At 38.5% G+C, this 72,089-nt stretch overlaps 3 protein-coding genes and 1 long non-coding RNA gene across 4 annotated transcripts; 3 read left to right on the plus strand and 1 right to left on the minus strand.

Moving 5' to 3' along the window:
• Positions 1 to 15,997: 15,997 nt before the first annotated feature.
• On the plus strand, positions 15,998 to 20,697 carry nanp (N-acetylneuraminic acid phosphatase). The gene is made up of 2 exons (XM_052089523.1): positions 15,998 to 17,169; positions 19,234 to 20,697. Exons 1-2 carry the CDS (start codon positions 17,077 to 17,079, stop codon positions 19,870 to 19,872), a joined length of 732 nt encoding a protein of 243 aa, XP_051945483.1. The 5' UTR covers positions 15,998 to 17,076; the 3' UTR covers positions 19,873 to 20,697.
• On the minus strand, positions 19,820 to 25,385 carry LOC127617560 (uncharacterized). The gene is made up of 3 exons (XR_007967359.1): positions 25,173 to 25,385; positions 23,917 to 24,027; positions 19,820 to 19,875 (listed from the first exon to the last, which is right to left on the minus strand). It is a non-coding gene; the product is annotated as an uncharacterized LOC127617560 (long non-coding RNA).
• Positions 25,386 to 26,369: 984 nt separating this feature from the next.
• LOC127617557 (CDGSH iron-sulfur domain-containing protein 1-like) lies at positions 26,370 to 29,855 on the plus strand. Its single transcript, XM_052089525.1, has 3 exons — positions 26,370 to 26,641; positions 28,192 to 28,397; positions 28,993 to 29,855. The coding sequence occupies exons 1-3, from the start codon at positions 26,614 to 26,616 to the stop codon at positions 29,080 to 29,082; spliced, it is 324 nt and encodes a 107-aa protein (XP_051945485.1). The 5' UTR covers positions 26,370 to 26,613; the 3' UTR covers positions 29,083 to 29,855.
• A 432-nt stretch (positions 29,856 to 30,287) lies between these two features.
• Positions 30,288 to 43,321, plus strand: LOC127617555 (inositol polyphosphate multikinase-like). Its single transcript, XM_052089522.1, has 6 exons — positions 30,288 to 30,947; positions 33,760 to 33,845; positions 34,814 to 34,910; positions 36,951 to 37,123; positions 39,413 to 39,494; positions 41,483 to 43,321. Exons 1-6 carry the CDS (start codon positions 30,761 to 30,763, stop codon positions 41,986 to 41,988), a joined length of 1,131 nt encoding a protein of 376 aa, XP_051945482.1. The 5' UTR covers positions 30,288 to 30,760; the 3' UTR covers positions 41,989 to 43,321.
• Positions 43,322 to 72,089: the final 28,768 nt, after the last annotated feature.

Raw genomic sequence — 72,089 nt, forward strand, 5'->3', positions numbered from 1 at the left:
ACGGCACCATTGTGACACTCCTGTTCTACCCGCTCCGTACGGGACTCAAACCAATGTCTCCGGCATGGGAGGCGGGTGCTCTAACAAGGAGGCTAAAGGCTGGCTCCCGTTACATCCACTCGCATTAATCGGCATGCTACAAGCCTTTAATAAATAAACAGAAACATTTCTGTTCTAATTTAGTGACAAGGAAAGAAAATAATATTACTAGTCGGTAGTGCTAGTCTTTCTCAATTTAAAGATAATATAAAAATGGTCTATTCAGACATTAACATTTTCTAAATTTCCTCTCTTGTATAACTCTGAACCTCCATACAGTATCATTCCTCAGTCACAAGGGCTTCTATGCATTTATACTTGGGTATCTTAATGTAAAGAAATATAAGAATATATAATTTGATTGTAAACGTATTCAAACAAATACTGCCATTATCGCTTCATAACAAACAGATGACCTTTTAACGTTTATATCCAACTGCTCTTGATTGATAACCTCTATAAAATATTGTTATAATAATAATATCTGGGCCCCCAATGCAGCCTTGTAGAGACTATTTTGGACTGTCTTCTGCCAACATGGAAATAATAAAAAAAAAGGTCCAATATACGATCGATATGAAAAAGAATATTGTGATGATATTTCTGGCCATATTGCAAAGCTCTAATTCAGAGTGCTATGAGAGAGGCTTGTTTGCAGTTGTTTCGCCTGCTTGCATGAAAGTGATTAAATTATGACAGGATTTACATTTTTGGGTGAACTAGTCCTTTAAAGAAACATGGAACATGAAACATAACAATAGCACACTTTTGAAGCAAATTATTTCATTCACAATGACAGAAAAATTTGTTTTGAGAAAAGTTAGACCATAATTTGTTTGAAGATGCCAATTTCTTTTGATATTTTTAAATCATGCAATGACATTTAGACATTTTTAAACGTCCAAGTACATTTTGGGTGCAAGACAGTCAGACATTTGTGAATGCTTGTGATTAAATGTGCAAACAAACTTCATTGACCATTGCATTCACTACAGTCACGAATTGGCTGTCGTTTTCTATTATACTCCTTGGGTTGATTATTGTTTGAAAACATTAGTTCTTCAAGAGTTTTCTCTAATAAGCACATTTGCACAATGTGCTACAGCAACAGTCTAACTAGCAACATTTTCGTGAATTTATGAATGACATGCAAAAGAACTTGTCTCCATTGATAAAAGGCTTTTTGATGTGTGCGAGAACTGGAGTGCATGTGGGTGTGTAAGAGTGTGTCAGTCAATATAAGCTTTGTGAATGTTTTTACAAGGCAGCACATTTTGTTCTTTGTAGTTTACATTATCTTATGCAACCAGGTAATAGAATCAGTGTCAGTGTGAATAGAACATACCAAACTGGATTGGCCAGGTGTGGGGGAAGAGACGGTTTGCTCACACGCACACACATACACCAACAAACACCCACATTACTGCTTTCTTTAATTATCTCTCATTTTATTCTGTGCTCGCCACCATGACTCTGCAAACAATGAAATCAATGCAATGTGCAAAAAATAGCTGAAAGCTTGCACATCGACTGCATTGTAGCCTAATTCAAGCACATGAAAGCACATGTTGTGTGAGTCAGTTAGACAAAACTTTACTGTATTGTTATTACTCTTTGTCAGTACACATGCAAGCTGAATTAGACCTGTAATTGTGTCCTTATTGTCTCAGTACTGCCATCACTTGTGTTTGCCCTGCCCTAGCAACTCCCTAGCAACTGTATTCTCATGAAAGATTCAGAGAGGGAGGGAGAGGAAGGAATCTTTCTTCTGTTCATGGTGTCATGGTTTTTGTGAATCTTTATAGACCAAACAGACTGACAGTCTATGCATATACATACATACATTCATATATATATATATATATATATACTGCTGATCTCCTGGGATTTTCATACACAACAGTCTCTAAAATTTACTCCGAATGGTGTCAAAAACAAAAAAACATCCTGCGAGCAGCAGTTCTGTGGACGGAAATGCCTTGTTGATGAGAGAGCTCAACAGAGAATGGTCAGACTGGTTCAAACTCACAAAGTCTAGAGTAACTCAGATAACCACTCTGTACAATTGTTGTGAGAAGAATAGTATCTCATAATGCTATTCTGAGATGCGTGTTGGCACTGTTTTGGCAGCACGAGGGGGACCTACACAATATTAGGCAGGTGTTTTTAATGTTGTGGCTGATCGGTGTATATATATTGTATATACATTTTGCACAAGCCTCAATTTATTACTAAGGTAATATTTATGTATTAAATATATGACAGTTTTTCCGTGACATTTGTGCAGTCATTTTTATTGGTATAAAAATTTGAGCTAATCCTTTTAGCTTTAGGATTTAAAAAGTTTTAAACAAATAAAAGATGAAATATTTCAGAATCTGAACTATTTCTTGGCCACTAAACACTTTTTCTCTTTACTAAAATGTCAGATTGTCTTATTTACATAGAAGCACATAAGTTACACTTTGGTTTAACACGGATCATCATGTTTTGCACAAACTTATGAAGTTCATGCCAGCTCGATTGCATGCTACTATTAAAGCAAAAAGAGATCATAGCAAATACTAAGAAATTAGGTAATTCTTCCTGATTCCTGATAACATTATTTGTAAGAGTAAATTAAATTATCTAATTCTATATTTGTAAAAGTATATTAAATTAGAAAAAAGTTCAAATAGAAGCATTTTCACTAATGGTCTCATTGGCAAGCAAAAAGAGATCATGAATTTGAGAAGGTAGTACAGTGATCTTCGAAAGTGAACACATAACTACAATATCACATTTCACAGTGTTTACAGTTATAAAGACAGTGACAAAGTCATGACTTGTATAGCCGAAATCAACGTAGTATTCCCACACTTTGTTATGAACCATTCATGTCACCTCTATTCCCTGCATGTTTTGTGTTTACTCTATCAGTTGTGCTTCTTTGCTGTTTCCCATTTTAGAATGACATTTTCTCATATATTAATTCATAAAACACTGAATGTTTTCTTTGGCATAAATCCATAACCTCTATTCACAAATGCTGTCACTCCAGACATCCGGTAGAGACAACAATGGCAGTAGAATTACATATTTTCTCAATTTCTCTCAACTCCCTCACTCTTGATTTCGGGGCTTTTGGAACACACAGGAATGATTTGCAGTTTATTTAAAGTGTTAAGGCCAAAACATACTTCACGCAAGTAGGCAAACGCAGATGCGAGTGACACGTGTCCAACGTGTGGTCCCATTGTACATACATTACATGTGCTCTTGCGTGGCTCTGGCGGTTACAAATCTCAGACCGCAAGGGGGCAATAGATTTCTTTAGGAGTGACCACGAAACCAGGACTGCGCCCGAAACCATGAAAATACTGCCTTAGGAGGCTGTATATGGAGGCAGGATGAAAACAAGGTGCTTTTCAAACTGTTTGGAACAAACCAGTTTTCTTAAGAGTTCCATTCATTCAAAACAGCTGTCAGTTAATTCCTTAACTGATGAGACCGCAAGTCAGCTGCCTACGTTTTCGGATTCAGCCCGGATGTGGTAGATCAATTAATAGTTGAGGAGTGGGGTGAGACATGAAGAAAAACAAGTTCATTTGATTGGACTGGGGACAAAAAGTCATATATATTTTTCGAAACGTTTTCAACTCAAATTGCTGCCTGAGTCTGCCATGACAGCTGTTGATTGAAAGAAGAAAATCTGCTCTAGCGGCCCTTGCAGCAACACTGAGAATGCATTGCATACTTGTGTTGGGTTACGAACTGAGTCTTGACACAGTTCACAACGCAATAACGTGTGAAATTGAGCTTGTGTAGCAAGGAGCGTCTGCATTCACGTACTTGTGTAGAGTTTCTTTGGGCCTTTAAAGTTGCTATTGACTTTAACTTACTTGCTTAGCAATATCACAACTGATGCCATTACAATAGTTGACTTGAAAGAGAAAACTCACTGGAGACAGTAGACAGAGGCAGTTTACACCAATGTCCGCTATAGCGCCCCTTGAGGCAACTGCAGCCTGACAAATTTCAGAACACAGCAACTAATTAAATCAAGCATTTGTAGCTAGATTGTGTTGTATTCATAAACTTGCATAAAGTATGTTTCGAGACAAATTGTGTAAATTCTGCACCAGTAGCGTCATCAAAACGGAATAGCAAAAATAATAATTTCTTTGAAACACGTTTCCAAAACACACATTGATCATGTTATTCTTGTGGTTTCTAATTACATGTTTAGTCCAGAGCTTCTTTTTTTTTGAGGAACAGACTCATTAAAATGGGCATTCAGTAGTTCTCTAGCTAGCATTAGCATCACTCTTCTTCATGTACTTTAGATACCAACGTTACAGTGTTGTTAGATGCTGTACAGCCATCTATTGTTGTGGATCAGCATGATCGAATCTGCTGCCCTCGGCAGTTTTGGAATTTAATTTGCATCTGGAAAATGTCAGAGTTTGAGGTCATTTCTAAAGTTATTTATAACTCCTATAATATAATTGCTTTGCCTAAAACAAACATCAGAAATCAAGTGAACAGACTTCTACTGTTAAGGACAGATTATTATTGTCCCTCATATCAATAATCTTTGGAGACTGTCTACATTCCACATTATTTCCAAAGACAGTTATTACCTTTGTTAGAGAACTGCTTAGCATAAAATAAACCTCAATTATCTAACGACACAGAATGTTATTGTAAAGGAAATATTGGGATTGTTTAGCATGTCCATGAATATTTAATTTGAAGAACTCATATTATTTCCGAGCAACCAACGTCATGGGTTTACACAAAATCCAAAACAATCATTGTGCCAAGCTACTTTGCACTAAAAGAATGAAGACTTAGATGCCTTTTGGTTACCAATATTTACTCTAGTTTTTTGCCTTTACTGTAAACTTTTTAAATTGGCTCCAAACTACATTAACGAATGACTTGTTTTTTAGTGAAGTTTTATCCGAATGGTGTACACTCACATGAGATGAAGACTGTACTCATAATAGTTGTCAATAAAAAAAAATTATTCTACATGTTTCGGGCAACCCCTTTCAATGTGTTTCGCCATGTTGAATTCACATGACCCGCGGCGTTTCACTGAACATCGAAGAAGAGAATCCTCATGCTCATTGGCTACCTCCTGTGTAGATACTCTTGGTTATGCTTAGAAAATTGTTGTTTGGTGATGCGAAGTGCAAAAACTATCAGAATTAGCTTTATTGCCAAGTATGCTTACACACACATGGAAGTTGTCTTGGTGACAGAACACAATGGAACATACTTATTCATCGTGCTTTATCAGTGGAGACAATGGGAGATTTAGTAGCTGTACTGCCGAAGAAGCAATATAAAGTCTGAAACGACTTGTTTCAAGCAAGAAGACAGAAAGACCACTGAATTCACCTCAAGTTTCGAGATGCGTGTAACTGCAGATGTGTGAAAAGGCCATGTTGAAAACACGCAACAGTTACTATAGCACAGTGCAGACACCTGACTGTGATGTGCTGACATGCTAATGAGACACTCTCACATGCATTAACAAGCTGATGTATTTACTATTGTATTTACTTTCAGTGATCTCAAGGTCATCCACAAAAGGATGTAGTATTATCCATCTTTTCAATATACCATCCTCTTTACATCAATTTTAATTGTAATATTTTTTTTTTTATCCTCTGACTATATAATACTGGCCTTCCTTTTATTATTTAAGCTGTATGCTGTATTGTCAGTTGCCATAGTGACAGATTTGCACTGTGGTAAATCTCTCCTCTAATTTACAGCAGGGTGATAAATTCAACACTTTCAGTTGGGCCTAGTGATGGATCTTTATTTTGGCTTTGTTTGTGTGTTGCTAATTGATGTCAACATCACAAGAACATTTGGAAGAACAATGTTTGGAAAAACATACTTTGTACACAGCTTTTAAATTATACTAACTCATGTGTTGCTGATCTAAGGTAGTTCTTAAGACAAATTATTTAGTATACAGTGGTGGCCAAAAGTTTGAGATAATGTACAGATTTAGCTGTTTCGGAAGGAAATTGTACTTTAATTCACCAAAGTGTCATTCAACTGATCACAAAGTATAGTCAGGACATTTCTGATGTAAAAAACAGCACCATCATTATTTGAAAAAAGTAATTTTGGATAAAATGTAGACAGGCCCCATTTCCAGCAGCCATCAACTGACAGATTCATTGAATTCCACCCGCTCAACACCAGTTTCATGTACAACAGCAAAGATAAGATATTATGGTGCAGGCCTTATGGAAAGAACTGCAAAGATAAAGACACTTTTGAAACAGAAAAACTAAAAGAAAAGGTTAGAGTTGGCAAAGAAACACACACACACACACACACACACACACACACACACACACACACACACACACAGACTCACACAGACACACACATGTTGGTGCAGCTGTCATTATGAGGACTCTCCATAGATATAATGATTTTTATTCTGTACAAACTTTAGATTATACCCCCAAACCCTACCCCTAAACCTAACCCTCACAAAAAACGTTCAGCATTTTTACATTTTCAATAAAACAATAAGACATTTGAATTATGGGGACACCAGAAATGTTCTTATTAACCACATTTATAGCATAATACCCTTGTCATTACCAGATTGTAACCTAAAAAAAGTCCTCATAAACCACTTAAACCTGTCCACACACACACACACACACACACACACACACACACACACACACACACACAATATTTGAGCTGCTAATCCAACACCTACCATTAAACCTAAGCCTAAACATTTCTTAACAATGAAAGATTAAACAGGCAGATTAATTTAAGCACAATAACTTTTTCAAAATGCAGTGCAAAAGTAGTCCAAACAATGATGTGCTGCATGTGAATTGCAATAAGCTGTAACCAAGATAAACGTATTGCAAATATTTATATAACTGTGCTCGGATGATATTTACAGTAAGTTATAGTCATGTTAGGTCATGCGAAATCTTTCTGTTTTTGTTTAGTCAAGATAACTTGTATTGTCGAGATTACTTTTGTTATTATGAGACAATAGATTCAGTTATAGGAACCAGAAAAGTTATATTTCTTGCCTGATTAGGAGTAACATTCTTAAAAATAAAGGTTCCAAAAAGCATGTTTTCATAGAAATGGCACAAACGAACCATTTGTTCCGTTAAGAATCTTTTTGTATATTAATAATTCATAAAAGAACCACTATGGATAACTTTTTGTTCAATATAATGTTCCATAGATGTTGCATGCCAACAAAGAACCATTTTTTTTAAGAGTGATATGTTACTAAAAAACACCTTTGATTATAAAGAAAAATCCATTCTTGTGTAAAAATTAGCCTTGCATGGAAATGTAGTCATTGTAATGGACTACAGACAAAAAAAAATTGTTTATATTTTAAACCGATCATGCCTCAGGGGAAAATTATTTGCATTGACATCACACTGTTTTAGGGAAAACATTCAGACTAGGGAAATTTTCCAGGTGCGTATCATTAAGACGTCAGCATTTAACAAAAATAAACACCTTACATTAGATAAAACAAATTGTGTCTTATTCTATTTTGAGCACAATATTCATCAGTGTGTAGTTTACTTGGGAAATGCCAGAGATGTGATACAGTACCAAGAAAGAGCATCATTGTTCATGAACTGAAGTTCACATTCACGACAGCAGCAGGAGTTTCCCTCATGTCAGGCTCATGTTTCTATCGCTCAAGCTTGAGTTCACTGAATGGGACCCAGTGGCAGGAAGACATCTGTCATGAGATACCTTATCAATGTCCGCCTAAATGCTCATAATGAAACAGAGAGACCATGAGAACTCTAATAACATCCGCCTGGTACCTCTTTCTTTGCTCAATGTCTACTGCATCAGAGCACAAGCTTTGAATTTCACTGTTTTATGCATATAAAAAGGTGATGTGTGTATTTTTTCTATATGTTAAAATGATAACATATCAGTCCAATTTAGCAACATTTGGCTCAAGCAATGGCGTGGGTTTGGCAGGACTCTTTGTTCAAGAAACCTTCCCTTGGACCAGCATGGAAGTTTACAATCTTTTCAGCAGGATGTACTGAAGATGTTTTTGGGAGCAATGTTGTTGGGAATGTATGAGTGTATAGTTATTATCTATAACCCCATCTGGTTTATTATGTGCATGTATCATACTTGCTCCTTGACTCTAATGGAAAACTTGACTCAGGTAGCTAAACAGCCTCAGAAAGCAGAAAACAGCCCATCTATAGCTGGAGTGACTTAAGCGTTGAGTGATATACAATCACTGATCGTAATGTTTGCAGGAACTTGCTGTCTGCATTCTCAGTCTTTGACTGTGGGCCTCCTTCACTTCTATGCGATTGTGCAGGTAAAGAGTGATCATTTTTATTCACCTAACAGAAGCAATGACTATTACAACCAGATTTTTACAATTTCCAAATGAAATGTGAGGGGTGCCTGCCGATGCAAAACTCCCTGGCATGATGCTATGGTGTTGTGGGTGGCTGCCAGGGCATTGCTAAACAGTTGCTAGGGTGTTCTTGGTGGTTGCTTACTGGCCCCAGTCAAAAGTGCTCACCCTTAAGCCTCCTGATATTCTGTTCCCTAGATAGTGCTCAGGTTCTTCTCTCAATATATGTCTATGGGATTTTTTTGTGTGCCAATTTTATCATCCACCAGGTGAAAAAAGAATTCCAGTTGTTTTGAAAAGTAATAGCACTCCTTAATGAGCCACATGATTTGAGGGATAATTCTTGAGGTAGCACAAACCGTGTGGAAGAGTTAAGCGCCAAATTGTAGTACTTCGAGTAGGGGTTTTGAAAGACCCCTAACCACAAGTATGAGCAACAGTAATAAGGATGGGTGCTTTAGTAAGCATCACTAATAATAGGAGCTCATACTTCAGTGATCACACTCTGATCTTCTGACCACAGCTGGGGTTCAGTGGTTGGTCAGGGCAGCTCATCTGGAACAGAACACTCTGTTGAGCCATGGAAGGGACACGAGATAGGGGCTTCCACCTGGAAGGGGGCCAACTGACTGAAAATAAGACAGACACACACACATACACACACACACACTCACACACACACTCACACACACACACACACACACACACACACACACACACACACACACACACACACTCAGTGACGGTCTGTGAGGAAATTTTCTGGGAAGGCAAATATTTAAAACGAGATTGATTGATCAAACCAATACAAGGTTTTATCTTTTTTTATTTTATTTTTTTTGCTGAAAAAAATACTCCCGTGATATCTTAAAATAGTCAATGCATTGCTGATGCATTATAACCATTCTGATCACCAAACCAGCACTTGTCAATATACAAATAATCAATATGAATATTTGTAAATGAATGGAGGGCCCCATTCAATCTAACATCTGCTCACCTATGTCTATGTATACAGCAACTCCATCCTCCACTCCTTCATTGAGTCATATATGATACATGTATGATGCTGCTCCTCAGTCCTGTTTTAAGATCCTTCAGCAATTTGGATTTCATTGATATTTTGGCTAAAATTTTAATTCTTCCTTCACCCATTGCTTTGCATTAACCACAAACAGGCTTGACATACATACTAACATAATACTGAAAGCTGATTGGGTTGAAAGGTTACCTCTGATAAAGATTGGTTGTAAATGCGGAAGAAGGCACATTTTGCCTCCATTTGCCCCTTTTCTGGTGAGTTTTGGATGGAAACCACGTCAAAAGTAGGCTAATGTTGTAAAATAAAATTTGTGTGAAAAAAAAAATCACTTGGTGCACCTTTAAGATTAACAAATGAAATGCATTACCTGTGAATTTCTTAGGAAATCAGGGCTGGACTGGTAATCTGGAATACCGGCCAATTTTCCAGTGGGCCGACGCACTTTGGGGCCTATCAGGGACGGACTAGCCATCGGGAGAACTGAGCAGGCCGGTGGGTCAGCCGCAAAACAGGTCGAATGGGCGTGATAAGCTAAAATGAGCCGCTGCGTTATGCAGAACACTCAACAATTTATGGCTCCAACAAATATTTAAGCTCCAAAATCCACATAAAGGGAGAAACAAAGTAATCCATATGACTCCAGTGGTTACATACATGTGTTCAGACACAATATGATAGGTGTGGGTGAGAAACAGAACAATATTTAAGTAATTTTTTATCATGAATTCTCCTCCCTGCCCAGTAGAGGGTGATATGCACAAAGAATGTGAATCAACTAAAACAGAAGGGAAAGTGAAAGTGAAGGAAAAGGGCTTAAATGTTGATCTGTTTCTCACCCACATCTATCAGATCACTTCAGAAGACATTGATTTAACCACCAGAGTCATCTGGAGTACTTTTATGTTAGATGGTATGGACCTGCAGAGCCGAGATATTCTTCTAAAAATCTTTGTTTTGTGTTCAGCAGATGAAAGAAAGTCATACACATCTGAAATGGCATGAGGGTGAGTAAATGATGAGATACTTTTTTGGTGAACTAACACTTTAATGTCATCGAATGACATTTATTGCAGAGTATTGCAATATTTCAACAATGCAATTTAATGATTTAATTGTCAGCAATGCAAGTTTTGACTCGCTCCTCACAAACAGACAGTGCTTTGTGCTATGGCAAAATGTTCCTGCTGAATACACTAGTTGTAAGTTTGTCATGACGAGAACAGATGTGTAAGTGTGTACTGAGATTCCTTCCAAAACCGCTAAGCATTCTTATATAAGGTGCTGAAAATGGCATGATTTCTGCCAATCTTGTGTTACATAAATGACACATTGACCTTGAGTAACACAGTCATGTTGTTGACTGCTTGCTGTTGTTTTTGTGTGTACATGCAGGTCGCTAGGGATGGGCGATAGCAGTTATTTTCTTCTTGATCTGATACCAAGAACTATCAAGGCCAGTATCCCAGATATCGATGCCAAGACAATACCTCTATTAAAAGGGTTTCATGATTTCTGGGGATAAAAGAGGTAATTATAGCCATTTAACATTAAAAAGCCATTATTAACAAGAGGCCTAATCAATCAATCAATCAATCAATCAATCAATCAATCAATCATATATCAACTTCAATGGTTTAAAGCTATATCAAATACCACGAACACTTTTTCAAAATCCTATAGCCTATAAAGATTTGTGACCACAAATGGATTTGGACTTTTTGTGATTTTTAGCATTTCTGAAGGAGGACATCTCCAATCCTACACATTTTTATTTTTACTTTACAGCTTCTGATGCTCATTAATTTTCCTACTAATGAATAATGAAATCATTAGTATAAAAAAAAAAAAAACTTTAGATTGAAATCAGCTGGACTGATTAATCTGATTATTGGCTCTGTCCGATTACCTGCATTGTTCTGATCCAAAATAGAGAAGAACAGGGACATCAAATCAGACATCAAGGAGCAAGATCTATGCCCCCATACAACTGCTCGATCTCTTATTGCACAGGTGTTATCTGAGATATTTATACATTAGGTGACCCAAACACAATATAGTCTGTGGGGGATGCTTGAGCTGAACACAGAGATCGCGTGTGACTGGAGTCATGACCACCCACTGAGATCAAAGCAGAGCTCTGTGTGTCAGCTGGACAAGACAAGCAAAACAATTTCCAGTGTCTTTTCTCATGCAATTGATATGCCAAAGAATTTACAGAACAGCATGCAACTATGGCAAGCAGTTGTATTGTCCCTAGTGTTTCTAGATGTAATGTCATTTTGACAAGTAATAATTTACATTAAAGATATCTGCAATGCATTTCTAAGAATTTTTTAATTCCATGCCAACATATGCATGAATCTTTTTTTTTTTACTAGAAAAACATGCATTTCTTACAAGTAAAGTGTCGTATTGTCTATTCAAAATGTAATTGCATATATATATCATTGTTAATCTTAATTTACTATTTAGAAGTTATTGCTACATTATTGAGACTCCATTGACATGTATGGTTGCTCGTGCATACAGTATCAGCAATTCAATTTAAGATATTTGCAACTCAGTTTTCACTAGTAATTATTCAAATTGAAGACAACTACAGAAAAATGCAATTCTTACAAGTAAAATGTAATAATGACCATTCAAGATTACAATTGCAGATATATTTATTTGTTATATATATTCTTACTTATATGTTACCATCTCTTTTGACATAGCCATGCTGGAAAATGCAGGGGCATCCTTGGAAAAGACAGTGCTGGATGGCAGTATATGTTGCTCCAAAATGTGTACATATCTGTCTGCATTCATAGTGTTCTCACAAATTTGTGAGTTACCCATGCCATGGGCACTGCTACACCCCTGGCCCATACAGACACTGGCTTTTGGACCTGATGCTAATAACAGCTTGGATGGTCCTTTTCCTCTTTGGCTTGAATAACATGATGGCTGTGTTTTTCAAAAACATTTTGAAAAAAACACATTTCCACTGTTCTACTTTCCATCTCAGATGAGACCGAGCTCAGAGAAGTCAGCAGCGCTTCTGGACAGTGTTGATGTATGGCTTCTGCTTTGAACAGTAAAGTCTTAACTTGCATCTGTGGATGCAGCAGCGAGTGGTGTTGACTAACAAGGGTTTACCAAAGTAATCCTAAGCCCATGTTCATGATATCCATTACAGATGAATTATGTTTTTTAAGACAGTGACGTCTGAGGGATCAGAGATAACACACATTCAGACGTGGTTTTCGTCTTGCGCTTTACGCAACGAGATTTCTTGAATCTTTTAACTATATTGTGCTCTGTAGAGGGTGGAATGCCCCAAATCCTTCCAATTTGTCTTTGAAGAACATTGTTCTCAAAGTGCTGGATAATTTGCTGAAGCATCTCTAGGTAAATTGACAAGTCTTGAACAATCCTCTTTTTTGGAGGCTCCTTATACAGTGTAGAGTACTATAACACGATTGCCTCACCTGTTTAACATCTCCTGTTTTCCATCGCCTTGTTATTTCAACTTGTCAAATTGTTATTAGTCTTAAATTGCCTCTGTCTCAACTTCTTTTGGAGTGTGTTGCAATCAACTGATTTTAAATTACTGTACATAAAAAAAAGTACAAAAAACAGTGCTTTCAAAATAGCAAAGGGTGAATATAATTTATTTTATTAGCATTTTTCATACTGTCCCAACTTTTCGGAATTGGGGTTGTAGAATTATAATAGTTAATATTATTATTATGTACAATTAGAGGGCTAATGCTGGTGGTGTCAAAAAATAAAATGTTCTGCATTAAATGAACGTGCGTGCATCACAAGTCTATCAATTCTTGGTTAGAAAACCGAGATTTGAGCGTGCACTGCTAAGTCTGTCGTAGCAATCATTTCTGTTATGATTCTTTTGGTAGCCAACATCAGACTCTCCAACTCTCTCACACTTCCACTCCCTGAAACCTCTGTTTACAGAACATGTTCTCTATGGGACGTTACATGAACAGGAATTGTTTAAACAGAGACAGGCATCCGTGCTATGAGCAGAATCCACATGCGTGAGAAATGCTCCAATTTCTGATCATTCCTAGAATGAGATGCAGTGACACATTTTTGCGAGTCAAAGTTTGGCGCCTTTCCAGGTGTAAGTGCACGCAAGGTTACATAATGAGAGATACTCGAGAGTGCGAGAGAAGTGTCATTTTAATGCTTGAAGAAACAATGCATTACACATCCTCTGGATACGCTAACTGCTTGCAATGTCTTCCTTTATACATGCAATGTTGCACATAAGTGATAAACAGATAACAGATTTGCATGTACGTTTTCTTTTTCATAACACAGACAAGTGTTTTGATTTAGCACCCAAAAGATTGCCAGAATACATGTAAATTCCTAGAGCGATTTTTGTAAGATTACGTGAAGAAAAAGCAACAACAACCATCCATGAAGAAAGACTAAGCATGTGTGTGTGTATGTGCATGCATGTGTGTGTGTTGATACTGTAAAGAAGCAAGATACTGCAAAATTCAGATCACAGTGAGGTCATATGAGGTGAGTTTGATCTGAGAATGCAGGTAAATGCACTGTGCTTGGCCACAACCTGCTACTCCTGAACATTACATGGCTTTGAATTTATAAAAATTTGAATTCTCATGAAATTTGGTGGGTCACTAGTCCGGGAGGTGTAGTGCCCCCTTGATAATTTTGCTGTCAGTCAGGGCTCCTGAACCCTTATTTTATTTGTATTTTTTTTTGTGCTGTGCTGTGGTTCTGAGGCCCTCATGTGGTCACAATTGCAAGTGCTTCTTAATTGCTTAAAAAGCGGTGGTGTAGTGGACTAAAGCACATAACTGGGAATCAGAAGGTTGCTGGTTCGATCCCCACAGCCACCACCATTGTGTCCTTGAGCAAGGCACTTAACTCCAGGTTGCTCCGGGGGGATTGTCCCTGTAATAATTGCAATTCATCCAGACCGATGTCAGAATTAATTCCTGAATAACACAAATTTGTTTCATGGTCTTAAATGATGCATAAAAAAAAAAAAAAAAAAAAAAGACTAGTTTTATTATTAAAGAATACAAATGTCACTAAGAGGTTGCTTTGCCACAATTAGAAAATGAATGTGAATAGCATAAGACCAGACCATCTGATCCTAGAAGATTATGATGGAAAAGTATTGATGAGTTCATATTGAAATATCTGCTGTCTTTGGTATCTTGGTACCACATTAACTCAGATCTGAGCACAGTTTGAAACATTGTTGAGATCTGTTTTGAAGCTCTGAAGTTTCTGAATGCTGTTGACTATTTAATTTAGATTGTTTGGAAATATATTTACAGGCACTCAGACAGACATCCTCTGAATTCTTTGTGGGATTAATAACTAACATTCTAACCATTTATTTGAAATGTTTCCAGTAAGACAAATCCATCCTATCAGCATATCTTGACAAACTGGAGCACAGAGGGAAATGCTGAGCATGCACATGTCATAGTTTGGTGCAAAGCAGCTCTGTGTGAATGGCAAGTTTAACAATAAGCGATTTTCTGTGAAATTGAAACTTTGAAAAACTATTTTATTGATAATAAGGGTTCTAGTGTAGAGACCTAGTACTGTTTATATTGACAGATAATCTCTGGGAAGTTACAAGTTACATAACATGTCTATGATTGTTTTTTATTAACATCAAGATTTTAGGTAATCATGTGTTAGGTTAGGTTACTTTATGTGTCTGTGTGTGTGTGTGTGTATGTGTGTGTATGTGTGTGTGTGTGTGTGTGTGTGTGTGTGTGTGTGTGTGTGTGTGTGTGTGTGTGAATATAGGCCTATTGATTAGTTCCCATTTCTTTTCTTTTTTCACCATTTTTATTCACCCAATGCCTTGTCTTCATATGAATTACAACTAACTCATTATATAGTAAAAAGTAGGGCCACGAAGACCATCTCACACGTACACCTTAATATGTAACCTAATCCATTAACACACACACGCACGCACACACAAAGACAAAGACAAAGATCCCCCATTTAGCCTGAACAGACTGTAGGGGCAAGTGCTGTTAGCGAGCACCTCTGAAGGCCGGAACGGTACACGAGGGGGTGGGTGGCCAGCACCACGCCCGACCGCCTTTGTCGCACACACACACACACACACACACACACACACACACACACACACACACACACACACACACACACACACACACACACACACACACACACACACACACATGTTGTGTTTCCATGTTTTATGGGGACTTTCCATAGACATAATGGTTTTTATACTGTACAAACTTTATATTCTATCCCCTAAACCTAACACTACCCCTAAACCTAACCCTCACAGAAAACATTCTGCATTTTTACATTTTCAAAAAACATAAATTAGTATGATTTATAAGCTGTTTTCCTCATGGGGACCAACAAAATGTCCCCACAAGGTCAAAAATTTCGGGTTTTACTATCCTTATGGGGACATTTGGTCCCCACAAAGTGATAAATACACGCTCACACACACACACACACACACACACACACACACACACACACACACACACACACACACACACACACACACACACACACACACACACACACACACAGAGAGAGACAGACAGACAGAGAGGAGTTTCTCAAACACCAGCACAGAATCTGATAAGGACTTGAAAAAAGGGCATGTTTGTAGAAAGCCAGTCGTCAGGGTGAAGGTTTCCACGTAACCCAATTCATATCTGCACGTTCTCCTACATTCAGCTGCTCAGGATTTTTCCACTTGATTACAATATCTTGTGCCATTTTAGTAATGCTTGAAAAATCTTTATCTCAAAAGGTTAATATGAAAAAACTTCAACTGCTGTTGCAGAATGCAGGTCATGGCAAGATTCGAATAATAAAAAGTCTAAAACTGATCTGATAGTCAGTACCACATCAGCTTCAGCAAATCCTGCCAATTCTGCCATTCAAGTCAATATAAAAGAAAAACAATCACACATAACAATCTTCAACAATGCTGTTTCATGCAGAAGTGTTAGGTTATTCATAAGGCCGGGAAATGTTGTTTTTGTCCATAACCTTTTAAAATATAAGATGGTGTTTCTTCTGTATGAAAGGTTAGTTTTTTTTTTCATGAGCAGAACATTTATTTTATCCTGTCCCGGTAGATTTGTCAGTTCCATTGATAGATATAGGCTCGTGTGTGAAATATAATGGACAATTGGAGTTTTTTCGATCATATTTGGTCTTGATAACACGCTGGTTGATAGAACCGGCGCGGGACTAGAGGCCATTCAGAAGAAGAATGGTCCAAGGCCTACAACATTATTCCACTAACAATTTATTAAAAAAGCTGCTCGAAGATATTCAGAGACCAAAAATGTGAATATTCATAAACGAAAGCGCTGTCTGATAAGCGCTGCTGAAGCATGAACCCACACTACCACAAAAGTATCGCAACATATCGTTTTATTTTTTAACATGTAAATTTTCCCCCCATAGGTACTACAATTCCCAGGATGCAAAGCACAGATGACGTCACAACACCTGGTTGACGTCAGCACCCGGAGTTCCGCGTGTTCGTAATTGTTGTTGATAGAAGGCTCGCATGATGGAAAATCGAGTAAAGATGTCGATAATATTTGATCTGGATAACACACTGATCGATACTGCCGGAGCAGGACGAGTGGCCATTCAGAAGGTAAATTAATTTGGTGTGCCTTGTATGGTAAATAACGTGATATTCTGTGAATACTTTAAACTCTCATGTAAATAAAATCAAAGTACCGTTTCATATCATCACTGTTGTTGTACCGCTGCTTTAGCTTACTTTACTGGGAGTCACTTCCAAAAAGAATCGATTATTTAATCAAGCATTGGAAATCGAAAGTCCACTCCGGCTCAGGGGTGTGTCATGATCCCTTGCCTTTCAATCAATGTATTTCATATCAATGTATCAATTATACATAGTGTGAAATTAGCTTTATGTTGCACTGTTTATTGTAATATTATACTTTGTCTCCCTTTTTCTGAAGATTCAACAAAATTATTTGATCGAAATACCATAACAAAATACTAATGCAAGTTTTCTGTCTTTTAGTCCGTCTAACAGCTGCGAGGCCACCTAAATGCAATTATGCAACAGTATCATCTGGACCTCTAATTTGATTGGGCAAATGGTGTTACAGCAGTTATTATAAGTGTGCCATTAAATAGTAAACATAGTTCACGCCCAGCCTCACTTACAGTTTTGAATAGGAAATATGAATAACACAGGAAAGAAAACTGGTCATCAAGCCATTTCATTGTCTTTAAATCCATTTAATGTTTTGATCTCCAAAAGCCTGTAGTAGAGCTTTCCCTTATGATACACTTAAAGTTGATGTCAGAAGTTTACATACACTTAGGTCATTAAAACTATCATTTTAACCACTACACAGATTTCATATTAGCAAACTATCGTTTTGATTAATTTTAGGACTTTGTGCCTGACATGAGTAATTTTTCCAACAATTGTTTACAGTCAGATTTTTTCACTTTTAATTGACTATATCACAATTCCAGTGAGTCAGAAGTTTACATACAATAAGTTAACTGTGCCTTTAAGCAACTTGTAAAATTCCAGAAAATTATGTCTTGTTCATCCTTTGGAGCAATTTCCAAATGCCTGAAAGTACCACGTTCATATGTACAAACAATAGTACATAAGTATAAACACATGGGACCACTCAGCCATCATACCGCTCAGGAAGGAGAAGCATTCTGAATCCTAAAGATGAATGTAATTTGGTGCGAAAAGTGTAAATCAATCCCAGAACAACAGCAAAGGACCTTGTGAAGATGCTGGATGAATCAAGTAGACAAGTATCTATATCCACAGTAAAATGAGTACTAAATTGACAGAACCTGAAAGGCTGCTCAGCAAGGAAGAATCCACTGCCATAAAAAAGCCAAACTACAGTTTGCAAGTACACATGGTGGCAAAGATCTTGCTATTTGGAGAAATGTCCTCTGGTCTGATGAAACAAAAATGTAACTGTTTGGCCAGAATACCCATCATTATGTTTGGTGGAAAAAGGGTGAGGTTTGCAAGCTGAAGAGCACCATCCCAACCGTGAAGCATGGGGGTGACAGCATTATGTTGTGGGGTGCTTTGCTGCAGGAGGGACTGTTGCACTTCAGAAAATAGATGGCATCTTGAAGGAAGGAAAATTATGTGGATATATTGAAGCAACATCTCAAGACATCAGCCAGGAAGTTAAAGCTCGGTCACAAATGGGTCTTCCAAATGGACAATGACACCAAGCATACCTCCAAATTTGTGGCAAAATGGCTTGAGGACAACAAAGTCAAGCTACTCGAGTGGCCATCACAAATCCCTGACCCCAATCTGATAGAAATTTGTAGGCAGAACTGAAAAAGCATGTGTGAGCAAGGAGGCCCACAAACCTGACTCCGTTACACCAGTTCTGTCTGGAGGAATGGGCCAGAATTCCAGCAACTGATTGTGAGTTAAACAATTTAAAGGCAATGCTACCAAATACTAACAAACTGTATGTAAACTTCTGACCCACTGGGAATGTGATGAAAGAAATACAAGCTGAAATAAATAATTCTCTCTACATATTCTGACATTTCACATTCACACTTAAAATAAAGTAGTGATCCTAACTGACCTAATACAGGGAATGTCTTCTATGATTAAATGTCAGGATTTGTGAAAAACTGAGTGAATGTGAGTAAACTTCTGAATTTATTTCTTTAGGTGTGTGAGCTGCTGAAGTCTACACCTGTGCAGGAAAGCCACATCACAATCATCTGTGAGCTTTTCCTACAAAAGCTTGTCCATGAAACATTCGACTCAGCAGAAGGCAGAACGATCGATGAAGTGAGAATCCGTCACTGGTCTGAAGCCCTACATGAGACTCTGGGCACAGATCTTGATCCAACCCTGGCCTCCAGCTGTTACTACACATGGAAGAACACACGTCTACAGGCGCTTAGTCTGTCTCCTGATGTTAGATCTCTGCTGGAAGAACTTCAGAAGAACTACAAACTGCTGCTGCTCACCAACGGTGATTCTCAAACCCAGTGGGAGAAGATTGAGGCGGTGAGATGTGAGGGTCTCTTTAGTGCAGTGGTGGTGGGTGGAGATCACCCTGAGCAAAAACCGGGGCTCTCTATATTCACTCACTGTTTTGAGTCGCAGGGCATCCAGCCGCAGGACTGCATCATGGTGGGCGATTCTCTCAGTACAGATATCCAAGGGGGCATTAATGCAGGAGTGAAGGCAACCGTGTGGATCAACAGTGACTGTAAATCTATCCCACATGCCTCTGTGACCCCAGACTACACGTTACCCAGTGTTCTTCATCTGCCTGATGTTCTAGCTCAGCTCTCTTGATATCTGCTTTTGAGGACATAAAGGTGTGCTAAGTAATTTTTACCTCATAAAGGCAAAGTAATGTGTGCAATGTAATTTAATTTAAAAAAATGACATTGTAAAAATTTCAAGCACTCCTCTCGTCTGCCATTTGTTTACACTTTTTGGGGAAATCAACCTCTGAAGGGCTTACTTACTTTTGCATATTAAGCTGGCATAGAAAAAAAAAGTACATTACCATTGAAAATATTACATTTTCATTACCTTTCTGATTCGTCACACTTGGTAAGCCCAAGGCTACTGTTGTATTGGTGCACTCAGTAATTTTTCCCATTAAAATGTTTTGCTGCTAAAGAAATTAATTGTTATTTTGAAACATAAGTATAAAATCATGAGCACTCACATGAGACGAGGACTCCAGTCATATCAGTAACCTTATAAAAGCTGTTTTATTTTACATGGGGCATGGGTGCCCTCATTTTACCAGCTGAATACTACTCACTCAATCACAGTAACCATCTTGTTATCGGACACTTTCACTCTTGGATTAAATTACTCATGGCTGATTGTGAATAGTGAATTTCAACAATGGCATCTGCAACTGAAAACAATTTTGAATGATGCAGCATAAAAACCATTAGGTGTCACTGTAAGTCCACGATGACACAAACAAAAAGTTACTGAGTGCACCTATAAATTGAATGTGAATTTTCAATAAAAAAAATATCTCACATTTTATAATGATTACAGAATTGTACAGTGAAATATCACAGATCTTCACATAATATTTACACATATTGCATAATTCTGTTTTAACAGTGAATATTATGGTGAATTAAATACATTTGATGAATTCTTTTCAGGTCTACCATAAGCTTGTTTTGTGATCAGATTTTCTACAGTCTGGGAATACTTCTTGAGAACTTACCTGCCATCTTTTGGTGTAAGAAATATATTTATATGTGCTAACAATAATAGTTTCATAAAGGTCAGAATAGTACTTAAAAAAACAACAATTAGATTTTAATTAAGAACACACATCAAAGTAATAATATAATTGCCTTAATATTATTACTGAATAGGAATCTCCATAATAAAGTCTTTTTTTCACTGAAATATGTGTTCAAAGCAAAAGTCTAAGTGGAGCCTTAATTAATTAAAATCTTTAAACTAAAATATATTGATATTGAGGAATCAAAACCACATATTTTAAAGGCAGAATTTTTCAAATGAGTAATTCCATGTTCATATCAAATCTAGTGTAACAAATGCCCTTGACCTAACAGCCAGGATAAAATTGCTTAAGGTAGCTTACACGTGAGTGTTAACCAAACTAAAGATAAGTTGATATAAAAAATTACATTCAAAAGATAGCAGAAGAAAGTTCTAGACATCCAAACAGAAAATCACTTTTATACCTCTAATTTTTGTTGTTGTCACTTTCTTACGAATTGATGCAATTGCAGTCTTCTCAGGCAGATAAAGAACTTAACTCAATAAGTGTCATTACTCCATCTTGTTTGTGTTTGAAGAAATGTAGAGCATTACAATTGCCCTCTGTCTCTCCTGCTGAATGACATCAAGTTTCAGCAGTCCAACTGATAAAACTTTATTTACTAATCTACTAATTTACTAATGTTATTTAGGATAAATGCATCTGCTAAATTTAACAGTTTAAAACTATTACTAGATTCCAGTATGTTGGAAGGGTGAGACATGTGAACACTTGTAGAGAAAAAACAAACAAAAGACTTCTCATTATACACTGAGGCACTTAATTTATCATGTAGGCAAAGCAACTGAACACAGTCAAATCATTTGACTTAATATCTAATTTTATTTTAATGTTGATGGAAGCTTGTGGAAGGCTTTGTACAAAGCCAGACTACAGTTTGCAAGTGCACATGGTGGCAAAGATCTTGCTATTTGGAGAAATGTCCTCTGGTCTGATGAATCAAAAATTTAACTGTTTGGCCAGAATGACCATCATTATGTTTGGAAGAAAAAGGGTGAGGCTTGCAAGCTGAAGAGCACCATCCCAACCGTGAAGCATGGGGGTGACAGCAGTATGATGTAGGAGGGACTGTTGCACTTCAGAAAATAGATGGCATCATGAAGGAAGGAAAATTATGTGGATATATTGAAGCAACATCTCAAGACATCAGCCAGGAAGTTAAAGCTCGGTCACAAATGGGTCTTCCAAATGGACAATGACCCCAAGAATACCTCCAAATTTGTGGGAAAATGGCTTAAGAACAACAAAGTCAAGCTACTGGAGTGGCCATTACAAATCACTGACCCCAATCTGATAGAAATTTGTAGGCAGAACTGAAAAAGCGTGTGTGAGCAAGGATGCCCACAAACCTGACTCCGTTACACCAGTTCTGTCTGGAGGAATGGGCCAGAATTCCAGCAACTTATTGTGAGAAGCTTGTGGACGGCTACCCAAAATGTTTGACCCACGTTAAACAATTTAAAGGCAATGGTACCAAATACTAACAAAGTAAACTTCTGACCATTTAATTTTTTTAACAAAAAAAGTTACATAGTGTAGCTTTAAACAGACAAGTGTTTTATTTCAGTAATATTGTATACATTTACTATTATTAAAAGGTCCACTTAGTAATTTTTTCCTCATTTAAAAAGTTTTACTCCTAAAGAAATATATAGTCATTTTGAAACGTGTATAAAAATCATGCCAACTCACAACAGATGAAGACTCCAGTCATTTCAGTAATCTTATGAAAGCTGTTTTATTGTACATGGAGAGGGTCCCCTCATGGGGGCGGCCATGTTATGATCACATGACCAGCCAAATACTACTTGCTTAATCTCAGTAACCACTTTGTTATCTGACAATTTCACTCATGGGTTAAATTAATTGTAGCTGACTTTGTAGAGTGATTTTCTGCAATGGCATCGGCTATTGAAAACTATTGTATTTGAATGTTGCTGCATTCATGCCCCTAGGCTGCGTAACTTTTTATTCGTAATCTATTTATTGTCTCCTTTAACAGTGATAATGTAACATCTATTTATTTATATATTTTTAAATATGGAGTTTACATTTTTTTTTAGAAGACAACATATTATGGTATAGACAATTATAAAATAAACATAAGAATCAATCAATAGTCCAATCAATTGAGAGAGAAAAAACTGCAGATGCTGGCTATGTTAGCGAGTATGGCTAATAAATCCACCGCTTTAACTGATCTCTAACTTTTTTATCTGAAGCAAATGCTGTTAAAGCACATTTAATGCTAATTAAATAAAAGGAAACAATCAACTTTATATACCTGAGATCCACCTGCATGCCTGTGCTCAGCCATGATGTTTGATCCGTGTCTCAAGCTAATGACATAACTTCCAGGGAGGCATCACTGAGCCCGTTGTACACGCCCCAATCCCCTGACTCCACCCCCACGTCAAAACAGTGCCATAAAGTGAAACGCACAGAAAAGTGAAGCGCAAAGGCAAAACGGTATCAACGAGCTCACACGTGATGGAAATGCAGATTAAAAGGAGCATTGCAAAATAATTAGTAGCATTGCAAAGAAAAAGATGTGTGGCAAAATCATTGCTGCCTAAAAATCTGTTGCAGAGATAAAAAAGGATCAAAGTTCTTTAGTTTCTTTTACAACAGTCATTGATTTTTGCAATGAATTATATCTTGGTTTTTGCTATATTTTATTTATATTTTGCAATTCTTTATTTTTGTTTGCAAAACTTTCTTTTTTTTCTCTCGATACTTTATTTTACGTTTGTGATACTTAATTTTTGTTAAAAAAAATAAAAAAATTTTGCTCAATACTTTTTTCTTTTGCAAAACTTTATTTTATTTTGCGATACTTCATATTTTTGCAAATATATGTGGCATGGAATTGATCCCATAGAGGCGCAGGTAATGGTGATGGATCACAAGGAAGACGCTTAAAACAGGGACAGAGTCAGTGAGAGCTGTCTGCAGCAGTGGCTGGACGAGTGATAGCCGAGTGAGAGCTGTTGTGAAAGATTTTATCCCCTCTCCAGAATACATCAGATTTACTCATGCCAGATTCTTACCATCAGCTTCCCTCTGCATGTACTGCGCCAGCACTGAACTCAGCAGGGAAGATCTGCAAAAGACTGACTGATTATGTCTCCCTTGTACAAGAACTCCATTGGAGGAATAGCCTAAACACAGAGGGATATTAGTGATTTTATTTCTTTACTCCAGCCAGCATCTGCATGCAAATCTATATGCTATTTATCTATAGACAGTCTATGGGAATACATTTGAGATCATAGAAACATATAGATCCTATTGGAGTGAATGTGAGCTGTAAAATCGAATACATCTCTGTTGCTCATTTCCACAATTCGACATAATTCATCTGTACCTGCCTGATCAAATGACTACCAGCTTATGTACTGGCACATGCTGTTTCTCTTTAGGGACACCAAACCCTGCCTCTGTCAGGTGTTTTAAACTAGGTCTGGAGGATAAATTACACCATTTCGAGAAATCCATGCTTCTGTGCAATGTGCGCATACATGTGTTGTCAACTTGATCCCCACGGAAGCAGGTCCTCTAACTCCATTTCAAAATAAAAGTTTGGTTAAAAGCAATACAAGTCAGCTTCTAAGTGGTTTAGGTTACGGTGTGTTATAAATGTACTTAACACTTCAAATAGATTCATCTCAACGTATTTATAGTCTGAAGAAATAGACTCGTACAGTAGACAAGCTAAAACACAACCAAGCCAGAGCCCTTATCAAAATGACCCTACAAGTTGAGCAAAGAAATATATCACATGGTGGTCCCATATATTGAATGGCCGGTACACTGACGAAAAGACCAAGGGACATTTTTTGAAAGGATGTCTACGGTGGAGATGCAGATTGCTTTTATGAGGAAGCAGCTAATCATTTAATGAATTGAGTGCCTGCTCGCTAGTCTTTAACATGTTTACACTTTCAGTGGAGTTTTCTATGATAAAATGTATGTATTCCCTCAGACTATCCATCCATGAACAGTTAAAACTGCCCCATTCCATACAGAAAGCCACTGGACCAGATGAAATTATGGGTTGTGTTCTGAAAATCTGCAGTGTTCAACTAGCTGCTGTTTTCACAGATATATTCAATCTCTCCCTAAGCATATCAATAGTTCCCACCTGCTTTAAAACCACCACCATTGCTCCCGTTCCCAAGAAAAACAAAGTCAATTGCCTTAATGACTACAGGCCAGTGTCACAATGAAGTGCTTTGAGAGGCTAGTGTTTAAGCATATTATGGACATCACCCCTAAAAAGCTAGACCCCTTACAGTTTGCTTACCGCCATAATAGATCTGCTGAGGATGCCATATCTCTTGCGTTGCATACCACACTGGCTCACCCGGAAAACAGAAACAGCTATGCCAGGTTATTTTTTGATGATTACAGCTCAGCATTTAACATGGTTATTCCAACAAATCTCATACCGAAACTATTTAACCTAGGACTCGGACCCACTTTATGCAAATATTTACAGGATTTTCTCACTGGCACACCCCAGCATGTGCGAATGGGTAAAAACACATCTTCCTCTCTGATCCTCAACATTAGCACACCACAGGGAAGTGTGCTGAGCCCACTAATGTACACCCTGTTCTCCCATGACTGTGTAGCAGATACATCTCCAATTTCATCTTATAGTTTGCTGATGGCACCACCATAGTAGGCTTGATCACAAACAATGATGAGACAGCCTCAACATACCTCAACATACTGCTGCTATTTATAATTATTTATTGCACTTATCTACATATTTACAATACACATTAATATATGAGTGCTTATATACATACTTATTTCACATATATTACACTACATATTCTCCAGGGGTGGAGTTGTCTAGCCCTTGTCTATACAGGTTTGCACTACGCATTCTCTATGCACATTGCTTTATAGTGTAAATTTGCTGTCTGCCACTCCCTGTTTGTATTGCTTTCTTTGACATACAAGTTTTCTCAGTTGTGAGAGAAACACCCAGTAATTTCATTGTACCTGGTACCCTGAACAAATGACAATAAAACAGCTTTGACTTTGATTGAGCAATAATAACCCCTTCTGTCATTGCATTACCTTGCACTATCTGTACATAACAGATTTGTATATGTACATGTATGCGCGCATGTGTGTGTATTGCATATATATATATATATATATATATATATATATATATATATATATATATTATATATTTACTTATTATTTATCTATTATTGCTATTATTATTATTATTATTATTATTATTATTATTATCTCTGTCTTGTTGATGTATGTTTGTGCACCGGAAGGTTCTGTCACCAAGACAAATTCCTTGTATGTGTTACTTGGCAAAAAGCTCATTCTGATTCTGATGTTTTATTCGAGCAGGCGCAGACAACTTTGCGACAGGTAGTTGTCAGTTTACGGCTATCTGCATTTATTTGTATGGTACTCGCAAACGGTGACTTACTGTCGTAACACGCTAGCATCTCTTTTGGTAAAATAGCCGCGGTTGTTATAATTAGAGAAGATATCTGACCAAGATATTTGACATGGACAAACCAAGGACTTCCATAAAGTTTAGATAAAAGTCCTTTGCCGTGAAGAAACCCACGTTGTTTACGTTCACTGCGCAATTATTACGCTTCTTTAAACACACTGAACTCTCTTCTCGGCATTGAGGACGCTTGTGGGTCTCTAAATTATGAGCAAATAACAATAGGCTAATATAAATAAAACAATCAAATATGAGCCCGTCAAACTCCTTCAGTAAAGGTAAAGAGACTTTTAAAGACAAATTCGTTACGTAAATGTGAAGGGTTTTCATAGAGGTAAATTTGCTGTTTGATCATGCTGTTCTGTTCATGGCTAGAAATCAGCAGGAGTTTTAAAAGAAAATAATAATAAACAGAAATATTTAAGATGTGTCACAAACATATTTTAGCAGGTTGTTAAATCGAAATGAGAGTCTCTGGATTTCGCTATGTGTTTACTTATAGTCCAATGTTTTGCATAAAGAATCATAAAAACTAATATATACCAATTAGCCACAACTTTAAAACCACTTGCCTAATATTGTGTAGGTCCCCCTTGTACCGCCAAAACAGCACCAACCCGCATCTCAGAATAGCATTATGAGATGATATTCTTCTCACCACAATTGTACAGTGCGGTTATCTGAGATACCGTAGTCTTTGTCAGCTTGCTCTCATCAGCAAGACGTTTCCATCTGCAGAACTGTTTTTTGTTTTTGGCACTATTCAGAGTAAATTCTAGATACTGAAAGGAAATGCCTTGTTGATGAGAGAGGTCAACAGAGAATGGCCAGACTGGTTCAAACTGACAAAGTCTAGAGTAACTTAGTTAAGTTGAGAAGAATAGCATCTCAGAATGGGGGCGCTTTTCCCTCGAGAGTGCATGCTTGCTGCAGCTAGATTATAATGTGATGGCTTTTGGCTTATTCAATTATAATAATTATAATGCGTCACTGTGCATTTCTTATCGTGAAGAAAATTTACAACACACAGCTTTATTATTAAGAGAGAATATTTTTTTTTTGTGAGTTAAAGATGGATTGAAGTGAACCAAAAGATGAGAGAGTCTTCGCCCCATTATACACTGCAACACAGCTATGTTTTGATATGTTTTTGTTTTGGCCTGTTTTCCAAAAATAATATCTAGATTTTCTTTAGCAGCTATACTGCAGAAGAAAAAATTGTTATCTGAGAAAGTTGAATATAATATTAAAAATACAAATATTTTAAATCAATAAAAATCCTTTAAATATCTTATATGATGCTTTTCAGGAGAATGCATCTATTTTTTAGAGTTGCTTTTAGAGAATAGATCTTGAATATAAGTATATTTTGTCTTTACTGCACGTGCAGAAGTATAACAAAGTGAAAAAATACACTTATTTACAAAATACACTTATATTTGTCTCTTAAAGCATGTATAAATATATTATATGCTGCTTCACAATAAATTGATTTTTAGACAAATTTAAATGGAAAACAAGACAAAAACACTTGATAACAATAGTATTTTTTGCAGTGATTTGTTTACTGAATTAAAAGTAATAAAAAGTATTTATTTCCTTTAATTCAGTGAATGTCATTTAGTGGTATTTTTCAAAGATGATTTTGTCCGCTTAATTGTTAGCAAGCATGTTTAATGCAACCTTTTAAGTCGGGGCACAAGCTGAATAGTCGGCTAAGAGCTAACGTTTAATCATTGCCAATTAGTCGCCAAATAGTCGAATAATCATTATATTAGCAGATTATCAAAATAATCGTTAGTTGCACAATCTGTTTTGTCCCCATCAGCTGAGCTCATCACTGCAGTCTCTGTGTCAATTGGAGCTGCTGCAATGGGAATACTCATCTACAAAACATTTTGCAACAAAGACAAATGTGTGAAGGTAAAGGTGAACCTTGATCTGCAGAAGGAAAACCCCAAAGTGGTGCATGTGTTTGACATTGAGGACCTGGGTGATAAAGCCGTGTACTGTAGATGCTGGAGATCTAAAGAGGTTAGAGAAACAAATCTAAGAAATTATGCCATTAGAAATCAAATTAATTCCATTCATAAAGGTTACTCTTGCAATGCGTCACTTTTACAGTGATCATTGAGATGATGCACAACTTTTTATAGAAGAATATTTCAGCTCTGTAGGTCCTCACAATACAAGTGAATGGGTGCCAACATTTTGAAGCTACAAAAAGTAAATAAAGGCAGCTTTAAAGTATTCCTTAAGATGCCAGTGGTTATATCATGTCTAGATTGATTTTTCTATCATTGAAGTGATATGATGTAGGTGTGGGTGATCAATATTTAAGTCCTTTTTTTACTATAAGTTATCCTTGCCCAGTATGTGGCAATATACACAAAGGATGTGAATTGCCAATAACAAAAAAGAGCAATGTGAAAGTGTGGATTTATAGTAAAAAGGACTTAAATATATGTTTAACCCATACCTACTGCATTTTTTGATATGTGAATTAAAAGTCCAACTATTTTTAGGGGCCACTGTAATTAAAATTGCCTCTTTACAGTATCTCTGACAGTACCACATTATTCATTAGAACTCAGCATTAGGCATTGTGAACAGTGTTTTCTTTTTACAGTTCCCCTACTGTGATGGCTCACATGCAAAACACAATCAGGAAACTGCAGACAACGTTGGTCCACTGATCATAAAACGCAAGGAGGCCTAAGAAATATTCAGAGCATTCCCACCAGTCACAACAGTCTATACTCTGTGATAGAGATAATTGTGCCTTTGCTTTATATTTGGTCAGAGTTGGTAATATTAAATGTGTGATGATGTTATCCTCCTGTGTGTGAGATACTATATCATATGGTTGACTTGTTCAAGTGATCTGTTCTCAAACCAAAAGCATAACAGTAAGTTTTGGTACTTGGTATAAGTTTTGACCTTTGAATGAAGGACCTGGGGATGATTGTTAAGGTGTACATATATTTTTTACTCCATCTCCTTGGACTTCATGGGGTGACTGATGTGTACTGGTTTATCTGATATGGTATGATTTTTGCCTGTTTAAACACGGGTCATATGTCACTGTAGCAGCAGTATCAGAAAACTTGTACTCCTTGGATGTATGAAAACACATAAGTGGAGGTTTGAACTGAGTTTCTTAGTTTTAAGAGATACACGTGAAATCCATATGAAAACCATGTGGCAACCTGTGCTCTTTGTGTTAAAATGCATATGTGACCTTATCTCTAAATTATGTATTTAAAGATAAATGTGGTGTTTTCTTCTAATCTCTCTATTTTGAAACATAGTCACTGAATCTGACAGGTATACGGTTTTCTGTCATTTAAAATCTAATTTAGTGAGATGAGATGTATTTATTCACACTAATTATATTTTTCCCTCTGTCAATCAAAAGACGTGCTTGTGAAAAAGCTCTGTATATTTGTTGATGTGAGGAAATATATTTCTATAGCAGGACAGAAAAGCTCACAGGAAGCAAAATCGAATATATATATATATATATATATATATATTATTTATTTATTTTCTCTCTCTCTCTCAGAAAAATACACTGTACGTCAGGTTTGATATTAAATAAACAATGTCAAACAGATGATGAAGAGCTCCTGCGCAGTTTTGTGAGATATTGATACTCACAGGCACAACCCGGTTTAACATGACTTGACTGGGGGTGCAAAAACTTTTATAAAAATCTCTTTTTTTTTTTTACGATTTCACAGCCCAAATCGATGGAACAAAAATGTAATTATTGCTATACTATAGACGACTTTAACAAATGGAAAGCAGATGATAATATTTTTAATAAACCATTCGCTTGCGGATCGAGTGCGGGGCCGTTCACACCGAAGACGTTTTGCGTTATTTTATTATTATTTTTTTTTTTTAATTTTGTTTCAAAGTAAACATGCGGTCGACGGATGTTTTTAACGTTGTGCCGCTAGACTCCAACAAGAACGCGTTCAGTCTGAACTTAAATGTTTCAACTCAGCGATGTTAAGTATGCCTATAGTAAATTAGTGGGAAAACAAAATAATAGTAATAATAATCGTTAATGAGTAATAAAAGTAATCTAAACTGCAAGAGAGTGACGCGACGAAACTAAAACGCGAATTATAATCACGGAACGTGTAGTCAGATTTGTAGAGTCACGCCCCTCGTTCTTGCGTTTAAAATGAGAAGAAGCGCAACGGAATAGAACCTGATAACGCGGGGGGTTTCGATTTGACTTTCGATAGGCTTCAATTGATAGTTCTGATCTGATGCCAGAGATATTTTGAGTTTTACATTAAAAGGTTTTGTGTTCCTCTAAAATGCCTCCAGATCCTCTGGTCACTCATTAACTTTGGCCTGTTAAATTAGGATAGTCTGATCTGATGCCGAACAGGTCTGTGGATGGTCAGATCATGGATTCATCGTCTCGAATGTTAGAAAACTGGAAAGAAATAAATATTAAATATGATTGGAATAAATGGAACGGGACTATTGGGGACGGGCTGATGGATGGATGTGTGCCGTTCTCTCATCAGGTGGCGGGACATAAATGTGGGATCAATAGCACTGGTCAGTTAAGACGTCTTAATTTATTATGTTCTTAAAAATGTGATCACAATGTTTCTGATAATTTTCCCCCCCGGATATCTACAAATCAGATATGTAAATACACATCCGAAACATTACTAAAATTTGCTTTACAAAACAAAAACATAATAAAAACTGAAAATGTCATGTTTTAGAATTGGTTTAAATCTCATATTCACATGAATTTGGGTTTGTAGACTTAATTTAACACTGAAAATCTGAATTTAAGATATAAAATTAAACAGTGAAATTTCCTGACAGATTAGAAGTCTTGTATTATCTTGTTTAGAAGAGAATGAAGTAGCCTATTTGTTTATTGTGTTGGCTGGATTATATAAAGATGAAGAAACATAGTTAAAAACATCTATGGATGATTACTATATGATTCATTTGGATCTCAAATGAATATTCCGGGTTCAATATAGTCAAGATCTATTGGCAGCATTTGTGGCATGATAATAATAATCATTTCGACTTGTCACAATTTCATTTAATTAAAAAGCAAAAATAAATTTCAGCAAGTTACTTGCATTGGAAGTAAATGGGGCCAATTTTTGGAGGGTTTAAAGGCAGAAATGTGAAGCTTAACATTTATAAAAGCACTTAAATTAATTATTCTCTTAAAACTTGTGTATTATTTGAGCCTTAAAGTTTAACCATGTTAAATCATCGTTTTTTAGGGTTCCATATGTTTTAGGGTTTATGGCGTTACATTATCATAGCAATGAAGATGTAAAATTAGTTAACTACACATAAAATATTAGAAAGCAATTGATCACACTGAAATCATGTTAACACACATAGGCCTCAGTTTTGCCTCACTGTAACACTTTAACACAGATATTGGCTTTTGTTAAAGTAAAGGAGGGACGAGTTGAAATAAAAAGTTTTGGTAATCAACATTATGCCACGAATGCTGTCGATTGAGCTTAAATAGTTTTAAATACGGAATATTTATTAAAAGTATCCTTATGGGATCAAATACTACATTTCCCCGTTTTGGTAACACTTTACAATAAGGTTGCATTCTTTTGCATTAGTTAATGCATTAGTTAGGCTATCATTAACAAACAAATATATATATCGTTCTTTGTTTGTTCATGATAGCCTAACTAATGTTACCAAAGTGTTACACACACACACACACACACACACACACACACACACACACACACACACACACACACACACACACACACATATATATATTTACAGAATTTAGTAATCTTTATGTTAGTTAATAAAAATACAATTGTTAATTGTTAGTTAACAGTGAATTAACAAATGTTAACAAATACAACCTTTGATTTAAAAAAACTGTTTAATTTTTTTTTATTAGTATAGTGTGAAAATAACATTAACCAAGATTAAAAATGCAGTAAAAGCAGGCTATTGGTCATTGTTAGTTCATGTTAACTAATGCTGTAAACTAACAAAGAGAACCTTATTGTAAAGTGTTACTGTGGCAGGGAGGAGGACGGGGTCAGGTTGTGATGCTGCATGCCCCTAATAAGGCTAATCAAGCAGACCTGGCATGCCCTCCTCCCTGCCACAGTTACATCTGTTTTTTTTTTCTTCATTACGAGTCCTGTTTATCCTATGGAAACAAAAATCCCATTTGGATCCTTTAGGTCTTGCTACTAAATAATGATCCTGCGTAAATTGAATTAAAACATTGACACATGGAATAATTTGCACATGTTTTCCTCATAGGCTTCTCTGGTAAAAAGATGATTGAGACATGCAAGAGTTAAAAATATTCATCCGTACTTCATTAAAAGTCACATGATTTGTCACGCTTGTTTTAAGTAGAATATTGTCATGATGACTTTGATGAAAAGAAACAATTACACTGCCTAGCAGTCAGATGACATCATTTCCTCTGCTGAAGTAACTCTCATGTGTCAGTTGTGATTTTTTTTCATGGGGATTTCCTGATGAATGAGAGTGCACTTAGAGAGCTGTTATCTGATGAACTGTGTGCCGTCAGATTGTGAGTGTCAGCACTTTGTATTTCTCTTGTGTTAAAGCAGCAAAGTCATGATATCAGGATTGCACAGCTTAAAAGCTGCAAACACAACAGTGCTCATCTTATCACATGTCATTGGGTTAGAATCTCAGACTGATTGTTAAATCATCAAATCAGCCTAGACATACTTTAAAGGGGTCCTATCATAAGGAATCATATTGAGCTTTTCAGTTACATACTTTAACTTTCAGAACTCAAAGTGAAAAAAGACAAAAGTGTTCTGATCTTCTGCAACTTCCTGATGTCAGACAGAGGAATAGATTTGAACACACAACCTGGATTTATACATTAACAGCGACTATTCGATATTCAGACAATTCATTTCAATTCAATTTCACATGCGAAAAGGACATTTACATAGACGTTTTCAAAGCACAGCAGGAAACAAATTAGGGCTAGAGAGAGGATGAAAAATTGTCATGAATAAATACATTATTAACACTATAACTAGACCTTTTTTTAAAATAAAAAATATGGCATGACCACTTTAAAGCACAACACTTTTATACAATCAGTGCTCCATCCTGCCACCCCAGAGTGTGGCAGCCCTTTGAATATTTATTGAATTAATAGTTCTTTGGGACCATCAACATTTGGCATTGCTCCTCTAATGTGATTCTACATAAGTGACACTTATGTGTTTATGTAGCTTTATTTTCTCAAAAGTCTTTCAGATGTTTTCATGCTGCCATAAATGCAGTCACACTCAACAGTGTTGAATATCATGAAGAAATGCTTTCAGTCTTTGCTTCACTATTGACACAGGTGTTCTGCAGCATCCTGATGGCACAATACTCAAACAGCTACAACCTCCTCCGAGAGGCCCACGAGAGATGCTTTTCTACAAGCAGGTACTGTAAATAGCCTAACTGTTGCAATCTGTTGCAGAGATGCACATGATCACATGAGAGATTTCAAATGCTTGCTTATAATTTGGATGCTAAATTACTTTTATAGGGGTATTGCAATAATGCAACTTACTTTTAAAGGGATAGTTCACCCAAAAGTGAAAAATCTCATCATTTACTCATCTTCATGACATCTCAGATGTGTATGACTTTCTGTCTTCTGTAGATCACAAATGAAGGTCCATTCAGTACAAGTGAATGGTGTCCAGAACTCAGAAGGTTCAAAAAGGACATAAAGGCAGCATACTAGTAATCCAAATGACTCTGGTGGTTTAATCCATGTTTTCTGAAGAAATATGATAGGTGTGTGTGGGAAGATCAGTATTTAAGTCCTTTTTTTGTTTTTGCTGTAAATCAACACTAACACTTTCACATTCAGCCACCTACTGATTGGGACTGGTCAAAGGTGGAGACTTATAGGAAATATTTATCTGTTTTTCACCCTCACCTATAATATAGTTTCAGAAGAAATTTATTAAGCCACTGGAGTCTTATTGATTACTTTTATGCTGCCTTTATGTCCTTTTTGGACTTTCTGAGTTCTGGCTACCATTTACTTGCATTGAATTGACCAACAGTGCTGTGAATTTCTAAAAAGCATCATTCTGCAGAAGAAAGAAAGTCATACATCTTGGATTTCATGAGGGTGAGTAAATGATGAGAGAATTTACGTTTTGTGGTGAGCTATCCCTTTAACAATATTATTCCCCAACACTGCTTCTAAGAATTAATTTTGTAGTAGTTCACAGTATACATCCGCTTTAAATGGAGTTTGTGCAGTTTTTGATTGGCTGATAGTGGGGGTCAGAATGAATTGGAAAAGTAGAAGTCTTGAAACTCTGGTGACTATATATGTGATCCGGAACTAAGCTGGATCCAAGCTTCATGGCGCATGTCATTTTATTCTGCAGGTATATGCTAAAGACTGCACAGATAAGAGGCTACTAGACTTGCAACAACATCTACCAAAGTCTTACGGCTCATGGGCACCACGGGAGTCACCACATGGTGAGATGAAACAGCAATGTTCAATAGGGTTGTACAGTGCTGGGTGTAATCTGATTACAAAGTAATACATTACTGTAATCAAATTACTTTTAAAAGTTAAAAAGTACTGTAACACATTACATTTTAAATTCTTCTCATCAGTTTACAGATACTGACTTTCAATCAGTTTAATAAAATTACTAGCATTACACATACAGCATTTCTAAAATAAACATATTTATGTAGAATACATTTAAAACATGATTTATATTCATACGCACGTCAGTTTGCAGCTTAAGGCTGTGTGCCCTCTAACATGTCATTGCAAGGAAGAAACGTGATGCTGAGTATATGGCTTGTGTGTGTGTGACAATGAACAAGGAGTAAATATAGACAATATTTTTAATTTGTTGAGTTGAAAAATGTTTTAGAGAGTAGCTTAAAAAGTAATAAGTAGTGTAATTAATTTTTCAAAGTTATCAGTAAAGTATTCTGATTATAATTTTTATGATCTTGTAGCTAGCACACGGAAGAGGGATTTCATCTGAAAAGAAACAACATTTAAGGGGCAGAGAAAATTATATATATATATAAACATTTTGAAAAGTTTCTTTAAATGTTTCATTTTTGAAATCAGAGAAGTTTTCTTCAGAATTTGGTGAATTTAGGTCAGGAACATTAGGTCATATCACAATCTAAAAAGGGTAAATTTATGTTGACTTTAAACAATAATGACCTGCTGAGTCAACCCTGGATGAAATCAACATTCATGTTAAATATTTCCTTCAGCAGTCAGGTTTGAATTCTTTTACCTGAAGGTCATCTCAAGTTAGCTTTATCTAAGTTTGGTAAATCTAGTTACTAATTACTGAATATTTGATCAGTAGTTTGGTATTTATTATTGGATGTCTTTTAGTGGTGTTATGTTCTTTGGGAGTTAAACTCATGAAACCTTTCCCCATGTTATCATGTACTTGGCTTCATTGTGGGTGTTGTCATGTGTCCAAAGTACATGTGCTTGGTTAGTGTGATATGTTGATTTAGTCTGTATATAGTGTATGCATAATAAAGGAGTGTTCGCTATCAGTATATGGACTTTAAACTGCTGTTCTCTGTCTCTGTGCATCTCCTTGTGTTTGCCAAGCGACTACACACAATAACTGAAAAATAACTAGTTGGAAATTATTGACAAGGCTTGGTACTGATTGTGAAGGATTATCAGTTAAAGGATTAGAAAAAATATCTCAGCTCTGGTGATCTAGCCAGTGCAAGTAAATGGTGTCCAGAAGTATTACATTTCAAAAAGCACAATAGGCAGCATAAAAGTAATCCATACGACTCCAGTAGTTAAAACAAATTCTTCAGAAGTGATATAGTAGGTGTGGGTGAGAAACCGATCAATATTTTGTCCTTTTTTATTATAAATTTCCACCTTTGATCAGCCCCAACCAGAAGATGGTGATATGCCTGAAAAAAGCATAGCATCAAAAACAAAAGAATGTTGAAGTGAAAGCGGGTATTTACAGTACAAAAGGACTAAATTTTGATCTGTTTTTTAACCCACACATATCATATCGCTTCTGAAGATATGTATTACTTTCATGCTGCCTTTCTGTGCTTTTTGGAGCTTCAAAGTTCTGGCCAACATTCACTTAAAAAGGATGGACCAACCCGGTTGAGATCTTGTTCTACAGAAGACAGTAAGTCAGACACATCTGGATTGGTGTGAATTTTCATTTTTGAGTGAACTATGTCTTCTGAAACATCAGTCTCTACTGCAAAGATGCAGTCCCTAAACGCAATTCTAAAATAAGGTTGTGAGCCAATCAACACATTGATGATTAAGTTTAATGATGTTCTCAAAAACTTGCTTTGTGCTTTATAGACTAATAAAGCAGGATTATAAAAAAAACAGCCTCTAATACATGGAATCAGAAAACATGGTTACTACACAAGTTCACAATATACTTTGTGTATCATTTATCTCAGAGCTGTCATGCCATTGCCTCATGTGTGTCAGAGCTCTGGCTTAATGTCTTATCTCGGTTTCATATTTCTCAGAGCTGTATCTGAAGCTGGAGGATGTGACACGGAGGTTTTTACAGCCCTGCATCATGGACGTAAAGATTGGCAGGAGAAGTTATGACCCTTTTGCATCACAAGAGAAGCGTGAACAGCAGATTAAGAAGTACCCTCTGATGGAAGAGATCGGCTTCTTGTTACTGGGCATGAGGGTGAGACAGCGTGTGAGTGTCTGTCTAAATGTGTGTGCTGTCAGAATGCAGTTCTCGGACGGTAAAAAAAAAAAAAAGGAAGTTCTAGAGGAATGCAGCAGAGAAGTTGGCATGCTGTTTTCCCATACTTTATAACAGGGAAGTATTCTGACGTAGCCCGTGTATGTCCGTGACAGAGTCTTCACCAGCTCAGTGTATTTATTACCTTTCCTAATCCTCTTTATAGCTCATCTTTCACATCTGATTTAATTATGATGTGTGATAGTTCATAAACACAATATGTTTGAAAAATTCCCATCTGCCCTCCAGTTAAGGCATGATCATATTCAGAGCTTACACACATGAGGAATTAAAACATCTGATGAGAAGATTGTGAAACCAGCAGTCGATACATTTTTTTTCCCCCCACCCTGCAGTTTCTCACGGTGTTGCAATGGTAAACAAGGTCAAACTTGAGACTAATTACACCTGAAATCTCACTTTAGAATCTCTGATTCTGTTGCCCACTAAAGGGCAAGTGTAAACCTGAACAGTTAGAAAAGTCATAGCACATTAAGTCAAAACAGTCTGAAAGTGGATGCCTGTAATGACAGCCAACTCAGGAGCTTGAGATGAACCCAGGTGCAGGAGTTGAATATACTGGACACAGGAAAAGCAGGCAAGTATTCAGGTACAAAAAGTCTTTGGAGACAAGTCTATGATCAAACAGTGCACAAAAAGGCAGAGGGCACAAATCCATAATTGGAAACTTCCAAATTAACACATGCCCAAACAGGTAACATCACCTTCAGACAGGGTCATAGGTGAATCATGTTCATAAAGAGAACAGCAGACTAGTATAAAAAAAAACACAATGTATTTTCAGAGTTGTCAAAGTCACATTTCCAAAGCATTGAGAGGCTCTTAGTATAACAAGCAAGTAGATGTGCAGTAAATTCAGGTTTCACAAAGTCACTTATCTTGCAAGTCTGGAGCAGACCATAGAAAAACAGTTGAGGTTAACACAGGTGAGTAGTTATACCATATTCACAGAATTCTCAGAGTAACTTATTTTGTATATCCAGAACAGTTAATTGTCAATCAGGTACTTAAAACAAAGAGACACCATATTACACTGTGGCAGAGCAAGAGGGAAGTCCAAGGTACCTTTCAAGGCCAGACACTGAATGAGTGTGAGTGTGGGGTTTAAATGCAGGTCCAAACAAGACGATAATGAGCTGCAGGTGTGCATGATTAACACTCAGGAGTGAGAGTGGTTGACTGATGGTGAGGGAGAGCCCACTGCACTCATGAAAATGCCACATTTTGTGGATGCCTCTTGAAAACACTATAAGAGGATTGATAATTTTGGTCTTGGTTAAGGGCTTTTGGAAAAACCCTGAACCATATCCATAGAGTAACAGTATATATATACATTGGCTTTGTCAAGCCAACATAATTATGATGTTGGTTCATTAGGTGTGTTCCATATCGCACACTTCTGCACTATTTTATGCCATTTTGTAGTGTACAGTAAATAGTGCGAGAAGTATGTTAACACCGAAAACCCAACAAAAAGAAGAGTACTACAAGCACCCAGATGATGTGCATTTTGCAGTCTAAATATTGTTTGACACTTTAACATTGAATGTGTCACCTGCTCAAACTTCTGTGAAGACTGCAGCTGACAAATGTGAGTTGAATGAATCACCTCGTTCTGTGTGAATATGTACATTATTTGAGATAAAAGATTTAGATTGAGTTTGGCTAATGTGTTAACACTAGCGGCAACATATAAATGTCACTTCAGTCAGATGCAAAACTGTGAATGCTTCCATGCATTATAAAACAAACAAACTTGTGTTCTATTTGCGATGTTACTACAGTTTGAAAATTCATGCATTGATGGCCGAGTGCATAGAGTTAGTGTATAGTACGTCATTTGGGACACAGATAATATTTCAGGATTGTATGAAATATATTTTAGGTTGTGATATTTATTATTGAAAATGTTTGTAGCTCATAGTTCCCTCAGTATACCATCTTCTGTTTATACTCTCTGCTTACACTTGTTTCTTCCCATCTAATTATTTTCTATGCTGAGACATGTTTGCCAGTTGCTGTCATCCTCTCACTCTCACTCTCTCTTGCTCTGCTTTCTGTGTTATTTCAGTTTGTTTCATTTGTTTTGTAGTGCGGCTGTAAGAGTGTAAGGTCAATCCATTGGGACTAACTCTGTCTCTTGGTTTCTGTTTTGTTCATGCTGATGTCTCTGCTCTGTTCCTCTCCCCTCTCATCTTCTCATCTCAGGTGTACCAGATCAACTCAGACAGTTACATCACCCATGATCAGTCTTATGGACGCAGTCTTGGAAAGGACACTGTTAAAAACGGTGTGGGTCTACTTTCATGACTGACTTTTGTGGATGGGTGGAGTGGAATTTAAAAATTGTGATTTCCAGGCCTTGAAAAGTCATGGAAAGTACAATCATAATAAGGATATGGAAATATATATATATAGTGAATAAAATGTTTTCCAGACTGATCACACTGTATTCGGCAACAATAAGTGAAAGTTTTGCTGCGTAAATGGTCTGTGTTTACTGAAGTCAAAATCCCTGCTCTATTGTGGCTGAAGCTGGAATTGTTGTTGAACATATGGGCACATGAGCTCCAGTTTCTAGGTGAAATGTCCACAGAGTGGTGCCAAAAGCACGTTGTGTTTTAAGATGTAAATTAGTAATACGGTCAACAGGAATGCATATTTTATTAACTCTACTCCCTAACTCCAACCCTAAACCTAACCATCAGTGGAGTAAAAACATAATTTTAGACCAAAAATTCAATGTCCAAATCAAGCTCACCATTGTTTATGTGAATGAAATTACTTCCTGGTTCCCATGGGACGAGAACCCAGGCGTTGTGAAGACACCGGAGCAGTAATGTTATCCATATGCAGTTTAATAAAAGTATAAACAGTACAACAAAAAAGCTAATCAAAGGGTGAACAAAAAGCAGGCAAGGGTTCGGTAAACAGGAAGATAGTCCAAGAAAGGCAAACAAAGTAAATCCGAGAGACAGAGGGGTAATCCAGTAAGCAGGCTGGGAAATATGATGAACAGGCAGGAGTCAGAACACGGGGAAAACAGTAATGGTAAATAACGCTCACAATTGCAGACTAGGCAGAACAAGACTTCGCAATGAATGAGTGTAAACAGGGAGCTTCAATTGGCAGAGATAATGTGAAACAGGTTGGTGAGTAATCAGTCTGAGCAGAGGGTTATGGGAAACGTAGTTCATGAAGGAAGGGTTAGTACTTTCAGTAGATTTCAGGGTACATGAACTTTTGGAAGCAACACGTTGATGTCCCATTGGATCGTGTTGTGTGTCATAGTTATGCTTAGCACTGAAATATTTTTACCAGATTAGGGTTTCAATGGTCAAGGAAAACCTGGAACTATCCAACATCGTCACATGGGAGGTCGGCATGTTATTTCAGATACTTCCAGTAACCTATGATTGGCCATATTATGGCGACTCGCCAACAAGCGTCATCTCCTATCAGACATTTTTGCATCGGTTCCAGAGTGTTACCTGATCCTAGGCGCAACCGGACTGGATGAAGTCAGAAACGCAGGAGAACCTGATTGATACTGCGTTGAAACCAGGAAGTAATCACACTCGCATAAGACGAGCGTGATTTTGAGGTTGCATTATTCCCTCTAACATTACATTTTCCTCCACTGATAGTTTGATTTAGATTTAGGTTTAGGATTTGGCTCTGGGGATACAGTTTAGAAAACATGCATTCCTCTTCATTGTATTACAGCCTGTACAGCTGAAAACAACTCACTTCTCGTCTTGCTTTTAGCACTCCTCCATGGACATTTCATCCCTGTGGCAGTGTTTTGAATTTCAGTAAGACCGGACCAATTTTAGCTAAAGAAAAGTCAAACTACTGCTTTCGATATTGTTGTTAGATTAGTCTGAACGATCAGCTATTTTTAGAATTGTGATTTCTAGGCCTGGAATAATCCTGGAAATGAATACATTATTAAAAAGTCATGGAAGAGTTCAAGACAGTTTTAAAGTGAATGTATTTTTGAGTTATTCTCTGCTCTAAATAATTTCATCATTTAGAAATTGCTATTTTAAGAGTGAAATCTCCATACAATTCTGAAAAAGTCATTAAAATCCATTTGGCAAAAGGTACTGTTGGATAAAAATTGCTCTTTGCAAATGCATTCTCTGATTTCTAACTGGAAAAGTCATAAAAAAGTAATTGGTTAGAAAAAGCTGTTTGTTATAACGTTTATTAAATTGAGTGCTTCCAATTTATCACATAGTAACAACAATTAATTTGTCTTGATTTTCTCTACAGGCTTGACTAGATTTTTCCATAATGGTCAAGTATTGCGGAAGGACGCAATATCCCAGATTATCTCTAAAATTCAACGCATTCTCCGCTGGTTCGAGAGCCAAAGGCAGCTGCATTTCTACGCCAGCTCTCTGCTGTTGGTGTACGAAGGCTCTCCTGACACAGTCAATGGAATGAAACACAAGAGAGCTGAGACAGGAAGACAACTTCTGCAGTCTAACGGTCACTTCCCCCATGAGGCTCTGAGTGTTCAGTGCAGTTTAATCCAAGTGGGCGGCACATGCAGTCAACCATTCTGCAGTGATCTTCCCCACAATATCCAGCATGACAGGACCATGAACGGTGTGAGTGGAGCGAGAGTAGAGGAGGAAATCATAAAGGAAGAAGAAGCAGTGGAGGTGAAGATGATCGATTTTGCTCATGTGTTTCCTAGTGACAGTCCAGATGAGGGCTACATGTACGGACTGAGAAATCTTCTCACAACCTTAGAACAGATATTAAAGGACTGAGATCAGTGGCATCTCTCTCTCTCTCTCTCTCTCTCTCTCTTTGATCTGATATGATCAGCCCTGCCCATATGTGATCATCCCATATTTTAGACATGGAAAACAGTTTTAATAGTAATTTCCCATGTCCTTATCACTTCGCAAAACGGGTCTGAAGGGGTTAAAGAGGTTACTTTTTTTTTTCAATTGTTCTAAGTCCAGTGCAACATCATCTCACACACATACACAAACCTTATTGATATCTTAATTTAAAAAGGTGAATGTGTTTGGACATTTAAACCATTTTTATCAATGCTGTCAAATATATAAACATTTTTCCCCAAAATAAATAGTTGAAATAATGCATGTTAAAAGCACGTTAACAGAAAATGTTGATGGAATTCTTAATGTACCACTGAATAAAACAGTACGAGCAACAGGCAGTCATTATTATTTCAGCTTTGGATAACAGGATTGCAGACTTCTGCTCCTTTATTAAAGATTTGATTCATATGATATTGAATGTGCAGAATTTGAAATGATGAGATTTATAAAGAAACCGGACATGTTTCAGATGTCAAAGATTTCATGCTGCTTTATTCTTGAGAAGATTTTTTGTTAAGATCCAGTTAAGTTGGATCTTTCTAATAGCAAACTATTTTTCATCTTAAACCCCTTTTCTCCCCCCAATGACCCAAATCTCAGAACTTCTGCTAATGCGTGTTTTAGATAAAATGAAAAGTCAATGTCTAATGGAATAAAAATGTCTGTACAGCATAAATTGTACTTAATGCATTCTACTGACTGAAACTATATTTTTCTCTTGTGGTTCCAATGCATAGCTTTTAAATAGATTTTGTCCATAATGTATTTGAATGTATTTTGTCCATAAATGTATCCTCACATTTTAAAGTTCCACCTGGACTGATGTACACTTTGGCCTCCTTAATGCATCTTATGGGTGCTGTGGGATTGTATTGCTTTCTCGTAAATGTATATTATTTAAATAAAACATATCTCTCACTGAAAAAGATAAAAATGAGACATCCAAAATTGCTATTATAATTAGTGAGTGAATAAAAGCCATAAACTAGTTCACTTGTTCATTGCACTGCATGCTAATCTAAAAGCTTTAGTAATTGAACCAAATATTCAATTATGTCTATGTCAGAATGAAATTGACATGCTTTAGACCCAAAGTCATGGATTTCTGCATTCATTAGTAACATTGCCAAAGTAATTCAATATACAACAACTCAAAGAGAAAGAGAGAGTGAGAGCAAATGGGATAGAAAAAGAGAAACATTTTATGCTCTTGGGCTCTTTTAATGGCCTTCCAATTTTAAAGTGTTTGAAAGGCATTTGCATACAGGAACGCATTTCTTCACAATTTTGAAGGAATAAATCATTCATGTCATGCATATTTGATATTTATCTTTCTGACTGTGTAATTGGTTCCCATCAACATTATTTGTCAGTGTGTGTGTAGTTCCATATAGCTTCAATTGGTGGCACTGTGGCTCCTGTTTGCCGGCACAGATCGAATGACTGGAAATGGAGGGAACAAAAAACTCAATCCAGTGGCATCAGTTCTGGGTAATAGATTCAACAAATGTAGTCCATGATATGTCAAGTAGCGTATGTAATGTAGTTGTAATATTACTCCTGATATGCGCTTTAAAGTATTTTGCTCTTGGATCTATGTTGCTTCTAGGCTGAGAGTTGGATTAAGATGAACATAAAACAGTGCTGGGTTTAAGAATACCATTTAATTTGCATACATATATCATACATATGTCAGATTATTAAATGCAGGATATAGCTTTACCATATTCTTTCTGTATTGTATGTTTGGCATTGTTCAGACTGGGAGCGTCATTTTGATTTGTGAGGAAGTTAATCAATACACACAGCTGGATCAAGAAGGAGCACAGGAGGAATGGAGAGAAATTAATTAAACCTGGAATTGATTTTTTATTAAAATGACAAGCTCTATCTAATAGTGCGCAAACAGGCATACCCAAATCATTTATTCAGAGAACTGAAGCAATGCGCTGCCATCATTCACTCTTAAACATTCACTCTCTGTTCAGAGTTCTCCAAATCACAATATGTTTGTAAACAAATAGGTCTACACCTAAAGCCTCCATTTAGAACCAAAACGGGTTTTCCTGCTGAAAATAAATGAAATTTTATATGTATATATATATATATATATACAAACACCGATCAGACATAACATTAATATCACCTGCCTAATATTGTGTAAGTCCCTCTCGTGACGCCAAAACAGCACCAACCTGCATCTAAGAATGTCATTCCGAGATACTATTATTCTCACCACAATTGTACGGAGTGGTTATCTGAGTTACTCTAGACTTTGTCTGTTCTAACCAGTCTGACCATTCTCTGTTGATTTCTTCCATCAACAAGGCATTTCCGTCCACAGACCTGCTGCTCACTGGATGTTTTTTGTTTTGGCACCATTCTGAGTAAATTCTAGAGACTGTTATGCATTAAAATCCCAGGATATCAGCAGTTACAGAAATACTCAAACCAGCCCGTCTGGCACCAACAATCATGTCCAAATCACTGAGATCACATTTTTCCCCATTCTGATGGTTGATGTGAACATTAACTGAAGCTCTTGCACTACACTGCTGCCACACGATTAGCTGATTAGATAATCCCATTTGAATGATTGTTCAGCTTTGGATAAGGAGCATGGCTTCGGGCATGTGATTTGTAAAACAGTTGTCACACTTTGCTTGTAAGCATCGAGGAATAAATTCTGATTGGATAAACTTAAATTTTTACTATTTGTTTGTAGATGAATTAGAAGTGGAAAGCGATTGATTATACATGAATTCTGGAATTCAAATTGCTGGCCCTGAGAAATATTTACAGTATATATATATATATATATATATACAAACTAAAAGTCTTACTTCCTAACAACCTCTAGTGGCCGCTAGGTAAAATGTCCCAAGTCTTACAATAATAAAGTCTATTTTAGCATCATTAAGATTTTTCATCATGACTTTATTTTATATAAACTAGCCTAAGGTGGTTTGCTAGGCTTAGCTGGTTTAAGCTGGTTTTGTTTCTCTCCCAAGCTAGTCAGAAAAGGTTTCAATTAGAACCAAAAAGGGTTTCCCTGCTGACAATAAATAAATAAAACATCTTAAACCAGCTTAAGGTGGTTTGCTGGTCTTAAGAAAAAGCTGAATAAGCTCGTTTAGATGATCTCCCAGTCTGGACAAGCTGGTCTTCAGCTGGTCAATAAATGTTTACATTTACATTTACATTTATGCATTTGGCAGACGCTTTTATCCAAAGCGACTTACAGTGCAATTATTACAGGGACAATCCCCCCAGAGCAACCTAGAGTTAAGTGCCTTGCTCAAGGACACAATGGTGGTGGCTGTGGGGTTCGAACCAGCGACCCTCTGATTAACAGCCCTGTGCATGTTCCAATGTTCCAATTAGAACCAAAAAGGTTTTCCTGCTGAGAAAGAAACACATCTTAAACTAGTCCAAGGTGGTTTTCTGGTTTAGATGGTCTCCCTGTCTGGTCAAGCTGGTAAATAAAGATTCCAATTAAAACCAGAAAATGAAAAACACAATCTTAAATCACTCTATGGTGGTTTCTGGTCTTATCTGGTTTAAACGGCTTTAGCTGGTCGCTCAGCCTTGCCAAGCTCATCTTCAGCTGGTCTAGTTAGTTGTTCCGCCAGGCCAAACTGGTTTTTATCTGGTTGGCTTGCTAATATTCCAGGGTTAGCATCTCGATGGCATATGAGAACCTTTCCACTGTTTGTTCTCTTCCCTTCTATGTATTGATGCTAAAGATAACTCAGAAATGAATATACTGATCTGAAGAGCCTTTAATGTAACATAAAGAACTTTATTAATCTCCAAAGATGTGGCCAACTAAAAAAAAAACATCTATAAAGCAGAACATGATTCTTGATAAGTAGATGTTTCTTTGCTGAATCTATGGTACTCAAAAGAACCATTAAAGTACACTTATTTTTAAGAGTGTATGTATGATTCCCCTGAAGCTACATTTGTCTGATGGGAGAATTCTCCATGGATAGAGAGGAAAGACATCTGGCTGTATACCATCAAAATGGTTCAACCTTCTTCTATTAGATGGTTCAGACAAACATTTCCTTCATAATGTCTGCTGTAAAGTACAATTTGAAGAAGAAAATCTTAGGCTTCATGAAGAGAGAAATTTCAAGTTTTCTATCAGAACTCAGGGCTATGTCACTGTTTCATTACATTGAGCCATGTTGCACTAAGGCAATATCACCAAAGCGAAAATAAAACTCTTTAAACTTCATATTAGCATGTGCTGTAGTCTGAAAAGCTTTTAATGGCCTTGGCCAAAAGTCTCTTGGAGAATGAGACCAGTGGACCAGTTGTCAAAAGAGCACATTAATGCTGCTTAACAGTCTGCTTGACATGATGAGCTATTCTTTGATTCACAGTGATGTTTGGTCTGCTGTTTCTGATGATATTATGGAATGATATTATCATATAAGCAGATGGCTTTCTATTTAGCAACTTCACTTGGTTAAATGTGTGCCATCATAAGGGTCTTGTTATGCCAGTGTTTGGTATGTCACCTACAGTGTGGTGTATTGTTAAGGGCTGCTAACCAAAAGGCTGGTGGTTTGATCCCTCAAAACCATAAGCTATTACCATCATGCCCTTAAGCAAGACACTACTTCATTAATAAGTTTACCCCAAGATTAAAATTCTATCATTATTTACTCACCATTATGTCATTCCAAACCTGTGTGCTGTTATTTGTTTTCTATGAAACACAAAAGTAGAATTTTTTTCTTTACATAGAGTGACAGTTCATTGTGATCAGGGGCTGTCAAGCTCCAAAAATGAGAGAGAGAGAGAGAGAGAGAGAGAGAAAAGAAAACATATAAATGCAGTCATTATGACTTGTACGCTTTACTCCAAGTCTTCTAAAGCAATACAATAACTTTAATTAGCATCTTAATTACAATAACTTTAATACAATCACTATTAAGCTCATGGTGCCGTTTTATGGGGACATTGTGAAAGTCAAGGAAGAACGTCCATTGGGTCTGTTATTGTGGTGGCAATACATAAATAAAGATAAAGATTCTAAAGAAGGTCACTTATCAGAGTGTGATGTTTGTGTTGCTGTTTATCTTCTCCAGAAGATGAATCTTTTGAATTTTATGAATGCCCTTCTGAGGTTCTGGTTGAATCATATTAGGTCTCATTGATAATCCTGTATTCCGTTGCTGTTGCAAACTTGATGTTTCCAACTGTCTTTGATTTTTTTTTTTCAACAAGTTTCACCAATTGACTCTATATTAGAGCAGAAATGCAACATGATTTCTATATTTGTTTGTAACTAGTCTCTATAAGTAGTTTACTCTATTGCTGTCAAGGTTAAACATGAGTTTTTTCTGACCCCCTTAAAAAAAGGTGAAACTTGTCATTCAATCGAAACTGAGCGCTGTGGGTGACCTTGGCTGTTCGAGATGCCACACGGGACTGCAAAACATGGAGGCTTTAATGATTACATATATGATGTGGATTTATGGTTGTTGAAATGAATGGTCATGAAAAGGGTAAAAACATTAGTAACTACAAAATGTAAACATTTCTTTTGTCCAGGTTGTAGATGACAGAAATAAGGCAAACCAAGGTAAATAAGCAAAAGAAAGGCAGGGAAGCAAGGGAAATTAAATTACTGCCTGCATCTCCTTTTGTGTGTTTTCAGAACAGGGATCTGAACAGGTGCATAAAGTCTTAAATATGATGTTACAACTGACACATTTTTTGTCTTATGTGAACTTCACTTGTTAACAACAACCTTTTTGCACAGTTTCAGATCAGTGGTTATATTATAGGAATAGTTCACCCAAAAATGAAAATTCTCTCATAATTTACTCACCCTCATGCCATCCCAGATATCTATGAAATTCTCTCTTATGCAGAACACAAACAAAGATTTTTAGAAGAATATCTCAGCTCTGTAGGTCCATACAATTCAAGTGAATGGTGACCAAAACTTTGAAAATCCTAAACACAAATGAAGGCAGCATAAAAGTAACCCATAAACTCCACTGGTTTAAATAGTCTTCTGAAGTGATCTAATTGATTTTGGGTGAAAGCAGACCAAAACATAACTCTATATTTTACTGTACATCTTGCCATTACTGTCTCCAAGCACGATCATGATTACAAGCTTGATTATAATTCCTAGTACTTGCCGCATGTGCAGAGCGCTAGATGGCTCTAGGAAGTGTAATCAACCTTAAAATCATAATAGCCAAGCAGACTGCTGACCCAAAACCTATTTGATCACTTCTAGAGGTAGACTGAGGAGTGGTGGTGGCGTAGTGGTTAAAGCACAGGGCTGTTAATCAGAAGGTCAGAGGTTCTAACCCCATGGCCACCACCATTGTGTCCTTGAGCAAGGCATTTAACTCCAGGTTGCTCTGGGGGGATTGTCCCTGTAATAATTGCACTGTAAGTCGCTTTGGATAAAAGCGTCTGCCAAATGCATAAATGTAAATATATTCCAATAATTGCTGATATTTTATTTTCATTTTTTCCCCAATTTTTTATTTTTATTCCTTATTCCTAAACCTCATCTGGTGAAATATAGACATACAAATCTCTTCATCTAAAGAATCAATGGGCTATAAATAGCTTAATTTGGTAAATATTAAAATACAGAGCATTTTAAAGGAGCCAAATCTCTGTAATTTCAAAATAAGAGCCGTGTATTTCGGGCTTGTTTAAAATAGAAAATACTGTTTTATGCACCACATATTCATTTCTTTGGTTATTTTGGGGATTTTGGTTGCACATTAACTGACTTGGGGATTTTATTCATTTGCAGCCTCAGTATCTGTTCCCTTCATAGTAAGGAAAGAATAAGTTATTTATTATAATTATATCCTAATTATATAGATCGATTAAAAAAAAATCAGCCAATTAATCAGTTATCAGCCTTTTACACCACCTTAGTTATCGATATCGGGACAATCCACTATGACATGGATTAAACTACTGGAGTCTTATGGATTACTTTTATGCTGCCTTTATGTGCTTTTTGGAGCTTCAACGTTTTGGTCACCATTAAATTGCATTGCATGGACCTACAAGATTACTCTTCTAAAAATCTTTGTTTGTGTTCTGTAGAAAAATGAAAGTCATACACATCTGGGATGGCATGATGGTGAGTAAATGATAAGAGAATTTTATTTTTGGGTGAACTATTCCTTTAAGTGTTATTAGTGTCAATGTTACTATTGTTCATTCTTGGGTAGGGATTAGAACAAACCCCTAGTGTCAAGTAGGCTATTAATCTTTGGCATGTAGGCTAACTTGTCCCGCTCTGCTATGGACATGAATATTGTCTCAAAATAAGTAGCTTGTTGAGGAGATGTGTGGTTTTACTTATCTATGTGATAGACATATGATTTTTGCCTTGCTGAGTGACTTACACTAAAGGAGAGACTCAAGCCATATATCTACATTAGGGATCAGAATATCATACAGACTGAGGGGTGGGCTCTTTTGTATTGGCCAGTAAGAAACCACCCAGAACACTATGGCAACCACCTTGCAATGCAGTAGCAGCTACCCAGAACACACTAGCATCATGATGCCACATTTTGCACCACTCATTTTCTTTAGAATATGTAAAAAACAACACTTTCTCATTTGTCTGTTATTGGATTGTGTAAGGCGGGGTGCCAATGTGTTTGCATTCAAAGGCAAAGAGCAAATGTATGATCTTTGAGAAAGTCAACAAATTAATTTTCTCACAATTAGCAAATCTTCCTGAGGCACCACGCCCCTCTGAGCGAAGACTGCAAATTCACACCTCATTGTTGCCCTTCCACATCTGTCCCATTCGCTCCCCTCTCCTCCTCATCCATTCCCCTTCAGCCCAGAATCACCTCAAACTCACCTAAGATCTGTATGTAACAAAATACCATATCTGATGTATACAAATAATTAGTGTAACATGTTTGGTATCATTTAAAATGTCTCGGTGCGTCTGGTATAGTGTTTTGTCCCCAGGTTTATAAAACTTAATGACAACAAAGTTATAAGGTCTTTGCCAAATACTGAATAACTCTGGAAGTCTATCCCCCTCCTTGAAGGTTTAACACCAGGATTATTCTGTTTTCCTCTGAAATCATTTATATCAATACTGGGTCTTTAAAATAGGAGAAACTGCTCTGGAGGAACCGAGCAGGAGAATCCCATTTTAAGAATCATTTCTATCATAACTGAAGCTTTAATGTAGGAGGAAGCCACTTAAAGATTATCAGTTTGAATCTCATTGGAAACAGATCAAAAGGTAAATGAATAGAAGAGGATTCAGAGTAATCAATAACTTAAATGATTAAAATAAAAGAATGAGTCAGATTAATATAAAATTGGAGTCAGATAAAATAATAACGGGATGAATTTGTAAAGTGCAAATTATTAACAATAATTGCCTTACTTCAGTGCTCAGAAAAGACAGAACAATGCAGAGACCTTCAAGGGGCAAATCTATATATTTTTAGCAGTTTTGCCTGCCATTTTACAATTGCATACTTTTGGGTAGTTTAAAAGCTTTACTTTGTTTTTCAACATTTAGATGGGAAGACTATATGGCATTCTTTTGTTGCTAGAATGTAATTATCTCATTATGATGAGTCACACAACTCACAGTCACACAACTCACAGTCACACAACTCACAGTCACGCAATTGAAAGGTACCTCATACTAAATTATGTTCAGCATTGATAAAAGGTATATATATATATATATATATAGTTGGGGGACATTTATTCCCCTTCCCCCCAATTCGAATCATATAATGGAGGGGAAAATCTGAAAAGTAAATAAAAAGGCTTAGATCAATGCTAATGAGAAACTTTTCCCATGATTACACATATCACCATTTATTTCAGATATAAATAGGGTTAATCATTGCACTATAGTTCTCCTTCTGTCGCTCTCTCCACGTTGTGTCAGAGAAGCGACACTAGGGGTCTCTCTTGAGCGCCGATATTCACCTCTGAACTATGAAAAAAGGCCAATGAGAGTTGGCAACCAGTATTTGCATGTCCCGCCCGGACATACGGGTATTTAGCGCGCAAATATGGGAGTTCATTCAGAAAATTTCTTCGAGCCGATGGTCGTGGTTCTGCAACTGCTGCATACTACACACCGAGTTCCTGTCATCCCTCTGCTGCATAACTGTTGGATTCCACGGCGCACAACAGCGGCTTTCTCCTGTTTGCACGGCTGTGCATTCCTGCCCCTGGGCGCATCAACAGTGCAGAATTAAAAAGCTCTCATGAGTTTTTTACACAAAAGAGTGACTTTTATTAAAAGAGTAAATTTCACTAAAAGAGCAAAACACAGCGGCGTTGAACGTCCTTTTAAGGACGCGTCTTTATAAAGATGCCCTTCCGCCCCTGTGTTGTTCCTGGATGCGGTAGAGTGCTCTCCGCTTCAGACGGCCATCGGAGGGCGCGGCATCTGATGCAGAGGACTCCCCTGGGCTGCCGCCTTTGGGCTTGATGTCCAACATGCTTTCCAGGCAGCCAACAGCGTGGGCTTGGATTGGAACCCTCCATCCTCCCCACAGCCATCACGGCTGGATGACTGGTTCCTGGGGTCTGCGCACCGCTCACAGCCTCGCCCCCCCCCGGTTCCGTTTTTCCCGGAAGTGCATGACGAGCTGACGTCTTCGTGGAGAGCACCCTCTCCACTCGTCACACCGCCACAGGCTCGTCGCCCTCGCCACCCTCGACGGCGAGCGCCACGGGTACGCTGGCGATTCCCCAGGTGGATAGGGCGGTTGCAATCCATCTATGCCCCGTACCCCTACCACCTGGCGAGGTCGCCCGTACTCCCTTCCCGGACCTGTAGAGCAACCTCCTCGCTGACAGCAAGGCCTACAGCGCCACCGGACGCGCCACTTCCGCCCTGCATGCCATGGCTCTCCTGCAGGTCCACCAAGCCAAGGCACTTCGCAACATGCACGGGGGTGGCCCCGATCCCGACACGCTGCAGGAACTGCGCTCATCGACCGACCTCACCCTGAGAGCGACGAAGGTCACAGCGCAAGTGCTCGGGCAGGTGATGGCCACGCTAGTGGTCCAGGAACGTCAACTGTGGCTGAACATGGTCGAGATGCGTGAAGCCGACAAGACTCGCTTCCTCAACGCCCCTGTCTCCCAGTTCGGCCTCTTCGGCGACACCGTCGAGGACTTTGCCCAGCAGTTCTCGACGGAGGCCATCTCTCACATTATGCCTTGCCGCAAGCCTGCCGCCACGGCCCATGCCCCATCTGCTTGCCGAGGGCGTCCTCCCGCGGCCAGAAGACAAGCTCCTGCTCCGCCTCAACCCGGGCCCAGCTCTCAGCCCCAGCGTCGAGCAAACCGCTGGAAGCGCACGCCCCTGTCTCACGGACCCCTCAAGGACCCGGAAGGCTCCCAGGCGCTCCTGAGATAACGCACCCAGAGTCCAACAAGTTAGCTCCGGAGGTGGTAAGACCGCTCCGTCCCCCGGTGGAGGGCCGGGAGGAGAATCCTTTGTTTTTTCATTTGCCGCACCCCTTAACGGGGGCTGCGGTACCCAAATTCTCAATAAAAGAGCTATTTCCTTTGTCTCTGGGGCATATGGCCCGCAAATGCCATTCTCACGGCACTCTGCTTTCAGGCCTCAACAGTCCCGGCTCCATGGATGCGGTGTCCACGCCTTCAGCCCCACGACTGTTCCCTGGCCGGCCGGTTCAGACGAGTCCAGAGGATGCCAGCATCAGACATCCTCCTCAGTCACGAACCCGCCCCCTGCCGGGTGCGCAGAGCAAGGTAAGTGCTTTGAGTTTATTCTCAGCACCAGAGCCTCGGGACGCCACGTTGCCTCCGGACGCCACATTGTGTCCAAAATGTCCAAAAAACCCGTCCCTTTGGTGCTCCTAGCACGGAGTTTAGAGGCGTGGCTTTCACTGCCCAACCCGTCATGCTGGCTGCACCGGACCATTCGACTCGGTTACGCAATTCAGTTTGCCAGGTCTCCGCCCCCCTTCGTGGGCGTACATTTTTCCGCAGTACACGGCCAACATGCCCATTCCCTGCGCGAAGAAATCGCCTCCCTTCTATTAAAGGACGCGATAGAGCCTGTCCCTCCAACCGAAACGAAGAAGGGTTTCTACAGCCCTTACTTTGTTGTACCCAAGAAAGGCGGCGGCTTACGACCGATCTTGGACCTGCGAGTTTTCAATCGGACCTTGTCCAAACTCCCGTTCAAAATGCTCACCCAGAAACAAATTCTATCTGGCGTCCGGCATCTAGATTGGTTCGCAGCGGTAGACCTGAAGGACGCATACTTCCACGTCTCAATTTGCCCACAACATCGACCCTTCCTACGGTTTGCGTTCGACAGCCAGGCATATCAGTACAAAATCCTCCCCTTCGGCCTGTCTCTGTCCCCTCGCGTCTTCCGCTCCAAGTAGCCGGCATACGCATACTCAATTACCTCGACGACTGGCTCATACTGGCTCACTCTCGAGAGTTACTATGCGCACACAGAGACCAGGTGCTCAGGCACCTCAGCCGTTTGGGGCTTCAGGTCAACTGGGAAAAGAGCAAGCTCTCCCCGGTCCAGAGCATCTCTTTTCTCGGTCTGGAGTTAGACTCAGTCTCAATGACAGCACGTCTCTCCAACGAGCGTGCTCAGTCAGTGCTGAAATGCCTCGCTTCCTTCAAGCCAGGTGCCGTGGTCCCGCTAAAACGTTTCCAACAGCTCCTGGGGCATATGGCATCCTCCGCGGCGGGGCTGCACAAGTACGCATTTCCCCCAGTGAGCCTTCTTGCACAGGTGCTATGCAAGGTCAGGGAGGACGAGGAGCAAGTCATTCTGGTAGCAATCTTGGTTTTCGGACCTCACACTCCTCACGACAGCCCCTCCCTGGCGAATTCCCCTGAGGAAGGACCTTCTTTCTCAGGGACGGGGCACGCTCTGGCACCCGCACCCAGACCTCTGGAACCTCCACGTCTGGCCCCTGGACAGGATGCGGAAGATCTAGCCGGTCTACCATCTGCCGTCGTAGATGTAATCAATCAAGCCAGAGCCCCTTCTACCAGGCATCTTTACGCCCTAAAGTGGCGTCTGTTCGCGGACTGGTGTTCTTCCCGAGCCGAAGACCCGCAGAAGTGCGCAGTTAGGTCAGTGCTCGTGTTTCTTCAGGAGAGGCTGGAGAGGAGGCTGTCCCCCTCAAGGTGTATGTCGCCGCTATCGCGGCCCACCACAACACGGTAGACGGAAAGTCTCTTGGTACGCACGACTTAATCGTCAGGTTCCTAAAAGGTGCCCGGAGGATAGCTCCCTCCCGGCCTAACCTGTTCCCCTCCTGGGATCTCTCGGTCATCCTACGGGACTCCAGAGACCCCCTTCGAGCCGTTTGACTCAGTTGGACTCAGGGCCCTCTCTTCAAGACCGCCCTGCTGATCACGCTCGCTTCCATCAAGAGGGTCGGGGACCTGCATGCGTTCTCTGTTAGCGACGCTTGCCTGGAGTTCGGTCCGGCAGACACTTTCGTGATCCTAAGACCGCGACCGGGCTATGTGCCCAAGGTTCCTACCACACCCTTCAGGGATCAGGTAGTGAACCTGCAAGCGCTGACCCGGAGGAGGCAGATCCAGCCCTTTCACTGCTGTGTCCAGTACGTGCCTTACGTATCTACCTGGACCGCACACAGAGCACTAGACGCTCTGAGCAGCTCTTCGTCTGCTTTGGGGACAGCAGAAAGGGAATGCTGTCTCCAAGCAGAGACTCGCCCACTGGGTTTTCGACGCCATTTCCCTGGCTTATCACACCCAGGCCGTGTCCCCCCTTTGCGGGTCCGAGCCCACTCCACCAGGAGTGTTGCGTCCTCATGGGCACTGGCTAGGGGCACTGCCCTAGCAGACATTTGTAGAGCAGCGGGCTGGGCAACACCTAACACTTTCACGAGATTCTACAATCTCTGAGTTGAGTCAGTATCGTTCCGTGTTCTCTTAGGTACCGAGCCCGTAGAACTCGGTGGCACGCCCACGATCTGACCAGGTGAATCGCTTGCATCTATCGCCCTTCCAACTAACCAGGGGAAACAGTGCGCCTTCATTCCCAGGAGATCTCAGGTTTGGGACACTGGTTGATTCCTCCCTAGCCCTCGTGGGTCGCAGTTCAGCGGAGGAACTCGCCGACCCAAGCCACTGCGGGTACCGCAAGCTACCCTGCACTGGTATAGGTGCTCCACAGGTAAGGCCTCCTTCGGACTCCCCCTGTGTGTAATGCCACGGTTCTGTCCCCTCTGGCGAGTGGACTCCCGTGCTTCCCTTAGGCAGCCACGGCTGCCTCGGTTGCCGTGCTGTATGTTCCCCCCTGTATAGGCTTGATCCACCACCGCACCGACTTTTCCACATAGGCCCTAAGTCAGGCCTCTGATGGTTTTGCCACTTAAACTTGCCTCCCCTCTCGGGTAGGCGTGGCCTCCGCAGGGTCTTCTCCGCCCTGAATAAGGGCTAAGACCCCCTTCCCTCAGTGCGTGTAAGGGCCCCGGCCTAAGTTGCTCTATGCGAGAAACATAGAGAGAAAAGAGTCCCGGCCAGGCTTGGCCCGTTCACAGGTTGACGGCCAGCACCTTGTTCCCCCCTCCAGGGTAACAATAAGGAATCCTGATGGCTTAAATGGGGCATTGGGGAAGGGTACGTGCGGCCTGATACAGTTGGTCGTCCTGCACGTAAGAATACCTGCTCGCTCCTGTATCAGCAGTTCACGTACACGGCTCAGCGTGTGGCGCTTTTATAAGTGGACCCCTAGTGTCGCTTCTCTGACACAACGTGGAGAGAGCGACAGAAGGGGAACGTCTAGGTTACGTATGTAACCTCCATTCCCCGATGGAGGGAACGAGACGTTGTGTCTCCCCTGCCACGTCGCTGAGCCGAGCCACTGTTGTGGCCGGACCATTTCCGGCTCCTCAGAAAAATCCTGAATGAACTCCCGTATTTGCGCCGCTTAAATACCCGTATGTCCGGGGGCGGGACATGCGATTAATCGTGTGATAGTCGATTTATATAATGTTATAAAACTATTATTATTCTTCCCCTTCAGTGCAAGAGTCCAAAATTAATAAAATCCCAGATGTAGTTTATTCTACAAGCAAGATCCCAATATTAACCCAAATAAATTCATATTTGGTGCATAATGCGGGACCGAAACACACTAGGGATATTTATTTTGAAATGACAGCGACTTGTCCCCATTACAGTGCTCTATATATTAATCAAATTAAGCTTTTTATAGCCTTTTTATTCACTAAATGAAGGGTTTAGTATATACATATTTCACCAGATTAAGTTTAATATTATTTACAAGATATGTAGTTGGAGATACTATATATGTGCTGACGGAACACATTTCCATACAGTTGCATAAATAAAAAAAATATTAAATTGGGAACAAAAATATGGATGAACATTGTCAATGATGAAAGATTTAGATACAGCAAATCCTCATGAGATGTCAGGGATTGTTTTTATTTAACTTCTAGAAGCTGTTACAATACTGTAGAACCAAGCTACTCTAACTGTAGACCCAGTACCGGCCACAGAGAAACAGGTGGTAAACAAAATAATTAAAAAGCAACTTTTGGCATGGGTTTTTATTGGTAACCGATAGTTCCAAAAAGCAACTATTGACAATCGATTAATTGGTATATAACCTATATATATCGGTCTACCTCTAATTTGTTGTTTTATTGAACGTGAAATTCTAAAACAACAACCTGAAGCAACACACGGATAAACATTCCTGCAAAACAAACAAAACATATATCAAACTGTATCAGTATTGATAGGATGGAAAGGTCAAATTCATTCTACATTACTACAGGAGTGTGAGAGAGGAGATGAAATCTATTTATCTTTTAATTGACATTTGCAGGAAGATTGCAGTACACGCAGGACATGTTAAATGGGAGATGGGTTGGAAAGAGTATGTGAAATAGGGGTGATAGAGAGGGAGAGAGTGAGTGAGCAGGATCTGCAGTTACTGATGAGCTGATCTGTCATGCAGAATTAGGCTTGTAGGATTTAACACATGTGAGAGGTTCTGACATCTCTCATCCTGTATCCACAGGAAGTAGAGAAAAAAACATTTCCTCTTCAGAAGATTTCAGAGACAAGGTTAGAGATGTGACTTTTTACTGGACCTGCTTGGCATCATCTGCTGAAATATTAATCTTTAGTGGTGAATGAAAAGAGAGAAAAAGAGACTGAATTTTCCTGCAGCTATTGAGGAAAATTGAATACAAATCCTGTACATTTTGTACAGTGTGCAGAGCTTAAATGTTGGCAAAAAGTGGCTACAATGAAAAAGCTCAAATATGAGATGGTTTTGATAAAAAAAAAAAAAAAAGGTCAGTTCTGTAAAGTTCTATATTTCCATTTGTGGTATTTAGAATTTTAAAAACTTTACTATAATTTTAAAATGTGGAAAATGTTAATAATATGGAATGACTTGGTGTGTCCAAACGTTTTACTGGGAGTGTGCGTGTAGTTCATGTTAATGACGTATTGTTTCGAAATGGCAGATGATCTGTGTGTTATACAGTAAGCATTAAGACTTATGAGACCTTCAGAAGTGCAGTCAGTGACATTCAACACATTCAACTCATCTCACCCACTGTAACACTCATGACGACCTTTCAGATTATCAGCCATTCTTATATGTGTGAAAGGAAGGATTTATGTTACCAAAAATCAATGACTTGGATGTCACTGATGTCTTATATACAGCAATATTGATGATAGGGTGACTAAATGTCCTGATTTTATGAGCTATGTACTACATCCTGATGGAATTAAAGTGGAAATGCAATTTGTCTTGGAATCGTAGCTTTGTTTGATTGCTATAAAGAAATATTTTTAATATATATATATATATATATATATATATATATATATATATATATATATATATATATATATATAAAACATGTTTTGTGCATTTGTAGCCTAAAGGATTTTTTTTTAATACATTTTCTTGGTTCAGTAGTTAAGCTGAATCGAGGTATTTGTGGCATAAAGTTGTGACTTTAAAAAAAGCTAAATTTGAGGTTACAGTGAGGCACTTACAATGGAAGTGAATGGGGCCAATCCGTAAATGTAAAATACTCCCTGTTTCAAAAGTATAGCCACAAGCCATAAACAATATTCGTGTTAACATGATTTGTGTGATAAAATCGCTTACTAAACATTTCTGTGTAAAGTTATATCCAGTTTTACAACTTCATTACCATGCACACGTTTACCAGCTGAAGTGTGTAATTTCTGTGACTCTATCGCCAACGAGTGAAAATGCTTATATAGACATGGCCAAGTAGCTCTACGAATACGCCCCCTATCTGCTGTTTATCAAACAAACAGATAGTCCCACCCCCTACTCTCGCCATTGGTTGAGTTAATATTATTGTATCGGTATGGACAGGTCACTCAAAACATTCAGTGCAATTTTTATATAGCCACAGAGACACAGTGTTTACAGTTTTTGACTAAATGAACCAACAAATGGAATAGTTTTAGAGGTCTCTGCTTATTAAGCTAGAATAGGAGAAAGTATTTTAACATAGAAAAAGTTGCATCAGCTTTATGTCTGGTCAGGAGTGTTTGTGGGTCCTCTGACTCAGATGAGCTGGTTGTTTGAGTGCCAGGTGATGAAACGGTCACATTTCATATTTGGCAAGTGTCAAACTGAACATTTTGAGACTGAAAGTTTCTCAGACATTTACACAGACAACTGGAAGGACCCTCTGCTTAAGATGACAAGGGCAGGAGGCTTTCACTTGTTTTTTACTGCAACCAATAAACTTAAGCAATAAAATTGTCAGCCTCTGGGTGTCATACTTAACACAGAATAGTAAGAGAGCTGCTGAAATGAATACAGTCAGCCAAGGATTTTATGACACTTTTGAAGGATTAGTTCACCTAAAAATAAAAGTTAATTTACTTACCCTTATGCCATCCTAAACTCATACAACTTTCGTCCTTCTGCCGAGCAAAAAGAAACATATTTTAAAGAATGTATCAGTTTTTTTTTCATACTATGTTAGTCAATGGTGTCCAGAAAGAACACAAAGACAATATGACTCGATGGATTTAATCTATGCCTTCTGAAGCAAAACTATAGCTTTGTTTCGAAAAACAGACCTAAATTTAAGCCCTTCCCACACTAACTTCTCAAGCAATTTCATGGGGTCTTTAAATAACCATGTTTAGAGTACATGCACAAGGATATTCAGATATTCTGAATTCGGTCATTTTGATTGATCTTGTATTTGTCATGTAAACATGATAACCTGATTGCAATACCACAATATTAAGACAATATTTCCATAACAACTAAATCTAAATACACGAAGAAAAAAAAAGGTTTTACTCAATCCTGAAATACTAAAAATGGGCCTGACAGGTTCAAATGGAATGTGTGCGACCGCTGGACAGGGGTCTGACTGGACATGGGCGGCCACAGGACAAGGTTTAGACTGGAAGTGGGGCCGCTGGACAGGGGTCTGACAGTTTCATCAAAATGATTGTCCTCCCTTTCTCCTTTGTGATCAGTTTGAGTGACGTGGAAGAAAGAAAAAAAAAGACTGCCGAAGTTGATAGCCAATTTGTGTTTAAATATACATTTACATTTATGCATTTGGCAGACGCTTTTATCCAAAGCAACTTACAGAGCACTTATTACAGGGACAATCCCCCTGGAGCAACCTGGAGTTAAGTGCCTTGCTCAAGGACACAATGGTGGTGGCTGTGGGGCTTGAACCAGCATCCTTCTGATTACCAGATTACTAGTTATGTGCTTTAGACCACTACACCACCACCACTCGCATTTTATTCACTTTTTTCAACTTCAACTTGAAAGTAGTATTATAGTTTTTAAATATACACTTGGTTATCGCCAACACTCTCTTGGTTTTGTTCAACATTATTACACCATTGTGCTTGGGTTGGATGAATGAAGCAGACACATTACCTTTAATGGACACCAGATGGTGTTAATCAGTTGCTGGGATTCTAGCAAAGTTGTGACGTTATGCTGTCTCAGTAGCTTGTCTGAAACCTGTTTCAGGATGTACCTTTGTACGCAAACGCTGTCTGGTGTGTCATTGACTGATAGGGCAGCGAGGCAAAAAACAGCTACCTTTGGATTCAGATGCTCCATCTGACTGTGCACACATACACAGGCGTCTGGTGCATGTGTACTACAACTGCTATAAGTTGTTGGACCTTCTCTTCAGAAGTTTAGACCCATAAAGGTGTCTTTATAGTCCTTCAGACTTGAGTTATCCAAACGCAGGTATTTCCTGACCTCCTCACACTCGTGCTCTCTTGACGTGCACATCCACTGTTGTTGTTTTTACCTTTGTCTCTGGTTGTTTGGCGGTAATTACATCTTCTTCTAGTTCTTATTCGTGACAACAACGACTTGAATGTGAGTGTTTTCACATTGTGGACACACTAATTAGTGCAAATTATTCCAGGCGCATGCACATTCTGCAAATTCAAAGATGTGCGGTTAGAAAAATCAGGCTGCACGCATTCAGTGCTCGTGCACTCTGCTGATGAGGAGATTTGCACCCTGTACGTGTCTTTCCAGTTCCCAGTGGCCGCTAATGTCCAGTTGGACACTGTTCAGGTCTCAGTGATTGTCTATGATGACCCCATCTGCTCAGCAACTGCCTCTAACCGCACCCTCTGTCCAACAGCCGCCACTTACCATCTGCCAAGGGGCCGAGGATTATCTTGAGCAGACCCCAGCTGCTCTGACCTTCCCCTCTGGCTCTGCCTTGGCCTCCCGGTCCATCCTGGCCTCTGGGTTCTCCTCCAGGCTTAACCTGGCCCCTGGTCTGCCCAGCTCTTCTGGTCCACCAACAAACTGGCCCAGACCATCCCCCTGGTCTCCCCCACCAGTCTGGATGGTCTTGGAACTGGATGGGCTCCTGACAGCCCCAGGGAACTGGATGAACTCGTCAACAGCCACAGGGAACAGGACAGGCTCGTCGACAACCTCAGGGAACTGGACAGACTCAATGACTTCAGGGAACTGGACAAGTTAGTCGTCGGCCACAGGGAAAAGGATAAGCTCGTCAATGCTCTCTGGGAACTCGACAACCGCGGTGGTCGGGTGCGCTGGCAGCATCTGGGGAATGAACTGCGTGGCCGTGAGTGCTTCCAGCGACTGGGGATCGGGCATCTTACTCTGCTTCCTTCTCCACCTCTGGACAGTCGGAAACACTGTAGTGGGAACAGCTACTGCCTCCTGGCGGTCAGCAGCGGCCTCCTCCACCACCTGGTGTTCATCCGCATCTGCTTCCTGAGAGGGAGTATCGGTGACCTCGACCTGGAATGAAGGAAGTTCCCCAAGGCACAGGCTGAAATAAACTCATCCCATTTCAAGGCAAATTTTATTGCATTTGCAAGAATTCTCCTTCACCTGATCCATGAGGTTTCCCTCATATCCTTAAAAAGTCTTAAATTCAGTTTTCCAAAATTGAAGGTAATAAAAAGTCTTAAATATCATAAATGATAAAATAAAAGTCTTAATTTTTTATATAAAGATGTCTTAAATTTGGGGCAAAAAACAGAAATTGTGATATGACCTAATGTGATTATCAAACTTCAAAAGAATATGATTTAATTAAATAAATACATGCGATGTGTCCTTCAAAGTGAAAACGTTACTGTTGTATTTTCTCCAAGCACGTAGGGGCTTGTGAGCATTTTCAGCTGTTGCAGAGCTGTTCACAATCATTAAGCCATATCGGACATTTATGACAAACTATCACTAAAGATAAACTGTTGATGATATAGTGTTGATGAAATATGACAATGCTTAATTTTAATTGTTTATATTGTAATACGTTGTATACTATTGAAGGAGTGCACATTATATAACCCTTTATTTGTTTGAACTAGCCGCTGGAATTAGTGAAGCACAAGCATTTCAAAATAAGAGTCTCTGGTGTATTTTATAGTTAAAGCGCCTTTCTAACAGGAAGAAAAGACCAAAAACATTTAATAAAGGCCTAAGGGAACTCAGGGAGGCCAATTTGATTTACTTGTTTTTGACTGTTGTATTGTGATATTTCAGTTCTTGTCAATGGGAATAAACTGCGAAGCGAAAGTCTGTAGGATGGGAAGAACACGCTAAGCATAATGGGTAATTTCGCTGCCTGTGAAAAAGGTGGATTGTGGCGAGACACTTGAGGAACAGGTGAAGGCAATTAACATATCAAAGACTAAATGAGGGAGAGTGACAAGGGTAACAAGGAGGCAGGGACAGGGGAAACAGGCTACATCTACATTAATCAGGATAAATTTGAAAAAGCATTTTCGTTTCAAAATGATCTCAGTCTACAGTATGAAAACACTTAAATCATTTTACTGTGCATGTGGAAAAACCCTGTTGCATGTACGTTCTGAAACGCAATTGTCCTCGTGTTCTGTCGCTGGACACCAATTCCGATTAAACTTCCCTTCACATTTGAAAGAATGCAATGTGATGTGTTTCGGGCTTGTATATACTATATTCTATACTATTGTATATTCTTGTATACAAGTCCTTCATTTTCTTCATAAATATAAATTTTTTTGGAGCAAGTTTTCTACAAACACAAAAAATAAATAAATAACATAAATCAATAAAGATGAGCAAATGCAACATAATGGTCTTATGGCTTACATCCTCTAATCTTGTGGTGTGCTGTTTTCAAGGACACAAATGAGAAATAAGTTGATTAAATTACTGGGCAGAATCAATAAAATTGAGCATAATAAATAAGAGTAAATATCTCCTGTTTTTCCACAAAAGAATAGCAGGAAAAGAGCAGGTCTTCTTTTATGGGCTTTTTAACCTTTATTTTTAGAAGAGTGTAGGGAGACAGGAAAGTGGGGGTCTAGTGAAGAGAGCACCATCAGTTTTTGCCGTCACTATGCCTTCATGGAAAATCCGCCTGTTTAGTTTATGAAATGACACAGGAATCATGTGTTTGTATAGAGCTGTATTCATAATTATTCTTATTGTTAGAGCACTTTGAATGAGTGGGACATGGAATCGACTCTCAGTAGGAAATTCCTGATTGGTGAGAGGGCTTAATCATATACGACGGTATCGAGTGCCTGCCTGGAAGGGTGTAATGAAGCCAAACTGATGGAATAAAACCAATAAAGCTGCGTTTACACAATGCACCAGTTTCACGCTAAAAAAGCTCTTAGTTGATGAGTCAGAGTCTCTCAATGATTTGACCTGCTGTGCATAAGCAATGACTTGCATGTGGGTGTTCAGTTCAGAAGACTTGTTCTTTGTTAGTCTCATTTGGCCAATATATTGTAACTTAAAAATAAATACAGTATATGACCAACACTCAATACAGTATATGACAATTACCTTTTAATATTGTAGATACATCACATCTTAACTCTGCTATAATTTATAAACTTGAATTCACATATATGAAGAAATCGATAATTCTTTCTAATCAGAAGTGGTCATTTCAGAAAGTGATTTCTTCATTTTGTTTTGGTACATTTTGAGTATGGGTTGGCTCATTTGAGGAAGTCACTGATGTTCGTAATGTGAATTTCACAATGACTTGGACTGAGCTGTGGGCAAATTCTTGGTTCTGTTCTTTTCTATACGGATACTGTTGTTTGTCATGTTCTTGCCTAAACACAAGAACTGGAACAGTGAAATGGGAAAGTTTGGGCCATGCTTTGTTCAGCTCTCTGGCAAAGGAAGCTGTTCATTCATTACTCAGCTTTGTGGGAAGGTTTTTGCATTGATGATTTTTGTCCCCAGAGCCAGATGGTGCTATGAAGCATCACTGTCACATCTCATCCAAAACCATTAGAGGCAGACAGGACAAGCTCATCATCCCCAGCCATCACAAACACTCTTGCATTTCATCTTCATGGACTCCTGTGAGACATGCCGGCCCAGAGTTTTGCTGCCAGAGTTTGTTCCTCCACAATTGTTGTCTGGCATTAGAATGCAGTGAACAGATAGGGAGAACAGGGCTAGTTGTAGCACTTTTTATCACGCCAGTATTTCAAATAACATGAGGGTGAGTAAATTAACATAGCCTATAATTTGATGTTGAATTTGAAAAAATCTGTTGCACATTCCCATTATTATTGCCCAGGTAAAAACAGACAGGTCATTGAACACACATTGACCTTTTGTGACTATATAGGCTAAGTTGTCCTAAAGGAACCTACCATTAAACTACATATTAAAGGCATTTCAGCTAAATTTATTCACAAACTAAACTGTTATGAAACACAAAACAATTTATGAAAACATTTTACTTACTGAGATTGAGCCTTTGTGAAAACTAGGTTCCCCATTTGTGGACTGCTTGTTTGTGATTTACTAAATCATGGCAGAAGAAGAAGAGGATCATTACATTTTTTAATATCAGAGATGCTAATACCCTGAATTCCTCGTACACAGAATTAATACCAACTTTATTGACACACAAAAAACTGAGTGGCCACTTGTGTAATAAAAAAGTTATAGAGAGTCCTTGAAAGGTCGATTTCTAACACTTCAAGGTCTAACAGTGTATTTGCTCTAATCAAAGTAATTGGCTCGACTCTCGGAGGACAACAAGCCAAGGTACTTTAATCTCCTTGTTATTTGTTCATGTCTTGGAAAGAATAAATGTACATTTAATTTATAACAGTAAATAAATGTATAACAATATGACTTCCTTTTTCATTAAAGCTCTTTTAAAATCACCATTTCAACAACAAGCTTTATAAAAACTTTCAAAGAACATGAACATATTCTAGATAATCGAGTGGACTGTGTACGAATATAAAAAAACGTGTTTAATTTTATTTGGCTAAAATTGGTCACTGCTTACTGAAATTCAATGCACTGCCCCCAGTGTCCAAAGCGGGTGTTGTTGGGCGTAGGGGCACATGTGATCTTTACTGTCTGGGTGTAATGTCCATGGAGGGGCGCCAGAAGAGATTTGTTTGAATTTACAGGGTGTAATACAGTGAAGAGGAATTTTGTTTTATGAAATAAATATTTTATAAACTGTACCCCAACCCAAACCCCAAACCTAACCATCTGGAGTAAAAATGTAATGTTAGATTTATAATACAACCTCTGAGTCATGCTCGTTACTGATTATGCAAAATATATGATTTCCTGGTTTCAGCGCAGGATGTGAATCCGGGTCTCCCACACTGCTGACACAACTCCTCAGGGAAAGGTAACACGCTGGAGCTGATGCAAAAATCTATAATAGGAGATGACACTTGTCAGTGAGTCGGCATAATGTGGCCAATCCTTGAGTACCGGAAGTATAGGAAACAACATGCCAACCTCCTGTGTGATAATGTTGGTACACAAGTGTTGGGTACATTTTCTGTGCATTGGAGAAAAACATTTGATAAAGTCAAAGACTGTCAGCCTTTAAAGAAGCATTTGACTTCGACTCTATGAACATTAGATTGATTCAGGTTTTGTTGTTTCTAGTTTTAACCTTGTTATCTTAAGTTCAGTGCTCTACAATTCCTGGAGCTATTTTGATCTAGATGAGGCCATCACAGTTCAGCATTTTAAACCAATTTGATTGTTTACAGTTGATACTTATTCAGGTCTAAGTGGAATGAAATCTTTCAGGGTGTTGACCATATATTGGGTGCGTGGGCTGGGAAATTATGCTTGGAAATACTCATCTTGCATCGCAAGACAAAGACCCTTAAAAATGTTTGCAATTCAAAACTGACAATGTATTTTCCTATGTTTATTTTCTATTTTAGAGAGTATGATTAGAGACAGTTTAGCAGAGATGGACCACTGCTATTAAAATGAATGGGAGAATTTGGAACGCCCAACAGATGTACAAAAGGAAGTCCACCTTTCAGGTAAAGGAGCAAATCACCTTTTACGTATGTACAGATATTACCTGTCTGTCCACTCGAGAACGTGCATGCACATTAGCTGAACCATGCTGAAAAATAGCATGATCTAAGCTAAAGAAGCTCAATATATGATACCATTGTTGTCAGATTTTACTGCTGATTTGAAATGTACTCTTAAATTGTAATTTTGACCAACCATTTTGGAGATTTCTGTCTTTCCCTGTCTTTTAGAGTTAACTGTGTCAACTAATGTATTCGTGACTTTTAAATGAACCTCCTCTGGGGGACCTCTTTGATGATCTTGACCAACCAATGGTGAGTATGCTAATTAGAGTTCTTTGAGAGTTTGGGTAATTACAGCTTTGTTGAAGTTATTTATCTCCAAGCTGGAAGATGGAGCATTAGGATAATCTCTTACCCTTCCTGTGGTGACTGGTGAGTGTAGGACATGATCCATGAAGTCATGGGCCAGGCTATGGAGGACACCATTAGCGTACAGAGCATTCATTAATAATTTCTTAAATATAACCATTGGTACTAGTCCCTTAAAAGAGCTGTTGGCAGCAGGCCAAACTTTGTCCAGATTAAGTTCCACAAAAATACATTGAAAATACAATTCACACAAATAATTACTTGAATGCACCTCATATATGATCAACATATTTTCAACTCACATCTTTTCAATTACTGAGTTAAAAGTCATTTTTATATTTTTAATTTTGAATGTGTGGCTTTTAAGTATGAAAGACATGTAAAATGCATATATTGTTTACAATAAACATATTTATGTTTACAAAAAACATGCTGCAGTGATCCCCCTATACTGTATATATCACTATTTGCCCTTAGTGCAAAAAGGATGCTTTTTGTTGTTATTTACACTAAGTTCTGCCTTCTATATTTATTTTATACTTATAAGCTGCACATACACATAGTGTAATGAGAACCTATAAAGGATGTATTTTGCACCTTACGAGCAATTGGTATCTTTTGTTTTTAACTAATAAGTTAATTGTTATGAAAAAACAAATGTTAAGTGGCTATTAGGCAAGGGTAAGAAATCAAATAACAAAGGCCTAAAAATTAGTCTGTAACTAGTCCATTACTGTCTAATTTCTGATCCCTAAAATAAATTGTTACCAAAATGTCTTATTTTAATTATCCCGGACAACCTGATTAGTCTATGATCCAATTAGGGTGCATTCTTAAACTATTGCATCCTTATACTGTAGATCTGTGTTTGTATTTATTATAATAAATCTGCTTTTGAAAGTATAGTAATGGATTGTTCTGTAGCGCTATAGCCATTTAATTTAGAATCTGATTGGATGTTCTTGTATGTGTCACACGTTTGTGCGCATTCTTTTCTTCTTTCATCTTTCTGTCTCTTGTCTTCTATCTTTTCCTGTGTATTCATAAGATGATGGTGATTTTTCATGATCATTAGACATTTAATCTTTGGCACCTCCACCAAGGCAGCATTTACCGCACCTTCTATTCCACCCATTTTCTCTGGGGTAATTACTTTTTGTCACTCCGTCTCACCCTACTCATCTGCTCCCATTTCCGTTCCATCATTCCAATCAAATCCCTGTCTTTTTCCATCCTGCTATCAGGGAGGAGCAAGAATTGGCCACCTTCAAACACATATGAATGAATCTAGGCCTTCACATTTTTAGGCTGTTTACCAAAGTGTATTGGTTGTCAGTCTCAAAAGATGAGAGATCCAGAGATGAGGCAGGACCTCTCTAAACATCAGTCACTATTAACTTGTCTCTCTCCATATGCTCTGGGCTTAAGCAGATCATCAGGTCAAGATATGAGAACACTCATGCATATCATTTTGGCAAATATGCTCTTCCCATCTCTTTCTGTAAAAGACAATGGATCTTAGTCAGAGTAGTGCCATATTCCATTTTTGACTTTAATGAAAATGAGGCTGTGAAGGATTGAAGTACAGTCCCTCACAGCCTCAATGGGTAGAAATATTTATATATACACAGTATATCAGTGCCGTGCGAAGCATTAACCAGGTACTCTTTCAATGAATCTACCCCCATCCCCCTCTTCACGTTGTCCCCCCTGCTGTCTTTTACATGCACTAGCGGATTTAGGTATAGGTGACATGGGCAAGCGCCCAGGGCGGCATCTTGTCGCCAATGCCGGGGGGCGGCACGGGGCGCCCGCACAAAACAAATTCGGAATGGTGACATTTGTGCAATCAGTTTTCTATCACTCATTTGCACATCACATCAATGATATCATGTCACCGTGTGAGACTGTGGGTCAATTAACCTGGTCGGAGTGGGCACCCTGATTCTATTTTTTTTTTGTGAGCTAGGCGGGCTACTACCTGGGAAGTTCTCCCACTCAGATGTACCAGATGGGGAGGGGGGTGGGAGTAGTTCAGGTCTAACCACTGGAAGCCCGAGGTAGGGGGAGCGGGGAATCTATCAAATAGCGCACCTCTAACTTTGTACGGTACTAATGAAAATAAGTCACACTACAAAACGTTACAAAATAAAACACAATTCATTCATAATACTGTGAATATATAGTTTCACAGACATATTGTTGCATTTTTTTCTGGTTTGTGTGAAATCGTTAAGAATAATATAAAACCAGACATTCTGCACACCCCCAAGGTGAATTGGTTTAGTCTAGATTGGTTGACAGTAGTTATTATTGATGCTCGAGAGCTAAATCAACACAAATGGATAAGAAAAGGTCTAAGCCATCAGGTGCCCAGTTTAGGAAAAATCGGGTTCTCTTCTTTATAAGTGTGTTATTCTGTGTCTTTGTGTAATATAGGATTTGTGCCAATTAGTTTAATTTGTGTGTTTATTGTTAGCAATAGGGTAATAGTGTAATAATTCGATTCTCTATTTTATTTTTATCTATATACTACAATTTGTTTCTATTTGTCTTTGCTACTTCTTCTTTTTGATATTTATGAGTCTTATTTTTGTATATATTTTAATATGTATATAGTTGTAAATGTTTTGATAATTTGTTTTGGGGGGTTCTCGCCCAGGGCGCCATACAAGCTAGAACTGTCACTGTTTACATCTCATAATGTGAATGCTATGCTGGGCAGTTCATGTGCGTGTCTCATGTTTTTAATGAGAAGTTCTATTAACTCATGGAGGAGATATGATCTGCGAGTCATCCGAAAATCTAACAGCTGCCTTCAATGTGACACATGTGCTGCACAGCGCATTTGGTTTAAAAGCATTCAAAGCTGCTGAAGGATAATTATGTCTGATGCATAAACTCGCACCTTGATTGGACTTGTTTATTTAAAAATGACGGCGCCATCTTTGATATTTACTTTAGTCACTGTCACTATGGTTACAGGTGTTAGAATCTGGTTTTGACTTAATATTGATGTGGCAGGGCAGAGGGCGGGACCGGGTCGTGATTATACACACCCGGTCCCTTATCAGGCTAATCAAGCCTCCGAGAGGGATAAAGGCCGACTGCGGAGGATTGTGCGGGAGAGAGAGATAGTTTACGGACATGTCCGTCATGTATGTGTTTGTGTCTTTTGTTTCAGTTTATAATTAAAATATAATTTATATTGTCAAGCCGGTTCTCGCCTCCTCCTTTCCATTGAACTACGTTACAATTGACTATTTGAATGTGGCCTTGTTCTGTTGTGTTTCTTACATAACTTTTAATTCGGGAGCAGCACTCAACGGAGCCTGGTGACAGCAATCGTGAGAGTCTCTTTGACTGACCATTTACGATTGCACACATCCCAGAATCCTCAAACGTGGCTGAAAGAAAAAAACGTTTCTGTTTTACGTTCATTCAGTGCGTAATTCCTTTTACCGAGATCTGTGAAGGGGGCAAACAGCTGAAGGCCAACCTGCATTGTGAAATGAACACATCTGATTGGTCAGATTTTCTGTCACTCTGCTAATACAACTGAATCACAAAACTCTACAAAAAATCCTCTGAAGGGTTGGAAAGGGCTGACCGCATGCAGCTGAAATATATATGTATATAGTGTTTATATAAGGTGTTTATGTATAGCTTGTTTTGAGAATGGCTGTATGGAAGATCTTGCAAGGTGTGCTCTCAAGCCTGATTTTTAAAGAGTTTAAAGATATGTTTGCACATGTAACAGTGAGGTTGTGCAGAAAGCCTTTTCATGGGGATGTTTGGGCATGTTTTATGCTAATTACTTACTGCCGGAATTTGCTTATATTTAGAATTTTCCAGATTCATTAACTTTACATGAGAGTAAGGCCATATTTATATGAATCAGGTGGAATTATTTCTGCAAACATACAAACAAACACGTGTGCTTAGTAGTGAATTAAACCCAATGAAAGGCACTGGAAGTTGCTGCCTCAGAAACATTCAATGAATTTGAGAAGGGTTTTTCTTTTTTTTTCTTCTCCTTTTACATCTTTCCATCCACATTAAATTCAGTTCTCAGAATTAACATCCCCAGAAGCACTCGTCAGTAAAAGCTCTTCACGCAGTTGATTTTTAAGATGCTTCTCTCACCCGTCAATCCCCAACATACCTCAAACCTGAGACTGTAGCCACACATAATTTACCAATGCTGCTTCTATAATGAAATGACCAGAAGATGAGTGAATGTAATCTGCAAAACCACATACACCATATCATAAGAGAAACCTCTGCGCATGTGTCAAGCATGAGGAAGTGTCATGGAGCTTCAAATCATTATTGTGTCGAGGAGTCTGCATTGTCAGTATTCATAGGGAGAGTTATGTTTTAGTCTGTTTCTCACCCAAAACCAATCATATCTGAATTAAACCACTTGAGTCCTTTTTGGAGTTTGGAAGTATTGGACCTCATTGACTTGCATTGTATCAAAGTCAAAGTCAGCTTTATTGTAATCTTTAGCACATTGCATAGCAAAAAACAAAAAAAAAACAGTTCCTTCCGGAAACTACTGTGCAAAATGTAGTAGACATAAAGACAACAATAAATACGGACAATAAATACAGACAATAATACCAGTAGTACAATGAGGGGTTATGATCACAGTTATGCTGTGCTCACTGTTGGACATGGCTATTCAGTAGTCTGACTGATTGTGGGTAGAAACTGTTCCTAAGTCTGGACGTTCTGGCCTAAATACTTCATAGTCTCTTCCCGAGTGGGAGAAGCTTGAACCAGTTGTAGGATGGGTGAGAGGGGTCTTTCCTGATGGAGGTTGCCTTCCTGCTACTCCTTGTGGTGTAAGTGTCCTCAATGGCAGGAAGATTGGCACCAGTGATGTACTGTGCTGTCTTCACTTCCCATTGGAGGGCTTTCCTGTCAGATACTGAGAAGCTTCCATACCAGACGTTGATACAGCTTGTGAGTACACTCTCAATAACACATCTGTAGAAACCAGTGAGGATGTGGGGGGATGAGGGGTAGCATGCCAGCTCTCTTCAGCCTCCTTAGAAAATACAGCTGTTGGGTCTTCTTTACTAAGGAGGAGGAGTTCATTGACCATGTGAGGTCGTTGGAGATGTGCAGGCCCAGGAATTTGAAGTTCTGCATTGTTTCAACTTATGTGCAATTGATGAATAATGGCTAATGACGAGCTTTGATGTGTCTGAAGTCAATAATCATTTATTTTGTCTGGTTGACATTTAGGGAGATATTGTTAAAATCACACCAGGCTATGAGTTGGTTCAACTTGTCGCTGTATGCTGTCTTGTCTGTTGCTGATGAGCCCCACAACTGTGGTGTCATCTGCAAACTTTATGATGCTATTGCTTTGGTGTTTAGCATTGCAGTCATGAGTCAGAAGGGTGTATAACAGTGGACTCAGTACACAGCCCTGTGGTGCAACAAATCAAATCAATCAAAACACTTTATTGTCACACTACCATGTACACAAGTGCAACAGTAGGTGAAAGTCTTGTGTGCTGTTCCGAGCAACATAGCAGTCAGTGACGAGACATATACCAATTACAATAAACAACATATTTACACAACACAATTTACATATCAAATGTACACATATTTACACAACACAATAATAATATACAATGTACAGTAAACAACACACACAATATACAATACACACAATAAAAAATAAAGAGTTTATAAAATATATATATACAGTAGTTGTATTGTGGAGA

This window comes from Xyrauchen texanus, chromosome 24 (genome assembly GCF_025860055.1).
Source record: "Xyrauchen texanus isolate HMW12.3.18 chromosome 24, RBS_HiC_50CHRs, whole genome shotgun sequence".
Classification (NCBI taxonomy): Eukaryota; Metazoa; Chordata; class Actinopteri; order Cypriniformes; family Catostomidae; genus Xyrauchen; species Xyrauchen texanus.

What these genes read in the sequence shown, in the direction of transcription:
- nanp (XM_052089523.1), top strand. Translation starts at nt 17,077, where the DNA reads ATGATGGAAAATCGAGTAAAGATGTCGATAATATTTGATCTGGATAAC. An exon ending in GACGAGTGGCCATTCAGAAG is followed by an intron (nt 17,170 to 19,233) that starts GTAAATTAATTT and finishes TTATTTCTTTAG; the next exon opens with GTGTGTGAGCTGCTGAAGTC.
- LOC127617557 (XM_052089525.1), top strand. Translation starts at nt 26,614, where the DNA reads ATGAGCCCGTCAAACTCCTTCAGTAAAG. An exon ending in GTCAAACTCCTTCAGTAAAG is followed by an intron (nt 26,642 to 28,191) that starts GTAAAGAGACTT and finishes TGTCCCCATCAG; the next exon opens with CTGAGCTCATCACTGCAGTC. An exon ending in GATGCTGGAGATCTAAAGAG is followed by an intron (nt 28,398 to 28,992) that starts GTTAGAGAAACA and finishes TTCTTTTTACAG; the next exon opens with TTCCCCTACTGTGATGGCTC.
- LOC127617555 (XM_052089522.1), top strand. Translation starts at nt 30,761, where the DNA reads ATGCCGAACAGGTCTGTGGATGGTCAGATCATGGATTCATCGTCTCGA. An exon ending in ATGTGGGATCAATAGCACTG is followed by an intron (nt 30,948 to 33,759) that starts GTCAGTTAAGAC and finishes CTATTGACACAG; the next exon opens with GTGTTCTGCAGCATCCTGAT. An exon ending in TCTTGTTACTGGGCATGAGG is followed by an intron (nt 37,124 to 39,412) that starts GTGAGACAGCGT and finishes TTCTCATCTCAG; the next exon opens with GTGTACCAGATCAACTCAGA.